Source organism: Nicotiana tabacum, chromosome 7 (assembly GCF_000715075.1).
Source record: "Nicotiana tabacum cultivar K326 chromosome 7, ASM71507v2, whole genome shotgun sequence".
Classification (NCBI taxonomy): domain Eukaryota; kingdom Viridiplantae; phylum Streptophyta; class Magnoliopsida; order Solanales; family Solanaceae; genus Nicotiana; species Nicotiana tabacum.
Window position 1 is genome coordinate 137,945,608 of NC_134086.1, and position 72,089 is coordinate 138,017,696.

Below are 72,089 nucleotides of genomic sequence, written 5' to 3' on the forward strand. Positions count from 1 at the left end.
TCGGGATTTTGGAAAATGCCTCCTGATGGAGTACTAAGGCCTATGTGGAAAGAAAAAAGGAAATTAGACAAGAAAAGAAGAAATAAACACAAGTGTGATATCGACGGGGGGAGTTGAGACTTACCCGACTCAGGGCCTGTTGAGCCCCATCGAAGAGACTCGATACTTCACTCATGTCGATAGCATCTTCGACCCCGGTAAAGTAACCACAGAAGGGGTCCTCCCTTCCGTGGACATTTTCTACATCGGGAGTCCTCATAGCTTGGGCCTCCTGAATTGCCTCCTAAGAAAATGTAGGGAGAGTCGGTGAGTCTCCAATTACTATTGTCCCAAGTGAGTCACTTGGGGAATTCTTTTTATTTTGAAGGGCCTCGGAGCCGGTCCTTTCAGACATACCCGCTGATTGCTCATTTTGGCGGGAGGCATCTTCAGTCTCCGACAACTCGGGGACTCTGCCCGGGTCCTCTTCCAAGACCCCCTCGGTTTGAGGCGGAATCTCTTCAAGCCTCATCGACTCAGCGGCCTTTGGGGCCTCGGTGTTCCTCTTCATTTGGGCCACTAGTTCGGAGCCGTCATCTTCATTTTCTTCTTCTTCCTCTCTTAGCCATTGAACTACCTTCGCAGGCAGGGTGACAATGTCTTTCTTTGGCTTACGAGCCGGATTCTTCTTGGGCTTTGGATCCTTAGAGGTTGAGATCCTTTTCCTCTTTTTATCCTTCACTAGTTTTGGGGACGGGGGTGAAGTCTCCTCCTCACTAGACGGGGGCCTTATGAAGGCATTTTTTCCAAGGCCCGTATAAAAGGAAATCAAATGACTATGAAAGAGACATTTTAACAAAAATCATGAAATACGTGAAAAGGGGCTTACCATGATTTTTGGCCTCCCATCGGCCCCTTGCTAAATCGCGCCATGAGCGTTCAATGTACGAATAAGTCAAGGCTAGGTCCCGAACACAACTCTTGAGGTTAGGAATTACCCCGAACATCTAAGAGACCCCTATATCATGGAAAAGGATATCGATAAGAAGAAGCGAAGGAAACAAAACAATGAATGGAAGCTAAAAGTGGGATTGTACTTATGCTTCATATTCCATTTCTTGGGAAATAGCATCTTCTCGGCCGCGATTCGGTCGGAAGTCTTCCCTTGAACAAACCGGCCCATCCATCCTCGATCCTTGTCCTCATCTATGCTCGAGAACAACAATTTGGTAGCCCGACGCTGAAGTTTTATAACCCGCCTCGATAGAGACGGGGGCGGTACAACCTGATGAGGTGGTCAAGGATGAAAGGCATCCCTTCGACTTTGCTTACCAAGAATCGAAGCGGAATAGCAACCCGCCAAAAGGAGGGATGGATTTGACCTAGGGTTATTTGATATTGCGGCAAAAATCAACGATGACGGGATCGAGGGGGATCAGCATAAAAGGGTAAGTGTAAACACTTAGAAACCCTTCCACATGAGTAGTGATGTCTTCTTAGGGGGCCAGAATCACCACCTCTTTGCCTTCCCACTGGCAGTCTTTCTTTACCTGCTTAAGGAAACTCTCAATTATTGAGCGTATATACCTCGACATTCGCTCTTATTGACCAGGGACCGACGAAGTTTTCTCGATCTTAAAGTCGGAAGTAAGGACGCAACCGCTGGGAACACACTCCTCAGGGAGCGGCTCCACCGATGTTTTGTCATCGACCAGTCGTAATGAAGAAGCGTTTTCCTTTTGAGGAACAATTTTTGCCATTTTTGCCATTGTGGTGTGAGTTTGAAGAGAAAAGAAGATAATAGGGCTTGGTGTTTGAGAGGGGATTAACAACAAACCCTAAAGATGTTTTAGAAAGGAAGAACTTAAGAGATGTAAAAGCTTTGGAGACTAGAAGAAAATGAAAGTAAAATCAATGAGAAAAGGGCCTATTTATGGGATTCATGGCGATGGTTCAAAGGCACTAGTGGCCGACCACCAGCTGACACTCATTAATAACTTGGGAAATTGTACTGACGAGACATTTCAGTCACTTTCATCACTTACGTCACGAGGATGACGTCATGACAGGTCAAAGTAAAAAAAATTGAAGGCTCAATTTGTTTCTTGTTATTACATTCTAAAAAACGAGGGGACTATCTGTATACAATTAAAATCTGGCCCACCTGATTCTACTATTTGATCGAGACCAGTGAGTTGTATCGAAGGTCGGCCCCGTAGTGGATCAGACGAAAGCACGAGGACAGGGTACTGACTTCGAGAATCGAGGTACATGTCGAGATCGAGGCCAGTGGCTATCGAGACCAAATGAGACAGACATCAAGCAAAATCAGAGATAGCACAATAAGAGAAGGGCGAGATATCTGTGACTAGTTGAAGATCATGTCATTAATCTCGGAACAGATCAAATCAGGAACGGTTAATTAGTTAATCATAGGGTTTCCTTCTGTAATTAAAGTTATACCATAAGTATAATTCCTCTACTATATAAAAGGGGGTTCTAATCATTTGTAGGACATATTGTCCACACATATCAAAGCAATATAACACTTTCTAGCTTATATTCTTGTTTATCAGCTTGCTAATTTCTTAACTGTTTTGGTACCGACCAGTTCGAGGGCATTCTAGTTCGGGGGCTGAATTGCTTTTCAACATTGGTTTGATTTATCTTATTTTAAATTTCTATTGCCAATCTTCATATTCATCAATTGGTATTAGGTAAAATTATGTGTCCTTAAAACCACATTATAAGTTTAATTGTTATCTAATTATTCGGGTAAACACTCTTCAACATTAAGTGTAAGTCATGGAGCTCCTTGGCTTGACTTCACGTGAGGAACATAACAACAAATTTGTGCCTAAACTAATCGAAGACAAAAAATAAAAAATAAAAATATAGCATATAGTACAATCTCTAAAACTTTTTTCACTTTGGAGAGAGTATCTGTTGATTTTTCTCTCTAGTTGTTAGCTCAAAGGTTTGATTGTATGTTTTGAATTTGATTGATTTTATTTTAATTTAAGGGCCTAAATCTTAGTTTTAAATTGAGTGCGAACCTGATCCATTTGGCACGAACAATTTGATGATTGTCGCAAATGCTAATTGTTGATCAAATGTGACGTACAAATAATTTCGATCCTGAATACATTAAGTTTTGCTTTGTTAACGTTCTTGATCTTTTAATACTTGAAATTTGTATGGAATGCTTGAATGCATCTTATAGAGAAATTAATTGAAGTAATCTTGATCTTCAGAACTCTCTGGCCATTGGGCCACTTGTATGTGCTAATTTGGTAAAAGCTCAATTAATTGATCTAATCCCATAGAAATGGCTTTCATTTAATTGGATTCTAATAACTAACCAAATTATATTTAGGACCCGTTTGGCCATATATTTTGCCAAAATAAATTTGGATTTTATTTGGCAAACACATGTTTGACCATAGATTTTGCCTACATTTTGGCAAAATCCCAAAACCAACTCAATAGCTGGGTTTGGGCCAAAATATCACTATTATATTTTTTAAAAATTGCCCTAAACTTTTGTATTTTATAAAAGAGAACACAATTTATTATTTTGAAACAATGTTGCTTTGTCTTCTCGAACATCTGTTTGTGTATCATTTAGTTCATTATAAAAATGATAAATTTGTACCAAATTTATGTATGTTCAGGACTATGGTTTGCGATAATATAATGAATATTATTGATAATGATACCATTGGGTATTTGTGATAGTTTTTAGAACTTGTGCGTATAAGTCATTGTATACGGTTAAAATAAGGCTTGCCCGATTTTGCCATTTAATCGAGATCAGGTCAGAGCACGAAGATAAAGTATCATGCTCGAGAATTGAGGTGCTCGTTGAGATCGAGGCCAACAACGATCAAAACCATATATGACCGACTTCGAACGAAGTGAAATAATGGAAATGCGAGATATCCGTAACCGGTCGAGGATCTCGGCGGAAATCATAGAACAAATCAAATCAAGGGCGGTTGTTTAGGCTAATCATGGGATTTACTTCTGTAATTAGAGTTGTACCATAATTAGGATTCATCTACTATATAAAGAGGAGTCCACATCATTTGTAGACACCTTACATTCGCATAAATAAAAGAAATACAATATTCTCTCTTTAATTTACATTCTCTTGTTACCAGTTTGTTCCATTTTAATCGTTCTTGCATAACTAGCTCGAGGGCTTTGTCCAAATGCTAGTTTGCTCTATATTGTCAATTTCCATCATTTATCTTTACGTTTTTCAATTGGTATTAGGTAAAATCATATATCCTTAAAACCACATTATAAATTTAATTGTTATCCAATTTTTAGGGTAAACAGTTTGGAGCCCACTGTGGGGCTAAGGATAATAGTGATTGCCTAGTATTAACCTTCATAACACACACTGCTTTTACGCTTGTTCTCGTAAGTGTTTTTTATTTCAGGAATCAACATGTCAAACTCTCAAGCAGTGCCCACTCACATAGATACCGGGATTTTGGTTTTCACAGCGAGAACGAGCACATGGTCGCCCCGAGAAACGGAGTACCTCTAATAAATTCCGATGGACCACAGGTCGTAGATCCAGTCGATGTCAGTTCTCGTGTCACTATTTATGGAGATTTAGGCGCCGACCCTGAAAATAGATTTTGTAAAGATGCCCGGGCAGCCGGTCAAAATGTACAGAGTGGTGAAGAAGGCGAGATTAGCCTTCGAATGATATTTGACATGTTACAAACTCAATAGGCTGTGATAGCGCTACTCCAAAATCAGAATCGAGCACCAAGCAGAATCGAACTCGATACATCACAGGAAGTTGTTCATAGGGTCGAACCTATATAGGCAAAATTGAACGATAATGGATCGGGAACTGACCCCCCAATCATGAAGATGCTCGAGGAGCTCACTAAACGAATTGAATCGGGAGAAAAGAAAATCGAGGCTAATGATAAAAAAGTAGAAACAAACAACTCACGGGTTGATCATATACTGGGGGCACCCCCGATTCTAAAGGGTTTAGTTTCAAGGAAGTTCGTACAGAAGCCCTTCCCACCAAAAGCGGCTCCGAAGCCCATTCCAACTAAGTTCCGCATGCCAAAAATTCACAAGTACAATGGGACCACTGATCTTAATGGGCATGTCACTTCTTATGCATGCACAATAAAAGGAAATGACTTAGAAGATGATGAAATTGAATCTATTCTGTTGAAAAGTTTGGAGAAACTTTATCAAATGGGGCAATGATATGGTACCACAATTTACCACCCAATTCCATCGATTTCTTTGCCATGCTTGTCGATTCGTTCGTAAAGTCACATGCCAGAGCGATAAAGGTCGCGACTAGGAAGTCGGACCTCTTCAAAGTGAGATAAAAGGATAATGAAATGCTAAAGGAATTCGTATCTCGATTTCAGATGGAACGCATGGACCTACCCCCGATTATCGATGATTGGGATGTCCAAGCCTTCACTCAAGGTTTGAACGAGCGAAGTTTGGTAGCATTACGTCATCTAATACAGAATTTGATTGAATATCTAGCGGTGACTTGGGCCGATGTACATAATCAATACCAGTCAAAGATCAGAGTCAAGGATGTTCAGTTGGGAGCCACTTCCGATTCCGTTTACCCAAATAGATCCAAAGACAGTATTCAAAGAGACATCGACAGAGAGTCCCGATCAAACAGAGATCGGTACCAACCATATAGTGCAAATCGTAGAAACAATGGACCAGGATGTAATCCCATTCGAAATGAACGAGGTCAAAATTCTTGAGGGCTCATGAGTAAGAGTGACTTTGATAAACATGTCGAGCCTAAAGAAGCACCACAGTTATCGAAATATAACTTCAGCATCGATACTTTGGGTATTGTGTCAGCCATTGGACGAATCAAGGATACTAGGTGGCCTAGACCCCTACAAACTGATCCAGCTCAAAGGAATCCAAATCAAATGTGCAAGTACCATGGAACCCGTGGTCATATAATCGAAGACTGCAGACACTTAAGGGCGGAGGTAGCTCGTTTATTCAACGAGGGTCATCTTCGAGAGTTTTTGAGTGACTGAGCTAAAAATCATTTTAGAGACATGGATGCAAACAGGAAATACGAACAGGAGGAACCACATCACGTGATTTATATGATCGTTGGTGGGGTCGATATTCCTCAAGGCCCGATATTCAAACACACCAAAGTGAAAATCACAAGGAAGAAGCGTACCCAGGACTACTTACCAGAGAATACCTTATCTTTCAGCGATGAGGATGCAGAAGGGATTGAACAGCCTCACAACGACGCACTAGTAATATCTATCCTTATGAATAAAATTCAAGTTAAACGTGTGTTAGTTGATCCAGGTAGCTCGGTAAACATTATTCGATCGAGGGTCGTAGAGCAACTCGGCCTCTAGGATCAAATCGTGCTTGCAGCTCGGGTGCTCAACAGTTCAACATGGCAAGTGAAACCACCAAAGGGGAAATCATGTTGCTAGTAAACGTGGCCGGGACTATCCAGGAAACAAAGTTCTATGTAATCGAAGGTGATATGAGATACAATGCACTGCTCGGAAGGCCTTGGATTCATAATATGAGGACATTACCTTTAATGCTCCATCAAGCATTGAAATTCCCAACATCAGAAGGGATCAAAATGGTGTAAGGCAAACAACCCACCGCCAAAGAGATGTTTGCAATCGATGAAGTAGTACCAGTATCAACGCTTTCGTCAATAAAGGGATCGGAGAAAGGGAGAACAAAAAATCAAATAACAACCACAGGCGCCAGCCTTGACCCCATCGAAGGAGCAAGAAATCTTCAAAGATGAAGAATATATGATACTCAAACCTTCATAACACCCGATGATTCTGATGCAACGAAGTCAATGGTCGAGGAAGTGGAACAACTTCCCGATCGAAAGGTATACCTGGGCACGAGGTTAACTCCCGAGCTCAGGAAAAAATTCATTCAATTCCTTTTAAATAACATGGATTGTTTTGCTTGGTCCCATCTAGATATGACAGGAATCCCATCGGAGATCACAACACATCGATTGAGCCTAGACCCAAAGTTCAGACCTGTAAAATAGAAGGGAAGGCCCCAGTCCTAGGTAAAATATACAGTCATAAAGGATGCGATAACTAAACTTCTCAAAATAGGATCTATCCGGAAAGTAAAATATCCAGAATGGTTAGCAAACTTAGTTGTAATCCCCAAGAAGGGGAACAAACTTAGAATATGCGTAGATTATAAAGATTTAAATAAAGCATGTCCGAAAGAATATTTTCCTCTACCCAACATCGATCGCATGATCGATGCCACGGCCGGCCACTAGATCCTTAGATTTCTCAATGCCTATTCTGGGTACAATCAAATTCAAATGAACCCAGAGGATCTGGAAAAGACTTCCTTCATCACTAACTATGGCACCTATTGTTATAATGTAATGCCGTTTGGGATAATAATGTTGGTGCTACTTGCCAACGCCTAGTGAATCGAATGTTTGAGGAACAAATAGGTAAATCAACGGAAGTATATATTGATGACATGCTTATTAAATCCCTGCGAGCAGAGGACCATTTGACACTTTTGCAGGAAATTTTCAACATATTAAGAAAATACAACATGAAGCTCAATCCTAAGAAATGTGCACCCGGGGTCGTTCGGGCAAGTTCCTTCGATTTATGGTTTCAAATCAAGGAATCGATATCAACCCCGATAAAATAAAGGCAATCGAAGAGATAACAGTTGTGGATAGCATTAAGGCCGTACAAAGATTAATTGGGCGGCCAACCGCCTTAGGTCAATTCATCTCAAGGTCTTCAGATCGAAGTCACAAGTTCTTATTGCTCAAAATGAAAAAAATAATTTTCTTGGACCCCGGAATGCCAACAGGCGTTGGAAGAATTAAAGCGGTATCTTTCGAGACCACCATTGCTTCATACTCCGAAAACGGACGAGCAACTCTACTATATTTAGCAGTCTCAGAGGTCGCGATAAGTGGTGTCCTAGTTCGAGAAGAGCAAGGTATGCAATTTCCTGTTTACTATGTTGGTCAAACTCTAGGTGAAGCCGAGACCCGATACCCACACTTAGAAAAATTAGCGCTTGCTCTAATAAGCGTCTCTAGGAAATTAAAATCGTATTTCAATGTCACCTAATTTGTGTTATAACCACTTACCCCCTTCGCAACATTTTGCACAAGCCCGAACTCTTGAGTCGGCTGGCCAAATATGCCGTTGAAATTAGTGGGTATGATATCGAGTATCAACCCCGAACGGCCATCAAGTCTCAAATCTTAGCAGACTTTGTGGCAGACTTCACGCCTGCCCTCGTACCCGAGTTCGAAAAGGAACTTTTGTTAAAAACGGGTACATTTTCAAGGGTGTGGACCCTTTTCACAGATGTAGCTTCAAATGGGAAGGGGTACGATTTAGGCATCGTTTTGAAGTAGCCCATATACAATACAATTAGACAATCCATCAAAACCCCTAAGTTGACTCACAATGAGGCCGAGTATGAGGCCATGATTGCAGGTCTTGAGCTGGCAAAAAGTTTGGGAGCAGAGGTCATTAAGTCCAAGTGTGATTCCCTACTCGTGGTTAACCAATTCAACAAGACCTTCGAGGTTCGAGAAGATCGAATGCATAGGTAATTGGACAAACTGCAGGTAACCCTACAGCATGTACCTCGAGAGCAGAATAGTAAGGCCGATGCCCTTGAAAATTTGGGGTCATCGGTCAAAGACAATGAAATTAGCTCAGGAATTGTCGTACAATTTTCAAAGTCGGTAGTCGAGGAAGGCCAAGCCAAAATAAACTCCACAAGCCTAATTTGTGATTGGAGGAACAAATAAATGAATTATCTAAAGAACGAGAAGATTCCGTCGGACCCTAAGGAATCGAGGACTCTATGAACGAAAGTTGCACGATTCATATTGGCCGAAGATGGAACGTTGTACAAAAGGATGCTCGATGGGCCGTTGGCAGTATGTTTGGGTCCGGGAGACACCCACTACATCTTACGAGAAATTCATGAGGGTACTTGCGGGAACCATTCTGGTGCCGAATCACTGGTTCACAAAGTCATCCGAGCAGGGTACTATTGGGTCAATATAGAAAAAGATACTAAGGAGTTTGTTCGAAAATGGGGAATAGATATCGTCGGCCTTCTGCCATCAGCCCCAGGTAAAGCTAAATACATTTTATTTATGACTGACTATTTCTCTAAGTAGGTTGAAGCACAGGCCTTCAAAAAAGTCAGAGAAAAAGAAGTCATAGACTTCATCTGGGATCACATCATATGCCAATTCAGGATGTGATCACGTAATTTTTGCCCTATGTGAAACACTCCTACAAATTAAAAAATTAAATTTTCCCAATTATTTGCAATTTTATAGATTTTTGTGTAAATTTGTGTTAATTGTTTGCATTCTTTGTGTATGTTTAATTTCCATTAAAAATTGTGAAAAACCCCACAATACCATGCATTGAATTTAGGTTTTATTTTTATATTTTTCGGATTAATTAGTTAATTATTTGTTCTATTAAAAATAAAAATTACAAAAATGACCCATTTTACATGTTTACCTTTTAATTGCTAGATTATTGATTTTCTGTTTGATTTAGGATTTAGGAATTTTATAACTTTTAGGAAATTGGTTAGTTTTACAATCTAGATCAATTTAGAATCTTAATTTAGGTTTTTAATTAAAGAAAAAAGAAGAAAATAAAAACAAAAAAGGGAAAAGGAAATAAAAAGAGGGTTAATTGAAAAGGGTTTGTTTTAATTTTATTGGGCCAAAGCCCAAATATTTCTGCCCAAACCCGCCCCAAAATCCGAGCCCAATACCCAAATACCCGGTCCAGCCCCACTATACCCAAAACGACACCATTTCGCCTTGACCTCATCTTAGTCGTTGGATCCTAGTGATCCAACGGTCCGCAACTAAGGACCTTCTAACTATAAAACTGTGCAAATGCCCCTCACACCCATCAACCCCCCCCCCCCCCCCAGTTCCCACTTCATTTTCAAGCTTAGAAACCCTAGAGACCAGCCGCATTAAAAACCCCCACCGCCTCCGCGGTAGTCCGCCGACCGAAAATTGCCTCACGGTGGCAGACCACCTCCAAACACCACCAAAAGCACACCCTAGAATCCCTGTCTTCTTCTCTTTCCAAATCCCAAAACGGCTTCCCTAAAATCCCCACCAAGATCCTCGAATTTCAGATTTGAATACCAAACCCGAAAACGCCCAAATGGCTTCAAAACTTCACCAAACAACCACCACCTCCCCCTAACCCCATATCTCCACTCTGTTTCATCATAAAATCATCAAATCCTTTAAATTCCAGATCTGAGAAACCTCCAAAGCCCTCGATTTTGCCCTTTTTACCTCACCGACGTTTTTCAAGAGTTTGACCCAAACATTAGTCAATCGTTCTTGACAAGACCGACCAATTATTGTTGATTTTGGGTCATTTTCAAAACTCTCTGAAGTATGGTTCGTTGGCAGCAACCGGCCAGATTCTCCAAGTCCCATTGGTTCATTACAATAGAATAGGTAAGTTCTTGTTCAGTACCTTTTCTTAGCCATTTCTTTTTTTTCCTTTGACTTCTTTCTTATTGTGGTTAATCTATTCGTAGTTGCATGATTTAGGCTTTTATTTTTTTAGACTTGTTGATTAACTGATGTGCTTAATCATCAACGCTAGTCAGTAGTTTAGGATTAATTCATGAATTTTCCATCAGGGTCATTAGATTTTCAGTTTTTCGACTAGGGTTTATTTAAATTGGTTTAACTTGTGTTTAATCAGGTTTGTTTTGAAATCAGCATGTTAGTATCTCATTGTGGTTTAATTCCCTGTTAAATGGAAGTATTAATTAGTTCAAAAGGCCGAATCTCAGAAATTGGTTCATTCATTGGTTAATTCTTGTTAATGTCAATTTCAAATGTTTAAGTGTCGTGTCATTTCTGATTTCATCTCAATGATAAACCTTTTTAGGTTTTAGGGCTTTGGTGCCATTTGATTTTTATTTCCTTTTGGTTTTGTTTTAGAGTTATTTTCCTTGGTTTGGAAATGTTTAAAACTCTTAGGGTGTTAATTGAATAGCTAAAACCTTAAGGGTTTAAGCTGGACATGAGATAGGGACTTTCAGATATTTCCTACACTTAGAAGCTTCTAGAGGAGGGGGCAGTTGTCCCTATTTGGTTAGCACAAAAATACTAAGCCAATAAGGGACAACCAGCTGTCTAGGTGGTTGAAAAAGATGCCTTTTGCAGCCTGAGAATATTTCCTGGATTGGTTTTGGGCACATGGCCTTAGAGGCCTATAAGTAGTGTCTTTCCTTCACTCTCAAAGACAGACTTTTAGGCACTATTCTTTGCACCTAAAATTCTTAAAACACACACTGATAGAATTTTCAGAACTGGAAAAATGCTGAAAAGGGTCTCGAATACTGTTTCATTGGGTACCTGATTTTGATTTTTCTGGGTTTTAAAAGGAGCTTCAATACTTTGCTGGTTTTTGGGTTCCAAACATGGTTTAAAGTGGTTGTATTGCTGTTGACTACTATTGTTTAAGCTCTGCTTATCTTCTTTATTAGTTCACTCTAGCTGATATCAGGAATTTCCTTTCCCTTTTGCTGTATCCAGGTATTCTCACTAAAGCCAAAAACATGGTTATAACATGGTGGCAGGAAAATAAAAAGCTCCAGATCTATTTTTGTTTAATATTTTTTTCCTTATTTTTCCTTTGTTTGTAATGTTCCTCCCACTTATTTGAGTTAGTTTACCCTTAAATTTGATGTCCACTGCTGTCAATCATGGTATTTGAGTGTTGAAAGCCTGAGTTAGTTTTAGAAGTTTCTTTATATTTTACTAGGCAACTTCAGCTATCCCTACAAGTGTAATATGTGATACTGCATTTAAAACTTGCAATTATAAGCTGTCCATATGTGCTTAAGTGGTTTAATGCCCTCAGCATGGTTACAATTAATGTTATTAGCATGAATATGTATTTAGATTTGGGGAAATATATGAGCAGGTTCATATGAATAGGCCATACGTGTTAAATAATGCAGTGTTTGTCTAGAGTCAGGAATTTTATTATACTTTCTCGAATTGCAGCAGTAGTAAAATGATTATATCCTTAATTCAATATGATTCATGGATAAGTAAGGTTACATCTTTCCTGGTTAATACTGATAGTTTGTTAATAGCTAGACTTAGAACAAGCCTTTAATTTGTGCTAAAGTTCTCAATGTCCTGGACTGTACGTGACTAAAGAGACTTGAGTCTTATTTGGGCCTAGAATTGGCCCATCAGAGACAGCCCGATCTGAGTTCATCCTTGGACTCTTTTGTCAATTTAATCTCTATTTTGAGTTTGATTCAAAGTTTAAATCAATTCCATTGATGGATTTCGTTATGCATAATTCTAATCTGGTTAAAACGAGCCTTAAATGTTGGGCATTTGTCTTAAAAGAGCTGGGCTCAATGCTGGCCCAATCGAATCAGCCGAATTAGTTAGGCCATGTTCCCCCATTCATCCTTTTTCTTGGGCTTGATTTCAGCCCAGTCCCCAGCATGGACCCCTAAAACCTTCTTGATAACAATTGTGCATTTTATCTTTTACAAGTATCAATGTCCCTTATGCCTAATTAAGTGTAACTCTTTTAATTGTTTAAGAGGTGTGCCATCTTAATTAAATTTCCTATGGCCCTCAGATTAATCTTATAACTTAGATACTAGAAAATGAATTTCGTAGTTTGCTTTAGGCGCGTTAATTAAATAATTATCATGGCTACGGGTATGGTTCCCGTGACGTAGTTGTGATTTGTAATTACAAAAACCCAGGTGTACATTTCATGTGACCCGATTTTAATTTCTAACAAGGTTAACTAGAAAGTGTCGTGAACCACGGGTGCATTTTATGTAGCGTGACTTACGATGTGTTTTAAATAACCTTGAATTGTTCTGAAATATTAAAGCGGTTAGAAAGTTAAAAATGCACGCAGGTTAAAAATGTGTAATTAATTAGATAAATAGGCCAATAATAATAGTTGAGCGACCATGCTAAAATTACGGAACCAGAAAATGCCTAACACCTTCTCTCGGGGTAACTGAATTCCTTACCCAGATTTTTGTATTTTGCGAACCATAAATAGAGTCAAACTTCCTCGATTCGGGATTTAAACCGGTGACTTGGGACACCATAAATTATCCCAAGTGGCGACTCTGAATTTTAAATAAAATAATCTCGTTTTGATTGTCACTTTAATTGGAAAAAAACTCCCTTATACCCTTCGGGGGTGGTAAAAAGGAGGTGTGACAGCTCTGGCGACTCTGCTGAGGATAAGAACCCAGAACTTCTGGTTCAGGGTTCAGAATTCGAGTTTAGAATATTTGTTATAATTGGCTTTATTATCTAATTTTTAATATGTTTGAACCTAATATGCTAAATGCCTCTCTTTTACCGCTTTGATATTGCTGAACTGTATATAAACTATTATGAACCCTCCTCTCTCTGAGTCTTCTAAATCATCTTGGAAGGGTGCACTTAGTGTAGCTTCTCTTCTGTTAGAGTCATATCCTAATTTTAGAATGAGGTTCGGACAATTGCAAAGCCGGTGAAGCTTCTGTATTCCCGGTACGCTGCCCCCTCTCGACTCGAGTTGTCCGTTCGGGTAAGCCAGGTCTAGAACAAATAAACCCAGGTTTTTAAACATAGTATAATATAGCCTCATACCAGATTCCTAGTAAGAACGCTTGTTTGCATTACGTGCATTTGACTTTGGGGACTCAACACATGGGTTAGGTCCGTCTAGTACAGGTGTACCCGAAATCAAAAGATCATCCTGATGCATTTTACTTGCTACTTGCACATTTATTTGACTCGGATTGCGTGTTGACCGGCTTCTAGAATAGGGAAGAAAATTGAGAAAAACCAAATTGAGGTAAGAAAGAGGAGATCACCCGCCTATGAAAAAACTTGGTGTCCAAATATCTCGAAACTCTGCCGAAATTTTTGAAAAAAAAGGAAAAAAGCTATTTCAAATGTTTATGTTTTTATGTTGCATCAAAATTGACCGAACTATGCAAGTTTGATTCTCACCGGATGTGAGATACGTAGGCAACCCTCATCGGGTCCAACTCCATTTTGCAAAAATAACGCAAAAATATGAAGTGTTGTTATTTTGTCATAAATAAAATTAGATGTCGTTTTTGTCTAAAATAGCCAAAAGTGCCCCAAAAGGGCACCGGAAGGTTGCTTTTTGCAAAAATAGCCACCTATGGTCCTTCTTCAAATTTTTTGCCGATTAGCAAACACATCCCTAAAGTCTTCTTTCCTGAGGTGCTGAAGGGCCGTATTTTGCAAAGGTGTTTTGTTTTAATTTTTGAAAATTGATAATTCTCTCTTGAGCCAAAATAAATCATGATCTTTTAATCAATCACTTCAAATAAATGTGCAGGATGAGCACTATTGAAAATGAACTTTTCACAATCCTCGAGGAAATACTGTTTGAACTCCATATGTGGTGGAATGATCTAGAAAGGTCAGCAGAGATATTGTGATAAAAGCTTAGGGCGGTCTCATTGGTCTGTTGAAGATTAAGCCGATGTTGGATATAATTGAGGCTTTGATACCTTTTTGGGACCCAACGCATAATGTGTTTTATTTTTCTGATTTTGAGCTAACCCCTACGCTTGAGGAAATAGCGGGCTATGCTGGTTTTAGGGGAATCTCATAAATCAATACCAAGTGGCACATAGAGTGGTGACTCCTTGTGAGCACGTGATTTTTGCCCTATATGAGTTATTCCCATAGATTCAAGAAAAATAAAATTTTCCATTATTTGCAATTTCGTAGATTTTCGTAGTATTTTTTGTTATTGTTTGCATTTGCCTGTGCATGTTTATTTTATTTAATTCATGAAAATACAAAAATACACTGCATTTGCATTTAAAATCTAATTTTGCATTCTTGAATTAATTAGTAATTTAGTATTTTATAAAAATGAAAAAATCACAAAAATAACTTATTTTTGCATTTTAAATTTTTTGGTTCGAATTTTGGTAGTTTTTCTTTTATTTGGTATTTAATTAGTTGTGGTAATTATTATTTAGAGTTAATTATTTTAATTGGTAGGATAATCTAGTTTTAAGATTTTTATTCAGGTTTTATTTTTATTTGGAATTAATTAAAAGAATTTGAAAATAAAAAGAAATTGGAAAGGAATACAAAGTCTGATATTTGGGCTATTTTTTTAATTCAATCTCCCTAGGCTCAAGTGTATTTTCCTTGAGACCCGCCAAACATAGGACCAAACCCACGCCCCAACCCGTTCCGCCCCGTCTAGTGTCCAAACGACACCGTTTAACCAGTGTTCAATCCCAGCCGTCGAGGTTTCTCGATCAAACGACTGGGAACACAGGGTCCCTAAGTATATTATTGTCCAAACGCTTTCCACCCCCTCACTCGTCTTCCTCACCCCTCAGAAAAATAAACCCTAACCCGCCGCCCTAATTCCCACCGCCTTAACCCGGCGGCGCCACCTCCGTTCACTACCAAAAATACACTCCACGACCACCAAGTCTCCCTCGTTCCAAATCCCCACTCCGTTTGCTTCGAATCCTTCCAGAACTTCTCGAATTTTAGATCGAAAGTGAACCCTAAAAATCCAAAAGTCATTTTCTTTGAAATTTGGTAGCATGCATGGTCATCGGGTGGTGTTTCTTCGAGTTTTGAAATTCGGACTCAACAAGACTGATGTTGTTCAGCTTGTTCTTAACAAAGAACAATTGACCGACATTAGTTTTATTGGGTCCTTTGTCTTCGTCTGGTTTCGAGGCTTAATTTGGTAAGTTCCTTTCCCCTTTTGTGTTTTCTTTTATTATCCTCCTCTTTCCCTTTCTTTAAGCCTAGTTTTCTTATAATAATCTGACTGGAAATTTGATTCGCCTTCTGAGTTCAAACCTGTTCTTCGGTTCATTATTTCGTTTTCCTTTTCTTCTTTCTTTCTTCTTCTTTGTGAAATCTGTTTCTTTGACTTCTTTAGTTTGTTAAGCATGCCTAATTTTCTGGTTTGTGTTTCTGTTAATAACCTAGTTAATTAGGCCTATAACTTAGTTAATTTCTTGCGATGTAGTTAAGCTAATTAATTCATTCACCCTCGTCTTTGTTTGATTGCATTTTAAAAGGGTTTCCGGATTTCTTCTTTTGGGAATTTTGGTTAGTTTTTAAATTTGGAAATCTTTGCTTAAATTGAATTGGGTTCTGAAAGTCAAGAGCCCAAGTGGGTTTAATTTGGATTCACAGACCCATACCAAATCTAGTTGGGTCAATTTGACCCACATTTTGAAGGGTAATTAACAGGGCTCAGAGGGTTATTCTGGGTAATTTCTAAGGGAATCTGAGTGTAACAGCTTTAGGAAGCTTCCAGAAAAGGGGGTTTGGGACTAATTTGAATTTCTGAAGTTTATCTTGAGGGTATGATAGCAAAAACCAAAATTGGAAAAAGGTTTTAGGTGCAAAAGTTGATTTCTTAAGGCTTCCCTAGAGCCTTGCCTATAAAGGCATGATAACTTGACTTTCAAGTCAAACCCAAGAGAAAAAAAGAAAAGAAAAATCCAAAAATTTAAAAAAAACAGCTAAATCTGAAAAATAATACTGGATTTTCTTACACTTTTTTGATGGAAACTGCTCAAATTTGGTTTGTTTGCTGGGTTTTCTGATCTTCTCATTAGCTAGAACTCTTGAAAATTATGGAGCCCTGCACTTGATTTGAAGATTGTTTGAGTTTTTGAAATTATTTTTTAAGAGTTGGTTCAAGCTAGTTTGGATTTGGGGTTACTGTTTTATTGCTTGCTGGGTTTATTCTGCTATTGCTGTCTACTGATTCTACACTTACTTTCCCTTTGATTTCCAAATATTTTCAGCACTATGGACATCACTTAAGTGTAGTATGAAGTTTGGATCTGAAATATAATTGAGAACTAATGTCATTTGAATTGGATCTTGTTTTTTTTTCAATCTCATGAACACCTACAATATTCAATGCTAGAAATGTTTTGGCTAGTATATTATAGCATGAAATTGAAGCTTTGAAGTAATTCGATTCTTCTTTTTAGTATCAATTTTGTTTAAAAATGGCTACAAGTGAAAGAAGTGCCTCGATTTGTAATAGCTGTAACATTTAGGTGGGTTTGCATGATTTTTCTAGTATTCGAATGCTATGTAATTTAGGTTTGAGCTTGTAGTCTGTCGAGAAACCATTGTTTAAGGCTTAAGTCCTAGCATGTCTGTTCATAATTTGGTATAGGGATTTGAATAGGACACAACAACAACAACAACAACAACGACCCAGTATAATCCCACAAGTGGGGTCTGGGGAGGGTAATATGTACGCAGACCTTACCCCTACCCCGAAGGGTAGAGAGGCTGTTTCCAGGAGACCCTCGGCTCAAAAAAGCAATAGGAGATGATATATTAGTACTATAAAAATGCGTAATAAAAATAACAACAATATATAAGATATACGAAATATGAAATACAGGATATGAAATATGAAATACGAAATAGATGGCTGGTATAGTACAACTAGAAGGTAAAGCCCTGCATCAATAGACGACCACTGACATTCCTAGTCTAACTCCTAACTAGATAGTCTCTCTCACTTGTAACTAGGACACAAGGCCAAATAATGTTGTTTTGTCTGGAAGTCAAAAAATTTGATCTTTCTTAGGCAGGTGATTTAATTTCATAACTCATTAAGCTTATTGGTTCACTTGATAATTGTTAGGTATTGTACTTAGTCAATAGGTTTCAAAGTCTCCCTTCAAGAGTTTTTTTTAAGTGTGTAACTATAAGGTGTTCTAAATTTTCATGCATTTTGTATTTCAATTAATTCATGTTGTCCTTGCTTGTATTAATGAATGCCATGTAATTTTGTTAGCTTAGGTTGGCTTGGCTCCTCAGAGATTCGATCTCCGGACAATACATGCGGGTGCCCATCCTTTTTGTTAATTTGGGCCCAAAAGCCTTGAAAGCATTGTGAAAAATAGAAAGTGGCAGGTCTCGCCACATGAATACTTTCTCGCTGATGTTTGTTGTTGGGCCAACTCGTTCCAATAACTAGCCCAATTCCTCATCGTCACGAATTAGATTAATCTGGTTTCATGAACTTGATTCGATAATTTCCTCCGCATTTAAATCAATTAGCCAAGCCCTTTAATAATTGAGGCGAGCCTTATTATATAACGTAAATAGGTTATGGCCTTCACTTAATAAATGTTTTTATCCTTAGAAATCGAGGCGTGCCATTTAGCGAATTTTCTATGGCCCTCGCAAACCTTATAAATGCGTAGTTGCTTTAGGCGCATTATTTTAATAATATTATCTTCCTAAACTCGGGTGCACATTTATGTGACCCAAATCCAAATCTCAACGTCAGATAAAATGTGTTGCGGACTGCGGGTGCATTTATGTGACGTAGTTTGAAACATATTTTAAATAACGTTACAATCTTCCTTTAATTAATTAAATAAAAGCGGTTAAAAAGTTAAAATTGCACATAGGTTCAAAATGTTTTAAATCAGATAATTGTGCCAAAAATAACAGTTGAGCGACCGTGCTGGAACCACGGAACTCGGGAATGCCTAACACCTTCTCCCAAGTTAACAGAATTCCTTACCCGGATTTTTGTGCTCGCGGACTGTAAAACAAAGTCAATCCTTTCCTCGATTCGGGATTTGAACCGGTGACTTGGGACACCATAAAATTATCTCAAGTGGCGACTCTGAATCTTTAAATGAAATAATCCCGTTTCGATTGTCCTTTAATTGGAAAAACTCCCTTATACCCTTCTGGGGGTGTAGGTAAAAAAGGAGGTGTGACAACTCTGGCGACTCTGCTGGGGATCGAACCCAGAATCTCTGGTTCAGGGTTCAAGAATTCGAGCTTAGATGAATTGTTACATTTGGTTTTATTTATTATCTGATTTTATTACATGTTTGAGCCTAATGTGCTAAATGTTGCTTTTTACCGCTTTGATATTATCTGAACTGTATATATGAACTGCTACGAAACCCCTCTCTTCTCTCTCCCGAGGAGTTCACGCTAGTCGTGACTTCTTTTTGTTAGTGTCATATCCCAAATAGAACGAGGTTCAGACAAGTTGCAAAGCCAGATGATCTTTTGGTTACTGGTACGCAGCCCCCCCCCCTCCCAGCTCGAGTTGTCCGCTCGGGTAAGCCAGCTCTAGAACAAATAAACCCAGGTTTTTTTAAAACCTTGTATAACAATACCTCATGCCGGATCCCTAGTAAGAATGTTTGTTTGCATCATGTGCATTTTGACTTTGGAGACTCAACACAGGGGTTGGGTCTGTCTAGGACAGGTGTACCTGAAATGAAAAGACCATCTTGATGCATCTTACTTGCTATTTGTGCATTTATTTGCTTCGGAGTCGCTTGCTGACCGGCTTTTGAATAATAGGAGAAAGTTGACAAAAAGAGAACAACAGTGTGAGGGCTAAGTAAGATAATCACCTGTTTTGAAAAAACCAATGTACTAAAACTCTGCCGAAATTTTGAAAAGAAAAAAATGTTTTATTTTGAAAAAAAAAAGAGAAGAGGAAAAAAAAGTTGGTTTTTGTTTTAAAATTGCCCGAACTACGCCAGTTTGATTCCCACATGGTATGGGATACGTAGGCAACCCTCATCGGATCCAACTTTCCTTTTGCAAAAATAGCCCAAAAGAACCAAAATTTTACTTTTATTTGAAAATAATTAGGGTGATGCCATTCTTGTCAAAAATAGCCGAATGTCCCTAAAAAGGCGCCGGAAGGCTGCTTTTGCAAGAACAACCGCCTGTGGTCATTTTTCAAGGTTTTTGCCAGTTGGCGAACACAGCCTTAAAATCTTCGTCTTCGAGGTGCTGAAAGGCCGTATTTGCAAAATCGGATATTATTTTTAATTTGAAAAAAAAAAGAAAAAAATGTCAACTTTGTCTTTGAGTCAAATGAGTCTTGATCTTTGCTTAATCACCATAATAAATGTGTAGATTGAGCACGAGTCCAAGTTTGCCGATAACAGTCAGGAACAAGATCCCTTTGGAGTTGCATATGTGGTGGGAGGATCTGGGAAAATCGGAGCAGATAAGGTCAATCTACATTTGGGAGGTCTCACCGGGTTGTTAAAGATCAAACCTAGAGGAGACATCATAAAGGCTTTGGTTACATTTTGGGACCCGACCCATAACGTGTTTCACTTCTCGGATTTTGTACTCACCCCAACCTTGGAAGAGATAGCAGGTTATATGGAAATTACTGAAGGGCTGAGGCATAAGTATCTGATCGCTCCAAGAGCCGTTAACTCTCACAAATTCATGGATTTGCTAAAGGTAAGTAAGGGAGTCCTGTACTCCGAGTTGGAGGGTGGTTTTTCCACTCTACGTTTTATATACCGGAGGTACGGGCATGTAGGAGGGTTCAATGATCCGGAAAGTGGGGTTTGTACCAAAGGGAACCGAACAAAATGGGATGAGCATAGGCGTTTCGCCTTCATGGTAGCTTTCTTAGGCCTTGTGGTGTTTCCCCGAAAAGACGGGAATATTGATTTGCGGGTGGCTGGAGTCGTCAAGGTCCTGATTACCAACGCCAAGAGCAATCTTGCCCCTATGATAGTGTCTGAGATATACCGAGCTCTCACAACTTGTAAAGCCGGGGCAGATTTTTTCGAGGGATGCAATTTGCTATTACAGATGTGGATGATCGAGCACCTGTGTCATCGCCCTCAGTACATGAGTTACGGATCCACAGAGAAAAGTTGCATTGAAGAGTTTGACACAAGGATTTCAGGGTTCAAGCTGCCATAAGGGTTTGGAGATTGGGTATCCCGCCTTCGTTCCATCACTGCGGAAAAAATAGAATGGACACTAGGTTGGCTTCTTGTTGAAGAAATTGTGTATATACCCGCCATTGGTCCTTACTTCCTTCTAATGGGTCTGTGAGGTATTCAGCCCTACGCTTCTTACCGGGTGATGAGACAGTTGGGAAGGTGTCAGGTGATGCACCCAGATGAAGATCTTAGTGTTTATGCGGTCGAGGTTAGTTCCGACGGCCAATTTTATGAAGAAATAGTTCGTTCTATTTGGAACGAATGCCAGTATTTGACAGTGAACACTCGAGTGCGTGGCCTATCTAGAGGCGAAGTCTCACCCACCTATCTTGCCTGGTATAGAAAGAAGAACACTACAAGGGCCGAACCAGAAAGACCAACCAAAAGACCTCACATTCAGGAATTCGTTGAGGCGTCGCAAGAACAGTGGGCTTGGTTGGCCAAGAAGAATGAGTACAGGGCCACAATAGGAAAGTTGGAGAAACAAGTCAAAGAACTTCAATTCGAGAATAGCTTGCAAGCCGCGACGGACGAAGGTGAAAAGAAAAAGCTAGCCAAAGAAAACGAGGCCCTCCGAGTCCAAATTCAGAAAATGAAAGTAGCGGCAGAAAACCCCGCCCAAAGTGCCAAGGATGAAAAACTTATAGGTAACATGAGGCAAAAAGTGAGTGACTATAGTTTTGTTTTGAACAAAGAAGAAAGTGAACTAGCCAGGATTCGAAAGCAATTGGCTAAAAATGCGGATGAACGAGCACACTTGGTTAAGCAGTTGAAAGAAAAGTACGACAATGAGGTCGCGAGATTAAAGAAAAGGGTCATCGCCACGGAAAACAAAATGATCAAACAGGCGAAAGACTTCAAGGTTGAAAGGGAACATTGTTATACAGCATTGGCACAATTAGAAATAGATTTGCAACAACTTCAGGAGCAGAATCATGTGGCCGAGCAAACTTTGGAAGCCAGGGCCCAACAGATCGGGCTTTTGTTGCAGGAAAAAGGTGTCATAAGAGAGAGAATTAGAAACATCGCCGATTACATTGTTGTGAAGTGCCAAGCCTATGAGGATATGACTCGCACCACCTTCTTTACGGCCATGATGAAATTTGTTAAACAGATAATGAGTGACTTGGATCGACTTCAAAGGGATCTTGACTATAGGCCCGCTGCGAGATCGAGTGATGTCCCGCGGGCACCAGGAGCATTAATGTATTCATGATTTTTCATTTGAGTCTGTTAGAGTCTGTCAGTTGTTTTGAGTCTGTATTTTCTTTCTGCTGGAGTCTGTTAGTTGTTTTCGAGTCTGTATTTTCTTTGTTGGAGTATGATAGATTATATTTGGAATCTGTATTTCGTCTTTGTATCAGAGTCTGTTAGTTTCTTTTGGAGTCTGTTGGTTTTGAGTCTTTGTAATCAAAGCATTTGCTTTTTATGAAAATTGAAAATCCCAAAATGTTTTATTATTTACTTTCACACTTATCTCCCAGAACTACACTCGGTCTGATTCATGCAGGGTCATGATACGTAGGCAATCTCCATAGGATTCGACCATAACCAAAAGAAAAAAAAAGAGAAGAAAAAGAAAAAAGAGAGGAAAAACAAGAGAGAAAAAGAAAAGAAAAGAGAGAAGAATAAGAAAACCAAGAGAAAGAAACAATGGAAAAACAAGAAGGAAATGAGAGGATAAAAACAAAGAAAAAGCAAAGGCCAGAATGAAAAAGAGAAAAAGGGGAAAAAGAGAAATTGCAAATGGAAATAAGGAAAGGCCGAGATGACACAAGCAGCCGATTAAATGCATAATAGAAATGGTTAACTGCTTAGGTGCATTCATTCCCCAAATGTGCGGTTACTAATTTGTTAAAGCCCTAATCACTAACAAGGTTGTTGTTGATATACTGAGTTCAGGTATGTGGTTAGTCGATTGGCATTCTGGCAACTCACCCCTACAATACCCGATCAAAAGACAAGCTGAATATGGCCAACCAAGAACCGGAGGCAAGTATTGTTGATCCATCAAAAGAGGTGGAAGAATTGGATGTTAATGCGATGAAGGAAGAGATGTATAAGTTAAAGCAGCAAATGGTTGAAATGTACCAGGCCTGGGCAAAGGGGCATCCACCACCGGTCTATCCCGCCAACCCTACTTATTTCCCACCATTGGCTCAACCTCAGGAACCTCCCACTGTGAACTCGTCTCCGGCCTTTCCTCTCCACCAACAGTGCTATGGCACCACTTCCCATACTTCTCAAGCTCCACCACCCAGACAAGTCCCATACCCCCCTCTACCAGTCACTCCCATTTTTGTGGCACCTCCACCTGCTGCATTACATCGTTCTTCTAGTGAGCCACTGTTCCAGACTCACGATAACCAGTATTATCCCCTTGAGCCCACCTTCAAAGTCCCGAAACCATATTCTTACACCCCTCATCTTGATATCCTGGCAGAGACCGAGAAGCTACCCAAAAATCCCGAACATGAGGAGATGATCAGAAAGGTCAATAGCTTAGAACAATCGTTCAGAGATATGAGGGGGTTGGGAGGTCAAGTAAGTGTGGCCTATAAGGATTTATGTCTATTCCCGGATGTTCAGTTACCAGTAGGATTCAAGATGCCCAAGTTTGACCTGTACGATGGGCATGGTGACCCTGTAGCACGCTTGAGAGCATTTTGTAGCAAGATGAGAGGGGCAGACGGAAGAGATGAATTATTGATAGCATATTTCATCCAAAGTCTGAGCGGATCGGAATTGGAATGGTATACCAGACAAGATCACAATAGGTGGTACACATGGGACGATTTGACCCAAGCCTTCGCCTATCATTTTCAGTAGAATCTTGAAATTATCCCAAACCATCTATCATTGACGAAGATTGAGAAAAAGCCTGGTGAGAGTTTCAAGGAATGTGGATTCCGTTGGAGGGAGCAAGCAGCGAGGGTTGGCCTTCCGATGAAAGAAAGCGAGATGGTTGATTATTTCTTGTAGGCCTTGGAGCCCACTTATTTTGGTCATTTGGTATCAGCAGCGGGTAAGTCCTTTAATGAGGTTTTAACAATGGGAGGCATGGTAGAAGAGGGACTCAAGTCTAATAAAATCATGAGCTACTCAAGCAACTATCCAAGCCATTCAAAACGGTACTAGGTGTGTACTCGGAAAGAAAAAGAAAGAGGATGTTGCGACAATTAAGGCGGGAGCTTGGGTCGGATCCAGAGGCCTTTCACATTACTACAACCAGCTTCAACCCTATCACCAAACTTACCACCACACTCCATATAGCCCACCACGACACTACTACCCACCGCCAGATCCCCATTTTTCTGTCCATCATGCACAAACATACACTCAACCTCCCGCTCACGCGTAATGGCATGCGCCAGCTCCACAAAGTATCCACCCAGCTCCACAAAATGCCTATCCACCCCCAAGAGCCTACAAAAATCCCCCTAGAAAAGGTTTCCGGCCCAATTAGGCCACCAAGAATGAGAGGTTGCAGAAGCAGAAGACTTTCACTCCATTGGGAGAATCATATACCAGTTTGTTCCACAGGTTGAGACAATTGGGTATGCTGAGTCCGATTGAACCAAAATTTCCAAATCCTCCCCCGAGGAATCTTGATCACTCCGTGAGTTGCAAATATTGTTTTGGTGCACCTCGGGGCACAACATAGAGAAGTGCTGGCAATTGAAAACAGCTATTCAAGAGCTCATTGATACTAATCGGATTGAGGTCCAAGCTCCGGAGGCACCTAATATCAACCAGAACCCATTGCCAGCTCATCAAGAGACGAATATGATTGAGATAGTGCATAAGGAAGGGGAGCCTAAGAAGCCTTCACAAACTGTCATGATGATTCGGTCCAGTGAATCCAGGTCATTCGAGAAGTCAACAAGTGAGAAGTTTACGATCAAGCTGAATGGGGAAAATAGTGAACCATCTGTGGTGGTCAAGAAGGGGCCCTCAAGTGACGTTGCAGGGAAACATGAAAGAGTGAAAGTGGTTGTGTCGGGAGTGGCGAACAAGCTTGTTGTAATTGTGGAAGGTACCCTGTCATCATCAATCCAGTAACTCAATTACCAATAGTCAACAGCAGGGCGGTCCCGTGGAATTATGAACGAGTGACAGTGACTTACAAGGGGAAAGAAGTTAAAGAAGAAGTATGTGAGACCCATGGTTTGACTCGATCGGGAAGATGCTTTGCCCCCGAAGAGTTGAGAAAAACTAAAAGTTCCAAAGACAACCCGGTATTGGTGAAGAAAGCTATGACTAAGGAAGAAGCAGAGGAGTTCTTGAGAAAGATGAAAATGCAGGATTATTCCATTATGGAGCAGTTGAGGAAGACACCAGCTCAGATTTCATTATTGTCATTATTGATCCATTCAGACGAGCACCATCGGGCTTTGATGAAGATCCTGAATGAGGCCCACGTTCCTGACAAAATTTTAGTAAACCACTTGGAAAAGATAGCTAACAAGATATTTGAGGTGAACGGAATCACTTTTTCTGATGATGAGTTGCCCATGGAAGGTATCGAGCACAATAGAGCCCTCTATCTGACAGTGAAATGCGAAGACTCCGTGGTTACTCGGGTGCTGGTTGACAATGGTTCCAGTGCAAACATTTTCCCTCTCTCCACTCTAAACAAGTTGAAGGTGGATGATGAAAGAATTAACAAGAACAATATCTGCATTCGGGGATTCGACGGTGGAGGGAAAGATTCAGTCGGGGACATAGTGCTTGAGCTTACAATAGGGCCAGTTGAATTTACCATGGAGTTCCAGGTGCTCGATGTGGCTATTTCTTACAATCTGCTGTTAGGTCGACCCTGGATTCATGCTGCCAAAACGGTCCCGTCTACTCTGCAACAAATGGTCAAGTTTGAATGGGATAGACAGGAAATCGTTGTGCATGGCGAAGATAATTGGTGTGTTCCTAGCGATGCCATTGTTCCGTTCATAGAGTTCGAGGACGACAAGGGGTCATGGGTTTATCAGGTTTTTGACACGGTATCAGTAGAGAAAATTCCAGAAGGGAAGTGCGTTCCAACCCCGAGGGTAGCTGCCGCATCAGTCATGGTAGCTACCGAAATGTTAAAAAATGGTTTTGTACCAGGCAAGGGTTTGGGTGCATCTCTGCAAGGTATCGTACAGTCAGTGTCTCTCCCCAAAAACTTGGATACGTTTGGTTTGGGGTTCAAGCCCACAACTGCGGACGTGAAAAGAGCTAGAAAGTTGAAACAGAGGGCCTAGGTCCTCCCAAAGCCCATCCCACGGCTCTTTAGATCATTTGTTAGGCCTGACACCAAGAAATGCCCAGTGGCAACAGTTCCCAGTTCAGTGGTTGATGTAGATAGAGATTTGATTGAAATATTCAAGAGGTTATTCGCCGATGTGAACATGTTGGAAGTTGGAGAGGGCTCGAGTAAAGTGGATGTGCAGTTTATTGGGCCTAGTGCAAAGATTAACAATTGGGAAGCTACTCCTCTCCCCACTAGGAAGGAGTTTTGGTAGTTTGCTTTGATTTTCTTTCAGTTTATCTGGATTACTCTAGGGTTGTAATTCAGATTCTATGTTTCGTCCGTTTGGATGTATAAACCTTGTTATCTTTAAATTTCAATGAAATGCAATTTCCCTTTTTCTTCCTTCCTGATAGTTTTATTTTTGTTTTTCTTTTCTTCTTTGTACAGTTCTTTTTATGCTGGCTTCAATGATATGACATGCATGAAGAATCTCCGGCCCCGTCTTAAAAGCCAATCTAATTCTGAAATAGTAATTCAAGAAATAGAGTGTGATGGTGAATCGGAATATTACGAGGATGAAGCCTTTGAAGAGATTAGTAACGAATTAAGCCATTTTGAAGAAAAACTCAAGCCTAACCTAAGTGATATAGAAGCAATCAATTTAGGGGACCAAGATAATGTCCGGAAAACTAAAATAAGTGTCCATCTTGAACCACAACTCATAGAGGAGATAATTAAAGCATTATTCGAGTATAAAGATGTTTTTGCATGGTCCTATGACAACATGCCGGGTCTAAGCACTGACTTGGTGGTTCATAAATTGCCCACTGACCCGGCATTTCCCCCTGTCAAGCAGAAGCTGAGGAAATTTAAACTGATATGAGTGTGAAGATTAAGGAAGAGGTCACCAAACAGTTTGAGGCCAAGGTCATTCCAGTCACCAGGTATCCCACCTGGTTAGCCATTGGTGTGCCTGTGCCGAAGAAGGATAGCAAGACCAGGGTGTGTGTTGATTATCGAGATCTCAACAAGGCAAGTCCCAAGGATAACTTCCCATTACTGAACATCCATATATTGATCGATAATTGTGCCAAACATGAGATTGGTTCTTTTATGGATTGTTATGCGGGATACCACCAAATCTTAATGGATGAGGAGGACGCAGAAAAGACGGCATTCATCGCGCCATGGGGAACGTACTGCTATCGGGTCATGCTATTTGGTTTGAAAAATGCTGGGGCAACCTACATGAGGGCAATGTCGACCATATTCCATGACATGATACATAGGGAGATCGAGGTTTATGTGGATGATGTGATTGTAAAGTCTAGAAAGCAGTCTGACCATGTCAGAGATCTGAGAAAGTTCTTCCAAAGGCTTCGCAGGTACAATCTCAAGCTCAATCCTGCAAAATGCGCGTTCGGTGTTCTGTCTGGAAAGTTGTTGGGATTCATAGTCAGACGCCGAGGTAATGAATTAGACCCGTTAAAGATCAAAGCTATCCAGGAATTTTCACCCCCAAAGAACAAAACTGAGGTAATGAGTCTGTTGGGGAGATTGAATTACATCAGCAAGTTTATTGCTCAGCTCATGACGACTTGCGAGCCTATCTTCAAACTGTTAAAGAAAGATGTTGCGTTCAAGTGGACAGATGAATGTCAGGAAGCATTTGATAAGATAAATGGGTACTTGTCAAACCCACCTGTGCTGGTCCCGCCAGAACTAGGGAGACATTTGATTCTGTATTTGACGGTCTTGGACAATTCATTTGGTTGTGTATTGGGTCAGCATAACATTACCGGCAGGAAGGTGCAAGCCATCTATTATCTCAGCAAAAAGTTCATATCTTACGAGGTTAAGTGCACTCATCTTGAGAGGACGTGTTGCGCCCTCACTTGGGTGGCAAGAAGTTGAAGCACTATTTGTTATCTTACACTACTTACCTCATCTATCGTTTGGATCCGTTAAAGTATATCTTTCAGAAGCCTATGCCTACAGGGAGGCTCGCAAAGTGGCAGATTTTTCTCACAGAATTTGGCATTGTCTACGTGACTCGGACTGCGATGAAAGCACAAGCATTGGTCGACCATTTGACTGAGAATCCTGTGGATGAAGAGTACGAACCTTTGAAGACCTATTTCCTTGATGAAGAGGTAATGCACATTGATGAATTGGAACAGATTGCCTTAAAAAGGCAATCCTCGAATTTTTAGGCCAAGGCCACCCCACTCGGGGACTGACGCTTCGAACAAAGCTTGAAGTATACTTGAGAAATAAACCCACAGGGTAAATCTCAAAATTAAAGGTTACGGCCAAACTAACATGGGTCGGAGACGTTCAATACTATAACAAAAATAGGCCTTCAAATATTTTCGTAAAACCGGTTAAAAAAGGCTACCCTCGGCAAAGATACAAAGGGTCTCGATGATGTCAACCCTCAAAAACCTTAAGGGGTACCAAATTTTTTGACTCTCGAACAAACTTATATTAAGGCATAACAAATTTTTATATGATTAAACTTTTTAAGCCTGAAAAGGGAAATAACCACTCTTTTAAGGTCATATTGGCCCAATTTAAGAGTCTAAGGGACATTATACATGAGTTCGAGAATCCACCCTTGCTCAACTAAAACCTAAGGGTTTTTCATACTCCGAGTTCGAGCAAGTACTCACTCGATTATAAAGACCGTACTAATCTAACTTCAACAAAAAAAATTCAAGGCAACGAAGCAAGTCAAAATTCTCACAAGATACAAAGTATATCAAAATTATCATAAGGCGAAAAGTAAAACAGAGTTTTCACAAAATAGAAATTGGAGAAGAGTCAGAAAGAAAAAGGATCTTTCATATATGCAATAATATTTACGAAAACCACTCAGGGTCTTACACAAAAAATCCAAAAAAGAAAAATATTCTAAGTGCCTAATCTTCCCCAGGAACCTCATCTTCATCTTCTCCACTCTCGGATCCACTCGCGCTTCCGGAGTCATCATCATCAGAATAAAGTAGCCCTCTAGCTTTGACCTCGAGTACTTTCGCGTTCTCGATATCAATAGCAAGGTCGAAGCCACGAGCATGGATCTCCTCGAGAGTCTCTCTTCGAGACTGACATTTGGTATGCTCGGCAATGCAGAATGCTCGAGCCTGAGCGGCATCATAAATTCCCTTTGCTCAAGCGTGAACAGCTTTAGCAACAGCTCGGTAGACGGCCACGACCGCCTCCACGCCAACTTTTGTTTTTTCTCCTTCAGATATGACTTTTGCAAGCTCAGCAGACAACCGAGCCTCGAGCTCCACAATTTTCTTAGCTCGGGCCAAGCTTTCCTCTTTCATGCTTTAGAGTTGACGTTCGGCCAAAGACACTTGGGCCCGAGCAGTATCTTTCTCTGAGGCAAGGCGGTCTATGTTTTGTTTCCACCCAAAAGTCTCTGCCTCCTTCATATTGGCCTCTTTGCGAAGTTGCTCGATCTTTTCAGCCTTCTGCTGAACCTGCAGGATCGAAGTGTTAGTCGCCATTCCCGAATCGATATAAAAAACTTCTAAAAATTTACATTACCTGCTCAATCAGGTCGGTTTATCCTTTATGAGTTGTTGCCAATTCATCTCGGAGGTCCTTCATCTCCTCTTCTTATTGCCCACTGAGAAGTTTTAGGGCATCTCTCTCCTCCATAAGCCTTTTAAGATCGGCCTCACACCGGTTCAACTCTGCCTAGGATTTATAAAACGCTACACAATGAAGCATCAAGGCCTATGAAGAAAGAAAAGAAATCAGGCAAGAGGAAATAAAGGCAAAAGTAGTATTGATAAAGGGAGCTAAGGCTTACCTGACTCAGGAGTCGATGAGCCTCATCAAAGATACTCGATACATCACCCAGATTGGAAGCATCTTTGACCCCCGTCAAACAACCACAGAAAAGGTCCTCCCCTTCGTGGGTCATTCCCACATCGGGGGTCCCCATGGCCTGGGCTTCCTGAATTTTCCCCTTAGAAAATATGGGGAGGAGCAGCGAATCACTAATATCTATTGCCCCAAGCGAGTCACTTGGGGGCGTTCTCTTCATTTCGAAGGGCCTCAGAACTGGCCCCTTCAGGTACGTCCACCGATTGCCCCATCACGACGGGAGGCATATTCAGCCTCCAACGAATCGGGGACTTTGCTCGGGCCATCTTCCAAGATTCTTTCAGTCCGAGGCTGAACTCTTTGGTCATCACCGGCTCAGCAGCCTTTGGGACCTCGGCGCTCCTCTTTCGAGCCACCAGCTCGAAGGCGGCATCTTCATTCTCTTCTTCATCTTGTGGCTACTTAACTACATTCGCAGGTAGGGCAGTGGTATCTTTCTTCGGCCTGCAAACCTTGCTCTTCTTGGGCTTTGGAGTATCGGAGGGCAAGACCCTTTTCCTCTTCTTATCCTTGGCTGGCTTCGGGGCCTCCTCCTCCTCCCCGGATGAGGGCCTCATGACAGTATTTTCTTCGAGACCTGTATGAAAGGAAATCAAGTAGAAATTACAAAAGAAAAATTTCAGAGAAGAGTATAAAACACGAGTAAGAAGCTTACCGTGATTTTTGGCCTCCCATCGGCCCTTTGCCAAATTGCATCACGAGCGCTCAACATACAAAGAGTTCGAGGCCAGTTTCTGAACCTAGTCTTGAAGGTTCGGGATTGCACCAGACACCCAAGAAACCGTTGTATCATAAGAAAAGATATCAATAAGAAAAGGCAAAAGAAATAAAACAATAAACAAAAGCTATAGGTGGATTTGTACTCACACTTCATGTTTCATTCTTCGGGGAATGGCATCTTCTCGACAAGGATTATGTCGGAAGTGCCCACTCGGACAAACCGGACCATCCATCCTTGATCCTTGTCCTCGTCTATGCTTGAGAACAACACCTTGGTAGCCCGATGCTGAAGCCTTATTAATCCTGTCACGACCCAAACCAAAGGGCCGCGACGGGTGTCCGAGTCCTACCTGTCAAACACCCCTAAGCATGCATATAAGCTATTGACCTAAATAACATCTGCTGAATTACAAGAATAACATAAATGAAGGAAACCTGCGCAAGAGGCATATGTACATATACGGGCTGATTGCAGTGGACGAGCCGGCAAGGCCGCTATAGACAACTATATACCCAAAATTGAAAGCCGACAAGGCCACATACTATCCAACTATACATAACTGTCTATAGACCTCTAATAGAAATACAATTGTATATATATATATATATATATATATATATATATATATATATATATATATATATATATATATATATATATATATATATATATATATATATATATATATATATATATATATATATATATATATATATATATATATATATATATATATATATATATATATATATATATATATATATATATATATATATATATATATATATATATATATATATATATATATATGCCAACTCTTGCTAACTAAGGATCCTAAGAAGGGGACCATCGGTTTGCCTACCTGTACCTGCGGGCATGAAACGCAGGCCCCGTGAAATAGGGCATCAGTACGAAAAATGTACTGAGTATGTAAGGCATGAAAATCAGTACGTAAAAGACATAAATGAAACATGGAATAACGAAATCCATCTGTAAATCTGAATAACTTTGTAAATTCTGAAATATTTATAATGTCATGCGCGTGCATATAAATGTCGTGTCATGCATAGTATATGTGTACGTAACATCATCAAGCCACTGACGGCATCCCATCATATTGTTTTGGCCACTGTAGGCAACATCATCAACATATACCAACTGATCAGGTGGTGGTGGGTATATAACGTCATAACCTTTTTTCCGTATCCCATATAAATATAATATACATATATACATATATACGCATATATAATGCCATCTGGTCATGGGTCAATGTACATGTATAAATGCATGAAATGCATAAGAAATACATTAATAAGATTTTTCTCGGAATTCCATAGAACTCAATATGCCTTTCGGATAAACTTTATCAAATACGCATTTTTCTGAGACCCATGAACAGACGATAGAATAATAAGACATATGGGAGAATAAGAATATACACATCTCTAGCATTTCTACGAATAGAGTAATTTATGAAAGCTGTGCATTTACTCGTTTCGTTTGTGTCGCATAGATCATGTCAAAAAGAAAGAAGGGATAACCTTAACATACCTAGAATAGGAAAAATCCGCATGATACTCTTGGAACAGGTTGCATCGTACTCCTTTAGAACCACAAAACTTTACGTTGCTAACAATTCTCGTTGGATTTCTTTTAGTTACAAGAATTCACGTTTTTGTTGAAAGCCTTAAGAATGGCTAACAAAACAACTATTTTTTTTTTTATTGTTTTAGCAGTTCACGAGCATAATAGATCCTTCAAAATCCTCAATTATCATCCAACAGAAGTTAACATAGCGTTCTACTTAATGGAGCTCAATTGAGATACAAAAGCCAAAATCCAACAAGTGCAATTTTTAACAGAAAAAGAACAAATGCCCTAACAAATGTCCAAGGAAGTAGGAATTTTTGTAGGAATTATGTTGAAGATTTTTACATGAATTGCACGTTCTGCTTTTTGGAGAATCTCTTAACTATTTATTCAATCCTAAGTGCTAATTGTAGGAAATGACTAATGTTTTGATTTTTGTCTTTTATATTCAAGACATGGAAAGGAATTTGTTAAAAGCTTTTATAAAAGTGGCTAAGTCTTAGTTTGACACCTAGAGACATAGGACCCTTAGTCATTTGCTTATAATGTGGCTAGTTGCCACGTTTTTTCTAGGTAATTATTATTTTTTATCCATTTATTAGTTAATTAGGTAATGTTCTGTTACCCGATAATAACCAATTACCCGCATAATTCAAAATTATTTCAAATTACTTAAAATTCTATTTATTTTTAAGATACTTTATACATCATACTATCGTGGTCATATGGTGCCTTGCAGGGTACTAGTCCATAATTATTGAGTATTATCGCTCAACCCGTATTTTATCCCAAATCGGCAACCTTCAATGAAACTCGTTTCTTTTAATTTGTGTATCTTTTATCCTTCTTGACACTTGCTTATCGCTTGTTATGAATAGCGTAAATACGTTAACCTCAAGATAATCTCATCCCTGAGTCTACATCGGTTAACTGAAGACGAAACTTTAACGCACGAAAATGTGAGATGTAACAAATCCGCGTCAATAAAGACGAGGGCTGTACAGTCTAATTAGATGGTCGAGGTTAAAAGGCATCCCTTCGCCTTACTCACGAAGAATCGAAGAAAAATGACAATGCGCCAGAAAGAAGGATGGATCTGGCCTAGGGTTATTCAATATTGGCGGCAGAAATCGAGGATAACAGGATCGACGGGATCCAACATAAAAGGGTAAGTGTAAACACTTAAGAACCTTTTCACGTAAGTAGTGATGTCCTCTTCAGGGGTCGGAATCACCACCTCCTTGCCTTCCCAATGGCAATCTTTCTTTACCTGCTTAAGATCTCCCTCAGTTATCGAGCATATATACCTCGACATTGGCTCACATCGGCCAGGGACATACGAGGGTTTCTCATTTTTGAAATCGGAAGTAATATCGCACACCCCGAGAATACACTCCTCAATGCGTGGCTCTACTGGCATTTTATCGCCGGTCGGCCGCGATGAAGAAGCTTTCTCCTTTTGAGGAATGGTTTTTGATATTTTTGCCATTTTTATATGGATTCAGAGAAAGAAGAAGATGAGATTTGTAGTTTTGAAGAAAGGTTGGTAACGAGGCCTATAAACTGTGCAATAACGGAGAGGCTTAATTAGATGTGAAGAAATTTGAAGGGTTGTAGAAAGACTTGAAAAACTTAAAAGGATTTTGAAGATTAGTGCAAGAAAAATTCAAAGTAAAGGTTAAAGAAGTGAGAAGAAGACCTATTTAAGGATTCACGGTGACGGTTCAAAGGCACTAGTGGCCGACCATCAACTGACGCTCATTAATGATCTTGGAAATTGTACTGATGCGACGCTTCGATCGCTTCTGTCACTTACGTCACAAGGGTGACATCATAACTGGTCGAGGTATAAAATTGAAGGCTTAGTTCGTTTCTTCTCATTACACTCCAAGAAATAAGGGGACTATCTGTATACGGTTAAAATAAGGCTTGCCCGATTTTGCCATTTAATCGAGATCAGGTCAGAGCACGAAGATAAAATATCAAGCTCGAGAATTGAGGTACTCATCGAGATCGAGGCCAACAACGATTGAAACCATATATGACCGACTTTGAACAGAGCGCAATAACGGAAATGCGAGATATCCGCAACCGATCGAGGATTTCGGTGGAAATCCCAGAACAGATCAAATCAAGGGTGGTTGTGTTAGGCTAATCATGATATTTAATTATGTAATTAAAGTTATACCATAATTAGGATTCCTCTACTATATAAAGAGGAGTCCTCATCATTTGTAGACACCTTACGTTCACACAGATAAAAGCAATACAATATTCTCTCTTTAATTTACATTCTCTTGTTATCAGTTTGTTGCGTTTTTATCGTTCTTGCATAACTAGCTCAAGGGTATTCAAGCTCGAGGGTTCTTTCCAAATGTTGGTTTGCCATATATTGTCAATTTTCATCATTTATCTTTACATTTATCAATTGATATTAGGTGAAACCACGTATCCTTAAAATCACATTATAAGTTTAATTGTTATCCAATTTTTAGGGTAAACAGTCATGTTTCATGTTTTTTCAAAATAAATTTGATAATTTCATCTTGAAAACTGATGTCCAAACACATTTTCATCTTCAAATCAAACTTCACCCAAATCAGATTTTTCAAAACAAATTTGGGAATCTATGGCCAAACGCTAGCTAAACCTCAAAGTTGAGTGGATCAATATATATATATATATATATATATATATATATATATATATATATATATATATATATATATATATATATATTGAATTTATAATATAATCTAAAAAATATTTCATTAAGAACACATTTTACTCTAATTTAAGGCTTCTCCAAGCCTAAACTTGCTCGAAAAATAAGACAAAGTATTCGTGAACACAGATCATTCGTTTCTTGTCTTTTTGGATCTGTTGCAAAATAAAATAAGATGCAATTTTTTATTTCCAATTCTATATCGAAAAATCAGCGGTTGATCACATAAAAAGGTAAACGTGAAATCAGGTAGCAACTCTAACGACATGTTATATAGGAATTAGTTAATACGTCATGAATTTTAGTTTTTCAATTCAATTTTTCGGAACACAAATAGTTTGAATTATTCTGAAATTAAAATTTTCAATTCAAAATTTCAAGACAAAATAAGTATTGGCTAATTCTTGCATAGCATTCTTAAGAATAGTTCTTTGTGCACTTCGCCAATGAAAGAGATGCTTCGGCTCAACAATTTATGCAAAATCAGCTTAAACTAATTACCCATCTCTAATTATTTGAAAACTAGTTACAATATATATCTATCCAATTAAAACTAATTACCCAACCTACTTACTCATTCCACTTTTCTTACTCATTTGACTTAACATAGCTTGATTTGGCTTGGATCGGTTTAGCTTGATTTGAATTGAATTGGCTTGACTTTGTTTGTCTTAATTTTAGTAGCTTAGTTTGACTTTATTTAATTGGACGGGTTGGACATTAAAAAAAATGGGTAAGAGGAAAACTTTATGAGTAAGGACGAAAAAATAGTTTGTGGCGAGTGGGTATTTGCAAAAGATTTTTTGTCCTCACAAATTTGCAAGACGTGTAATTTTAAAGCCCAACTTAAATCCTACTATTGAAAGGATCGAAGCTTTATTTTAACTTCCTAATTTCCAATTCCTAATAAGACTTTGAAATCTCTATGAATTCATGATTTTGGGTGAGTTACTATGAGTAAAAATAGCACGGTATAGCCAGATTTCGGATTGGTTATTTAAAAATAGTCAGCGTTTACGAAGTCAATGAAAAATAGCCACTATTTTGCTGTAACAGAGACCGGTCCAGCATAATATACTGGAGTTTGGTGCACCTGTGTATGAACTCCAGCATATTATGCTGGACCGGTATACTTTGCTGACTCCAGTATAATATACTGGAGACTGGAGCACCGGTACTCCAAACTCCAGTATATTATACTGGACAATTATACTTACTGGAACTCCAGTATATTATGCTGGAGTTCCAGTATACTTATGCTGGAATTCCAGCATACTTATGCTGGAACTCCATTATATTATGTTGGAGTTCCAGCATACTTATCCTGGAACTCCAGTATAATATGTTGGAGTTCAAGCATACTTATGCTGGAACTCCAGTATAATATACTGGCGTATTTTCCGGGTTTTGAACAGTGTTTTCGCCCAGATTTATCTTTACATGAAAAGTGGTTAAATTTCGATTACTTTTAAAATTGGGCTATTTTTGAACGACCAGTTGTAAATCTGGCTATTTTATAATTTCTCCCTTACTATGAAGGTTGGCTTTGACTAATTGATATTCTAAGCTATACATTGTGAAAGTACACTTCCATTCCTTGTAGAGGAAGGCTAATTGCTTGTTGGCTAGGAGAGAGATGTTAAAAAGAACGACCATGGAGACTTGGAGCGGTAACGTCCACGTACGGCTCCGTGAGAAGGATGGACGAGGAGGAATAATAAGTCAATCTTGGTCTGAATCGAAAGCAGGGAAACTGACCACATGATCGGCAATGGGCCAAAATAAAGAATTCCTTGCTGTGGAAAAGCTGATCAAGTTGAAAAGCATAAAGGTTGAAGGAAATGCACCTTCTCCGATTAGAAGGGTACGAGACTCTCCAGATCAAGAGGTTGAGGTCTGAACTCCGGCGGAGAATACGTATCAAGGGTCTTTGATTTCATGCACGATTTGGTGAGCAGAAGAAAGCGGAACAGAAGAGGAGACTGTACTTTCTCCCTTCAAGCCCTGTTTAAGTTTCCACGCATGCAAGGGTCGGTTAGGAAGGATTACCTGATTGCACTAGTCTCATAGCCATCTCTTTAGCGTCCCGGTGCTTTATGAAAGCCGGTCCACAACAGTGAAAGTACGATTGATTCCGTCGATCGAACGAAAATAGCTTTTTGCTTTTTTTCCTCTCTAGATTCGCGTAAAAGTGGGCTTTTATTTTTGCTTCCTTGAACGGGTGGAGAAAGATTTTTATTACCCTTTATTCTAGGGGAAGGGCTTGGAACCCCTGCAACTATGATAGAAAGCCGTTTGCTTGTTGCCAAACCCTTCGCCTTTCTTTTGAATCCTCCGGAACAATCATAGTACGACCGCTCATCTTATATAAAATCAATGAGTAGATCTCACCGTGGTAATTCTTTTGCTATAAAAATTAGTTTGATGATTTTATAAGCCTATATAAAAGTTCAATAAATGTTTGACCAAAAAGTGTTAAGAGCCCTTTTTAGCTAAATCAATTTAATGAATAGATAAGGATTATATCCTAGCCAAAAATAATTAACTCTAGATTAATGAATGATAAGTAAGAAAAGTTGAGTAAGGTTAAGCTCATGAACTCATTAAAATAATGGAAGAAATCTAATGTATATGATGAGCTTATATTCATTCTCGACATTGTTACTCCACAATGTAAAATAAAGAAAAAAGAAAGAATTCGCCATTAATGACCACAAGGTATGTTTTATTTATTCCATAACGATGGCTACACAAAATGAATAGCAAAGTTGTGAACCTTCTCTCATTTTCGAGATGGATTCTCCAATTCTCATTCCTTGTTAGCGAAGAAGTGTATAATTTCTGAAAACACTCCCCTTTTGTTCTCTCACCTGGTATATATACTAGGTATTTTCATTTACACAACGGTCATTAGCCAGAGTACCTACGTCATTTATCTATATTACAGATTGACCCTATGAAATGCCGTAACATCCAATTCATCGTACAAACATTCTGAGTACACGAGCCGAGGTGTTTGTCGCTATAACATTGTACGAATACGATTTCGGCCCAAGTGACGTTTTGCCGCTCCTCTTCACGCAAATTCTTGGTCAGATTTCGACCCATACCACCATATTTTACATTTAATTTTCTCAGATAAATATTATAGTACAAAGTAATGAACCTAGTAAAACACGCCCAAAATTATCCTGTCAATGTAAAGAGTACAATCGTATCGTGGAGAAAATAAAAGGTAAGAGTACAATCTGTTAAACACGTGGTATAATAGATGCAAAGCTCGTAGCACTCTCTGCCATTATTGAACTACAAAATCTACAACAAAATACAGTAAGGCAGAGATATCTCACCACTTGCTCTCATGGCTCTACTATCATCATCATCGAAAGGAGTGGTAATATCTCTGCCGGTGCTGGTTCTCACCGGCGCCGCCTTTTCCGCAGTACTCCTCTTCTTTCTTTTCTCCTCACCACCACCTCCAGCTCCGTGTAATTGCCTCGTCACTCCAACAACCACCACTGTCGCCGCCGTTGGTGGATCCAGATCCGGCGCCGGAGAGAGGATCTCGACGACAATAGAGGATATAGAATGGGTGAAGAAACAGATCGAGGGAAATGGACTCCATATGGCGGACAATGTGCTGCGCAAAGGGATCAACCCTCGTACTCGCCAACAACAGCTCCAGGATCTACTTCAGTATGAAACTTTTCCAATTTATGTTTCATTTGATTTAGCAGTTAAAAAGATCATGCCTTTAGTGTGATTGCTCGTAAATTCTGTAATTTTGTTGAACTTCATGATAGTTTTGTGGTTTTATTGGAATTTGTTTATTCTTAGGAAGTACTAAGTGACTGCAGATTAAGTTAGAAAGATATCCAGTCGAAGCATCTGCGAGTTCATGCTTTTTTAGTATAATTACTACTTGGCGGTTTTGTTTCAAGTGTTCTAGATTTTTACTATTGAATTAGATCTTCGTGAGAGTTTCAATAATCTATTTAAAATAATATAGGTGGAAATTGATAAACAATGTAGACGAAATTATATGATTAACTTAATCTTTGATCTATATTTAAAGAAAGATAATAAGTGGCTTATATGGTAATAAGCATTTGTGTTTTTCAAAGGCTATGTGCAAGGGAATCGAAAATGAGCAAGAAGGCAATGAGTCAGAAAGTTCCATATTAATTTTCTCTCTAAAAGAAAGAGCTCCATCTTATTCTTTTCCTTCAGCTAGTTTTTGATTTGTAGAAGGAGAAATAGATGATTAAGAAGAGATTGAACTTTTTGAAGTATTGGTAAAACATGAAACATAGCTCTAACGAGTAACATATATCTATTTTAATGGAACTTCTTCTCTCTTATGGTTTCACCGCCCTCTTTCTCTGTCTCTTTCTTTCCTTTCTTTTTGAAAGATAATGCGTACATGTCTGTAGTTCAAATCACAGATAGGCAATGGGAATTCTTTAATAGGTGCTTTCCTCTTTTTTGCATGAAGAACAATCTATGGCTTGGCAAAATCAAAGTAAAATTATTGGGATATTCAATCGTTTAAGACTCTAATGGCTACCCTTTTTTTAGTTTCTTCTTTACTTATGTTCACTACTTCTTTTTCTGTAATTTTATTCATCTTCTTTTCACTCTACATTCACATATGTATTATTGCAACTTCCTGATGAACCATCATTTACCTTTTCCCAAGTCGGGTTCCAGTCTGAAGTGTTCATCAAGTGCTAGCGTTAGTGGCTAGTAAGTTGTAACTTGGCATGTTAATGGAACTTCTCTGTTTTTTTCAGGTTCAAGGGCATATCACACTATGAAGGAGAACAAGCAAATAATCACACTGCCCTTCCTTGTCCTGGTGAACTCCTTGTAGAAGAGCACCATAGCAATTATGGAGAGCCATGGGCAGGAGGGCGGGATGTTTTTGAATTCCTTGCGGAGTCAGCCCATCTAACTCCAGATTCCCAAGTTCTTGAGATTGGATGTGGGACTCTTCGTGTTGGATTACATTTCATCCGGTATTTGAACCCAGAACACTTCCACTGTCTCGAGAGAGATGAACTTTCTTTAATGGCTGCATTCAGGTATGAGCTTCCCGCTCAAGGTTTATTAAACAAGCGCCCTCTTATTGTTAGAGGTGAAGACATGGATTTCAGTAAATTTGGATCCGGAACCATGTATGATTTGATATATGCAAGCGCTGTGTTTCTTCATATGCCTGATAAACTTGTTTGGGTTGGTTTGGAGAGGTTAGCTGGTAAATTGAAACCTTTAGAAGGTCGAATCTTTGTGTCACATAATATAAAGTTTTGTTCACGATTGGGAGGAGAAGAATGTACAAAGAGGCTGAAGAATTTAGGGCTGGAGTATATTGGCAAGTTTACCCATGATAGTTTGCTATTCAATCACTATGAGATTTGGTTTGGATTTAGGCGAGTCAGAGCTTGAATTCGTGTAGAGAGTTGTTTGAAGACCTAATATTCTTATGCCAACATCTATCAGGCTGCGCCTGAAAGCACGCTTTCATCATGTACATTCTTTTATGCAATGTCTGGCACGAAATCCATCTTTGTCGTTTTCTGTGTAAGAGATGCTTCAGTTTCCTGCTTGGAGGTGGATCATCATTGTCGGATCCTAACCTTGAAGAATCGAGTTTTAGCTATAGCCGCTGACCACGTGAAGAAGAAATGATTTGTTGCAGTAAAGCTGACTTATGAGACGAGGTTATGATATGTTACCATACCCGAGTTTGTAATCTTCGCACTATATTGAACATCTAGTTGTAGCAGTTTTTTTTATCATCTGCTATTTGTGCATTATTTAATGACTTATGTAGCATGCGCTCTACTTGTTAGTTGTTAGTCTTGCTTCTAGATTTTGTTTAATGCAGTTTGGAATTCTTTTAATGAATGAGGTATAAATCATTTCCCCCCTTCAAGTGATAGCCGGAGAAGATTTGCATTATGAAAGTACAAAAACTCAGTCCCTTCTGTACATGTAACGAACTATAACTACATTCAACCTCATGGGTGCTTAAGCACCCATTGTATTTTAGCCAAACATTATACACTTTTATATTGGAAACTAGTGATTATATACAATATTATTGATTGAGCATCCCATCATAGAAATCAAAAGTTCATTTACGACACTTGAGCACCCATGAATAAAAAATCCTGGATCTGCCTTTGCGAACTAAGGAATTCTACTCCGCTTCAGGTACATCTGTCACCCTACTCCAAAAAGCTAGCACAAGGATACATCTTATTTCAATCTCATATATCAGTACGCTCGCGCATACACACAACCTTCTTCAAAAAATTCTAAATTCTTTCCCTTCGTGGGGGCATTTGTAGCTCTACATTCAGGCAGTTGATAACCTTTTGGGGAAACTTGAACCCTTTTTGCTGATGAAAGTGGTATTACTCACGATAGAGAACATCAACATTTTGATTCTATGCAATTGGATAGAACTACTTGTACAAATGAGATTTCAACTTAAAGGATATTGATGGTTGGTGGTTTGAGCACCTCTCTACTCTTTGAGACTTTCATAAACTGAATTTTTTCTCTCCAAAACTGCAGGAATTAGTTTGTTTCAGTGGTGACTTGATTAAGTTTCCATCTTCTAGTATGGGTCACTTGATTACTTTGCAATCTAACATTGAACATTGATGAAATGCAAAAATAGCCAGATTTACAAGTGGTAACGAAAAAATAGCCACAGTTACAAAAGTAATCGAAATTTAGTCACTTTTTATGTAAAGATAAATCTGAACGAAAACACTGTTCAAAATCCGGAAAATATTCCAGCACAGTATACTGGAGTTCCAGTATAATATACTGGTCCAGCATAATATGCTGGAAGTTCATACATAGGTGCCCCAGTCTCCAGTATATTTTGCTAGAATTTTCCGTGTGTTGGAGTTTCAACATAATATGCTAGAAGTTCATACACAGGTGCACCAATCTCCAATATATTATGCTGGAACTTTCCGTATTGCAGCAAAATAGTAGCTATTTTTCAATTACTTTGCAAACGCTGGCTATTTTTCAATGACTAGTACGACAACTGGCTAGCCCATGCTATTTTTTACTCTTTGAAATCTAAAGTACTGACAACTAAATTTTGTGCAATGAGAATAATTAGAATATAGAGCCCAAAGAGCAAAATTAACTTTTTAAGTCGACTAGCTAACAAGGTCGTACACCAAGACAACTATTCACTTGTCGCGAGTCTCCTATTTTGTTACAAGTGACATTTTCACCTGTCAAGTGGAGCTTAAGATAACTTTCCTTACCAGCTCAGCTCACCTTTCTTGAGTTCTACTATATATTGAATTTTGTTCCCAAACTTTTGAGCCCAGGCACTGTCCTTAATTTTAGATCAGAGTAAAAGGCTCAGTGGAAAAGAGAGACATAACAGGGAGTACATATATGAGAAAGAACTCGACAAAAACGAGAAGGTACTTCATTGCTTTAACCTTAGAATAGAATTCAACCGAGAGCCTACACAATACTGATTGTCAACTAAAACAATTTTAACTTTCTAAATTAGTTTGATGTAGAAGTGGATTTCTTGAAAAATAAAATACTGAACATGTTGCGACAAACCAAAAAGGAAACAAGAAATGAGTGAATTGCTTGTGTACAGTTATCCCACAAGGATAAACATTCTAACTTATTTGAGTTTGCTAGAAAAAAACTAAGGAATTCAATAGGATCATCCCAGGATAATAAATCCAAACTTTCAAATTTATACCTAACATTACAGTAATCCTCAATGTCCCGTAAAAGATTACTGTCGCAAGAAATTTGGTTTACAATAATCATGTGATTCAAAAGGAACAATTGCAAGAAATTTAACCTCCCCAAATCGAGGGTTGAAAATCATTATTTCCAGAAGTATGCTCCTAGTATCTTGCGGCCAAGACAGATGTCTGAAGGTAGGCCATCTATTTCATTACATTAGTATTAAGCAAATCCAAAAAATCCCTGAGCTCTAAGAAGGTACCAGAAATCATCTTCAAATTATTGAAAACTGAGATGTCTCAATGCCGGTGGAGAGCCTTAAAACAAAACTACCGTTATATGTCACAACTCAAAAAATCAAAAACGTCCGTAACAGAAGCCAAATGCTCAGCATTTCTAATAAACAAACGTGAACTGCAGTAGTTCCTAAACACCACCCTGATCATAATGCTGCTGTTTAAGCACCTCTTGCTCAAATTCAACGTTAAAGATTATAGAGAATGAAGTGATCTACTTGTAATGCTGAGAAACCTCCCATACAGCCTTATCCATGAACTGGCATTTCTTGTCAAATCCCCACCCTGGGTTGCTCTGTTTAGATAGATAACTGTCAGATATTGCGCCATAGTAGAAACTTAAGAAGCGAGCGTCCAGGTAAAAGATGAAACAGTTCAAGATATCTTTATTTCTAGATTCATGATTACTTGACGAAAAGAAATAAATAGATCAACTGTAATAAGAACTTTCAAAGGAAAAAAAATCTTCAATATAAAAAAAAAAAAGAAAAAAGAAATAAGAAAAATTATGATAAACTGATTATAGTCAAATTGAACACCACAAAAAAGGTAGGCATCCACAAAAGCAATGTCTAGTCCCTCAACATTCAATGATATACTTCCTCCCACAACAGCAACGTGTCTACAAAACTCCACTGAGTATATTAGAAAAAACGGGTGGTTGTGCTAGTCTATTTTAAAACTACTACTAATAAGGGAAGACAGTTATTCTTTTATAATTAAAAGACGATAACAGTTCTTGGCAGGAATATTATACTAAATAAAGAAAATAGTTGATTTCTTGTATAATAAGTTAGTTTTTCTTTTCTTTTATGCTCAGAGAGGTGTCTTTCATTCTTAGACCAATTTGCTATTCTGGACTTTCAAAAAATGAAGTTCCGTACTGTTTCATTCTTATTAGGCTTAAGCTATTACTGAAAGCAAATAACCAGTTGATAATACTTGACCTGTAGAGACAGAACAGCACGCTCCGTGAACCGCTTTACTGAATTAGGTGCACTTTGTGGAAGAGTTTTTGCCACTCTTTCCAGCTCTTGTTGCTGTTGTTTTGCCGTGACTCTATCAGGTCCACTGTAGTAATCAACAATCTCTTTCATAAGTGGGACTGTCTCCATAGTTTCTTCGATGACTTTCTGAGAGGGGAAACAACAAATGTAATGCCAGCTGAAGAAGATGATCATCAAAGAAGAAGGTGCCAAAAGAATAGCCGCTTAATTGAGTTCACAATAAGCAATAAGACCATTACGTCAAACAGATGCAATTTTCCATTAATGGACAAAACATTGGGAAATGTTTTGAGGTTTAAACTCATGAGCCTTGCAAGACATGGCTTCTTAGGAGATTCCACAGTTGAAAATAGAATTGGGGATAAAATGAGACCACGCAAAAGTAGATGATAATCTATAAGCGTCACAGACATAATATTGTAGAGCAAAAGTGAAAATCACCAATCGGAATATTAAGGACTACATGCAAAATAAGCAAGAAATAATCAGATAACCTAATCTAATGTACATTAAGTGAGAGGTTTCATCCTATTTGTCTTGCCATTCAGCCACATTATTGGGCAATTCAGACATTTCTGCTCTTTTACCTTTCTTTTACTAGTTGATTGTGATTTGGGCTCGCGGTCTAGCCAGATACTGCCCCCTCAAGGATTTTCGAATATGCTTTTATTGCTTTATTTCCACTTGGAATCTGGCGATGCAGAATTACTATTATGTCCTCAATTTGGTTTATCCTTCGTGTTTTGTTCATGGAACACGGTCTAAGATGAACTTAAAAGGGGAACGTGGTCAGTGAGATTCATATAGCCAAGTTGACTTTTTTAATTGATCCTTCTTTGTAGGAAACCTCTACAAAGACTTCTTTTTCAGAAGGCTTGAGATTTTTGCAAACTGCCACAGGCAGTGTAATCCCACAGGTGGGAACTTATTCTTTTTGTTGCAAACTGCCACTACAATCTCCAAATGTTCTTTCACGCTACTAGTCTACACATAAATTTGTGTACTACTCTAGATTCCAATTGTAGCTGCGCATTGCTGTACCAATACCCTAAAGAACTTGTGAGTTTGTCAGCCTAATATTCATACCACCACATCAATACTAGTGTAGTTCATACATTAGGTGCACCAGCCTCTCTCATTTTCTCCCATTGTCGTGGAATTTACTATTTTGTTGCAGAGGGGTCCAGACATAGCAATATTTCTTTATGAACATGCTTAGTTGGGAGAATCTGGCTTTTATGCAATTCCCAAAGATCTTTTTTTCTTCGAGAGGTAAGGCAGGAAACAATTTCAAAAGATCTTCACTAACCAAAAAGGCATCACATAGGCTTCTTTTTGCATATAGGGCAAATTACTTTAAGAAGAGATTGACAGCTGAACTTTTAATACTGGAAATGATATAGAAGCACTCAAAAGACAGATGAGACAGATCAGATTTGTTGTAGGCGATAGTATACTCGATAAATTTCCAAGTAGGAATCAGTGAAGTCCTCTAGGTAGGTTTAAGAAATAAACGTGAGTAGAGGCAATAAAGTACCATACATAATTGCTCAAACATTTTAGCTATCCGTGAAGCATAAAGAGTAAAAGCAAATTAAAGCAGAAAGAGACATAGAAATATGAAGATCTTACAAGCACATAGTTCAAACAATAGGTCAAATCACAGATAGAGGAAATGGCGGCATGGTTTAAGAATCTAATATTATATCAGATAAGGTTATCGGTATAAGTAATTGGACCCTTCCAATGTGGTTTTACAGAATGAAGATTCACCGTGGAGACAAAACCGAGTATCATGAATCCATGAAAAACTAGAAATGAAATCAGCAAATATTGAATATTCCAGAACATAGTTGAGGCAACAGAAAGACAGCAAACAGTTTATACAGCAGTATGCAATATGACAAAAGCAGAAGCAAGTCGGATCTCAATTTACCTCCCACTCTTCTTGATCCTTAATCCCTTCATATGCCATGAGGAATGGCTTCATCTTTTCAAGAGCATCCCGAAGGGAAATTGGAGGCTTCTCATCAATATCAGGATTGCTTTCAAAGTCTCCCATCAGGTACTCTGGTTCACACTCTATCTGTAGACAAAAGTAACATGAACAATATAAAGCAACTGAAGTTGCTTCAATAAACGAATCTCTCAACAAACTAAATGTATTACCATCATGTTAGTGTGGAGGGCCTCCACGTAAGCATCATCCATGGGAGAAGGCAACACTCTAGCACTCATTTCTTCAAAGGCTTCAGCCAATGTGTTCATAGTTTCAGGTCCAAGCTTGTTAGCCAATTTCTCCCCATCAGCATTATCACCTAGATAAAACCCACTCTCTAAACTATCATCCTCATTCTCGTCACGACGACCATAACCTCGTCCTCTTCCCCTTCCCCTTCCCCCTCTGCCTCTCATTGCACCACGTCCACCCCTCCCTCCAAACCCTCCTACCCCTCTCCCACCACCACCATCACCGCCTCCATCACCATCACTGTGTCTCGACAATATCCCTACAGCCTTCTTTACAGCATCCTCCCTACTCAACCTCTGGGGAGGTGGACTGCTCTCCCTCTTCCCTGAATCAGCATCAGCTCTCTGCTGCTGCTGCCGAACCCGGAGATGGCGATTCTCTTCCTTAGGCTTCTCAGATACAGGAGAAGAAGCTGTTTGCAGGGGCTTCCCTCGTCCCGCACCGGACAAAAGCGATGTTAAACTAGACGCAAGATTACTATCTTCTCTTTGTTTCGGAGCATCAGAAGAGCTAGGATTTGAATCAGATGTTTCTTCTTCTTTAGCGAAGAAAATAGGTTTCTTCAGCGGCGACGGCTGCTGCTGATGCTGTTGCGGCTGAGGTTGTGGTGGGGTAAATTGGCCGGGCCCACCTCGGCCACGTCCAGCCGGGGGATTAGGGTTAGGGTTGGGTTTATCGACGAAGGAAGAAAATGAGGGGAGAATTGGGGAGGACGGGAATGGTTTACCTCGGCCTCGTCCATGTCCGATTCCAGTAGGGGTAGCCGTAGGAGGGGATGATTCGGGTTTGGATTCGGGTTTTCCCGGACTGAATCCGAAGTTTGGGGAATCAGAACCTCTTCCCCTGCCTCTACCGCCGCCGCCGGAGAAAGTGGAAAAGGCGGAGGAAATGGAAGAGGGTGGGGTGGTAGGGGGTCTGCCGATGGAGCAGTGAGAAAGCTTGCTCAAGCTTCGTCTCATTTCTTGTACAGAATATGTATTGAAGATGAAACAATGAGATCCCAAGGAGGAAAGAATGGGGCGCGAGGGTTTAACGTCCCAGTATGAAGTGTTTGCAGTGGTGGTTTTGGGTTTGAATTTTGGAATTTTTTTTAATGAGGAGTAGTACTATTTGATTTAAGTTTTACAGAATGTGATTTGCTTGTAACAAGTTAATTTTCAAATAACCCAGTCTTAAAATTTGTAAAGAATATAAATACCTCAAAGGGTTACTTGTATTTAGAGGTAGGTTCAGTACAATTTTTTAAATGTAACTCTGAATAAAAATTATTTTATATACCTCAAGGTGAATTATATGTATTTGATCTCTATTCTATTTTATTTTGTATTTAACAAGAACAAGCAGAAGACATGTATGGATTCTTGATCGGGAGTATTCGTGTCATTTATATTAAAATATATGCTAGACTAGCATACATTTGTGTGTCAACGAGTAATTAATTTATCAAAATTTAATTTCCAAAGTTAATTGACTCAATTTTTGATACGTGTAGTTTTTTTTTTTTTTTGTCAATTCAAAATTTTGTATTTAACCAATGGAAATTTTTACATCCGCTAGCCCATGGGACTCTAGAGCTAGATCCTTTACCGTATTCCTATTTTCATAATTGCAATTATGTATCTTTCCTAACATTCTATTGATCTATACATTGTTGCAAGTAGAAAATCTATTTAACTGTTCAAATATTGTCATCCATTTACTCCTGTGATGGCCTTTGATATGCAGCCGCATAATAATTTCTGGAACTCTTCCTGCATATGTAACATACTGATTCTAAAACCTTCTTCTGTTCCTTTCCAGCCATGTATAGTACACTGTTGTTGCAAACACAAATGTGAGAATTTGAGCTCTTGGTCTACTGTTGTTAGTCCTCTTGATTAGCCACTATACTTCTTTTTCCCAACTTCCAATGGAATGTTTTTCTCCAAACAAGCCTAATAATGTAGCCCATATTGATTTTGCATAAACACACTCAAAGAAGAGACGACCAAGCGTTTCTTCTTTTTGGCTAGTACACATCGCACAGTCTTTTGGCACATCAATCTTATATTTTGCCAATCTATCCACTGTTGCCAATCTTTGGTTAAGAGTTAACCACAAAATAAATCGATGCCTTGGTATAGTATCAGCTCCCAGTACAAGATTCTTCCATGTAGTTTTCTGAAATTGAGGCTTTGCTGCTGTATACACTGTCTTGATGCTAAATTTCACTTGTTTACAAAACTTATTGGTATCTGCTGTTGTACTTACAACCCCAAACCATTCTCTTATATCAAACACTTTTCGAATGATCTAACAAGCTTGCGTTGGAGCTGACATTGTGTTGAAATTTCTTCTCTTTATATAAAAGTTATGGATCCATTTTACCCATAAGATGTCTTTTTTGTATTGATGGCCCATAGTATCTTGCATAAGGCAGCCTAGCCTTGTTCCATGAGTAGAAGTCCAAAATACCTAGCCCCCAGTTGAATCTAGCATACAAAGTTTCTCCCATGACACTAGAGCTCTTCTTGATGGTTCATTGTTGCCCGTCCATAAGAATGTCCTATATGCAGTAGTAACCGTGCGAATTATCTTCTTTGGTAGTAAAAACACCTGTGCCCAATACGTTTGCATTTCGAACACACTTTTTATCAACTGCAACTTGCCACTATATGATAAACATTTGGTGGTCCAACACTTGATTCTTGCTATAATTATTTCCACCAGTGGCATATATTGAATTGTTGATAACTTTTTTGTTCACAGTGGCACTCCCAAATACTTGAATGGGAACTCCCCTAGAGTAATGTGCATTTCAGAGAGTATTGAAGTCTTGGAATTCCTCATTTACTCCCGCCATAGAGAAGAGCTTTTTTCCATATTTGCTTTTAACCCTATGACAACAGAGAAGTGATGAAATGCCTTGAGAATTAGCTATATTGATATTCTGTCAGCTCTGCAACACATGATCAAATCATCTGCAAAATAAATATGTGTTATTTTAAGCTTGGCACACTTGGATATGTGTAGTGAGAGCGGGTAAACTTCTTTTTACCATAAGGATTTATTCTAAGCTAGACATATATTTGATTTAAACTTGAAAAAAGAGTTTTTGAAATTGTGTTGAAAAATAATTTTTGAAAGTTAGAAGTTGTGTTTAGACATACATTTTATTTGAAAAAAGCTTGAAGTTTTGTGAGTGGAAGCAGAATTTTCACCCAAAAATTACCCTAAACCAGTTTTTAGGAACATAAAAAAATATTGAATTTTCTTTTTAAAAAACATGATCATATTTAATAAACAAACCATGTCTTCAAATTTCTTTTGAAAAAATAAAGACCAAATCTATGGTAAAACAAGAGCTAAATTGCTACAAAGAGTCTTGTTCCTTAACACTACAAAAGCTCATAAAACTTGTATTGGACTTCATAGAAACTTCTAAAGTTTAACAAAAACTTCTCCACTTGAGAAATGCGATTATTTGTACAATGGTTTTACAATCAAGAGCTCATATTTAACTATATGGATTCAATTCTACTATTAATGGTGCTTTAGCAAAGTACAACTACAAACCATAAAAGTCTCCTCCTTCAAGTGTCTGGAGTTTTTATCAGACCACAGCAGCAGTGGGTACACTTTTTTTTTTCTTGGATCTTTTTGTTTCTTCATTCTGATTAATTCAATACTGATTTTGAACGTGAATATGATACATGCAATTTAAGACTGGTGCTAACTTTCCATTTTCTTGATCTTGAAGAAGCGTAAATAATTTGGGTTTGCTGCTAGCTGGTAATCTTGAAATGATGTTCTCTTGTGTAGAGGTGGATTTAGAATTTAAAGTTGATGAATTCAATTTTTAAGGTTCTTACAACTGAACATGTTGCACTTGTGGGTAATCATAAAAATGTCACTTCATTAGTTATCTTGGTAAAGTTTTCACACATCTCTGTTAGATGTGAATACTTGTCTTTGACCCCTGAATATGTTGATTTTATGTCAATGAAGGAAGACCGCTTGAGGACTTAGGTGAAATGCATCGTTTAGCATATGCCCAATTTGTAACTGGGAGGTTCTTGCTTTGTTGTTGATCATAACGTGTGTATACCATTTGACATTGCTATGTTTTTCCTTTAGTTTAGCCAACATGCAATTGATAGCACAGGATTAGTGGTAAGATAGATAAACAATTCAGTCATGACATTTTTTTTCCATTGGAGCAGGAAAAAGATGAAGGGGAGCCTTGGAGCAACGGTAAAGTTACCTCTATGTGACCTATAGGTTACGGATTCAGGCCGTGGAATCAACCATTGATGCTTGCATTAGGGTAGGCTGCCTACATCACACCCCTTGGAGGTGTGCGTAAACACGGGATTTTTCGTGCACTGGACTGCCCTGAGCAGGAAAAAGATAGTTTGGTTTTTCAGTATCTATCAGATCATAGCTTAGTTAGTTGATATAGTTTATGATTAGGCTGGACCCTAACTCCTGAGTTGACACCCATTTTTAGGATTGAATTATAGCTAATTTGATATAGTTAGAAACTGGATCCAAAAACAGATCCACTGTTATGCTTGGTACCCTTTTCTCCTTGTTGTTTGATCAATAGGCTTTCTACCACGAGAAAGCAAGAAATGGAGTGATAAGAAGAGAGGAAGAAGAAATAAGGAAACATGATTGTACTTGTATTTACCAAGTTTTCATTAACATTGCGAAAGACAATGTTCAAACCTCTTAAACTTGGTAAAACAATAGATAGATTTTAGTTTCATTCCATTTTTTCTTTTGCCTAGATTTTTCTTTCAAAATTTTAGTAGTTCATCGTCTCTTGTTTCTGAACAGATGGATAAATTTGGGAGGGACCATGGAGATGACGGATATTCTATCACTGGAGACAAGCAGGAGTTTAGTTTTATTGATTTTGAGGATGAAGAGTCAGTATGCAACTATCAATCAAATGAAGATGAACCGGTTGTTATCTCAAATCCATTTCCTTTCGTACGTGGAAAGCCTCAATCGGTTTTTGTAGGAGAAACATTTTCATACCCCATTTCTTTGGAGAATACAACAAGAGAGTCGGTGCCACTTTGGGGAGTGAAGATTTTCTGTTCAAATCCTGATGATTCTTTCACTTTATATTACTTAAACCCCCTTTAGTTGATTCAGATGCAGATTATATTCAAAGGTTTTTAGAGGGATTTTCCCTTGATGATAGAACACTCCAGCCACAGCGGCCTCTAACTATTTGGTTAACTTGCAAACCTAAGGAAATCGGTTTGCACACGTCTATTGTGGAACTTGATGTTGGAGACGACAGGATTGAATGCGTGGTTTTTCTATTGGTTGAGGATAAAGTTTCTCAGTCGTTGTCTACCAGGAAACCATATTCAAGAATTCCAAGACGCGGACAAGCTGCCCATGAGTTCTCTGTGGCTGCTGCACATAATGTTAAAGCGGTGAGTAAAGGGTTCAATTTTATGCTCCCTCAATTTGAAATCCTGAGGAAGTTAGAAACTTATTGACAAACAAGAAAATTTCTGAAATTGTTCGAGAAGGTTTGAAGAGGGAGAAATATGCCGATTACTTCAGCACTCTACTTATCATGGAAGAACTACATTTGGAGGTAAAATTAGTCTCTATCTATAGTATGCATGAGAGTATATTGTGGTCCTTTGATTATTTAGGTTGTGGTTGATAGTTTATCTGTATTGTGGTTTATAAAAATGGTATGTTATTTTATTTCAGAAGGAAATGAGAAACTATGATACACTGAATGCCAAAATAAAAACTAGAAGGAATCGCTTATTGGCTCTTGAACTCCCAGACCCTGGTTGAGCGAAGGCCATCCCTTGTGCATGGAGATATTGTTTTTGCCAGATTTTCCTTTGAAGACCCAAATCACTCAACTCCTACTCATCAGGTTAACCTTTATATTTTAATTTTAAGGGAAAAAATGAGTTACTTTACTGGAGGAATCAGTTTAAGCCAAATTTACAAATTATTTTCGTAGTTTCGTCTTAAAGACCATATTAACGACTCAAATCGGATCTAGATTTCACATTTGTAGCTAATATACTCAAAGAAACCACATTTCTAAAAGAAGCATATAAAGTTTCTGATTTAGTCTCTTAAATGAGTAACACAAGGATTGTCAGAGGATAACAATAGATTACATCTTTGCTAGGATAATGTTCTTAGTACAAATATCATTATCTTCTCCGAATATTTTCTTGAGCACAGAGTAATAATGCAATGAACAGGACTCAAGAGAGTAGGCATCTTTCTTTAATCTCACAAAGTAATGCCAAATATGAACCACATAAGTTGACTAAACAAATAGAGACAGACATGCCTACTGATACACTTGCTTTACTTTCTGACCAAATTATAAGTTTACATAACTAACATGCTTTGAGGTCAAAAATTATTTAATTGTTATGTTTCCATATTCTATGTATTTTGTTTCTTTGACTTGCAATTTGGAGGAAAGCAGTTAAGAGAATTACTTTTACTTATACTCACATGGCATGTTACCTTTCTTGCCTCTCAGCATTGGTGAAACGACTTTGCAAATAAATCTTATCTTTTGGGCCTTTTTCTAACCTTCATTCAAACAGTTGGGTTTGAACTTGCTGTATCTAACATGAGACCAAGTAAAAATTAATAAGTTCGAAGTAGGATTATCATGTAATTTAGCATACCTTAGCGGACGATCCACTAAAAATATAAGTATCTAACAACAAGTGATAATTTCCAGGGTTATATATTCAGTATCGAGAGAACAGATGAAGTTATTTTGAAATTTCGTGAGGACTTTCATATGCAACATCATCCCAGGAACTTGTATGACATTCAATTTTCATGCAACAGAGTTAACATGAGGAGACTATACCAAGCTGTCCAAGCAGCTGAAGGTCTAGACCTGAATCTTCTCTTTCCTTCAGAAGTAATAGAACGGTCGAATAAAGGGACTCCCTTAGTTCCATTTGCATCTTTCAATCAGAAGCAGCTGCTATCTGTTGAAATGATTCTTGGTTGTAAGTGTGCACCTCCTTATATGATCCATGGGCCTCCAGGTACGGGTAAGACGATGACAGTAGTGGAAGCAATCTTACAACTTTACACTAGAAGGAAAAATGCATGCATTCTCGCCTGTGCAGCTTCCAGTAGTGCATCAGATCACATACTACAGAAGATTGTTAATGATAAAACTGCTGAACTGAAAGATAACGAAGTTTTCAGGCTAACTGCTTCTAGTCATCAATATGAAGATGTTAAGCATGATTTTCTTCGTTTTTGCTATTTTGAGAACTCCATTTTTAGATGTCCTCCACTCAATGCATTGTTGTGTTATAGGGTCATTATCTCTACCTATATGAGTTCATATCTACTTTTAGCAAAAAGGATTAAACCTGGACACTTCTCCCATATCTTCTTGGATGAAGCTGGCCAAGCACCAGAACCAGAAACTATGGTCCCTATAGCTAATCTTTGCCGTCAGGACACAGTAGTCGTACTTGCTGGAGATCCTAAGCAATTAGGTCCAGTTGTATACTCTGAAGATGCAATGAAATTTGGGTTAGGAGTATCGTATTTGGAGAGGCTAATGACATGTGAACACTACAGCAATGGGGATAAAAATTTCATGACGAAGCTTGTTAATAATTATCGATGTCACACTACTATTCTACACCTCCCCTCCAGGCTAGTTTATAGTGGAGAGCTTATTGCATCTAAAGAGGATACGTCGTTGTCACACCTCCTTTTTCCGCACCCGCGAGGCGCAAGGGAGTTTTTACAATTAAAGGACAATCGAAACGGGATTTATTTATTTATTTCAGAGTCACCACTTGGGAGATTTAGGGTGTCCCAAGTCACCAATTTTAATCTCGAATCGAGGAAAAAATGACTCCATATTACAGTCTGCGTACCAAAAATCCGGATAAGGAATTCTGTTAACCCGGGAGAAGGTGTTAGGCATTCCCGAGTTCCGTGGTTCTAGCACGGTCGCTCAACTGTTATATTTGGCTTGATTATCTGATTTTATACATATTAAACCTATGTGCAAGTTTTAAACTCTTGACCGCTTTTATTATTATTTTTTGAAGGAATGTGAACATCGTTTTAAAACATGTCTTTGGCTTGCGTCACATGAAATACACCCGCGATCCGGAACATATTTTTATTCAATGTTTTAGGATTTGGATTTGGGTCGCATGAAATGCACACGAGTTTAAGAAGGTAAGATTATTAAACACGCGCCTAAAGCGACTATCGTGTTATTATTTTGGGAAAGCCGTAAAATTCGCTAAACGACCTGTCCTCGAATTCTAAGTATTTTAATACATACATTTAGAGGGCCTCGCGACTTGTACATTTGTTTGTCGAGGCTCGTCTCATTTATTATTAAAGAATTTGCAACGTCATGGAAATGCATCTCGGGTCACGCCATAATCAATATACCCGTGATTAGAGACACATTTCGATTCCGTTGAGATTTGGATTTGGGTCACATAAATGTGCACCCGAGTTTAAGAAAATTAAATTATTAAAGGCGCGCCTAAAGCGACTAGCGTATCATTTATTTTGGGTAGGGCCATGAAATTTGCTAAACGGCCCGTCCCGGAATCTAAGTATTTAATACATATATTTTTGTGAGGGCCCCGCAATTTGTACATTTTTTACGTGGCGAAGCTCGTCTCGTTTTTATTATTTGAGGGCAAACTTAAGACAACTACGATTTTCTACCAATGAAGTCGTCCGAGGTTAAACAAAAAAAACAACGATTCTAACAGGTAATAATATCCATGGTAAAAATGAAAAAAAAAACAAAGCAATTTAACAAAGACGACACACAAACCGTTCATATGCTCACATTTACTTTAAGCATGCAGTAACTAAACATAGAATAAACATTTTTAACACAACAACAAAAAATTGTATTGTTGACATTCATCAATATCAAATATTCTCATTTGCCTTGAACCATAATATGCAAAACGAATGAAATGAAACAAAGGACGAAGAACACTAACCTTCGAACCTCGACAATCCTAGAACGACAAACAGTGCCTCCTACGGAACTCGAACCTGACCTCACTCGACGAGGAACAATGATGAAACCTCGGACAAACACCTCAACGTACCGGACCTCGATGCACCAGAGACGACCTCGATGGAAACAGAAAGCTCGGACCCAAAGCTATCAACGACCAGAGATTGTTGGTTGCTGCTGTATTTTTCGACGCGTCCGACTGATACGAGGAGATAAAGCAGAAGGGATCGTTTGGACAGTGACGACGCAGCAGGAGCTGGGCGTCGTTTGTGGTGGCGTTCGGACGTAGGCTGGGGGACAGTGACAACGAGGGGGGGAAGCTGGTGGTCGACGGACATTGGTGGTGGCGTTTTGGATGTGAGGGAGTAGGGGGCAGTGATTAATGGCTAGTGACGACGCAGCAGCAACAGCTGTGGTCGTCGGCTTCAATGGAGGAGTGCCGGACTGGTTTGTTGGAGCTAGGAGGAGGAGGGGTGGTCGTTCATGGCTGGACCTGCAGGCAGTAGGTGGTTTGGACAGTAGGGTCGAGGACTGGACGACGAGGGGCTGGTAGCGACTGGTTTTTTTTTCGTCGAAGGGTGGTGGTTATGGCGTCGGGGTCGTTAACGGGGGTGGAAGGGTCGTGGTGCAGGTGGTTTCATGGGGTAGCTGGGCTGTTTCGGACGTGAGTTTTTGGACAGTCCGGTTTTGTTAGGTTTTTCTATCTTCTTCAAAGAATGAAGAAGATGAACAGTTCCTCTCCTTCCCAAATTTTTCAAGTTCTCCGTTGGTTTTTCGTTCTTCTTCTTCTTTTTGGGAAGAAGATGAATAGTGCCCAGTTGGTTTTTCAAAAGCCTCCTTTCCAAAATTTCCAAGTCCATGTATTTGATACCCCATGCCAAGAAAAATGAGCCCCACGCGTGGTGGGGTTCAAGGTTTGTGTCCCCCACGTGTGGTGGGGTTCCCCGTGTACGGTGTTCCGTCCGTGTTCCCCACGCGTGATGGACTCGGATTATTATGTGCTAGGTCCGAAAATTAAGCCTAAAAGCGGGTAAGTTAAAACCCAAATATTATTCTTTTGCCCGGACTCGAGAATAAGAACACGACGTTGTTCGACTAATCCTATGTAAGCAAAGTAACTACCAAAATAAGACTAATATTTAAACAAAACTATATCTTTTTTTTAATATTTTTTCAAGATTAAAATAGCTCCAAAACATTGATAAAACTATTTTTGTAATTTTTGTTTTTTATATAAAGATAAAATATAAAGTAATATTTTTTGTATTTTTCAAAATTAAAATGACTACAAAACATTAATAGAATTATATATTTTTTGTAATTTTCGAATTTATATAAAGTACCAAAATAAAGTACAATTTTTGTATTTTTTCAAGTTTATGAGAAATACATAAACTAAAATTTATATATATATTTTTGTAATTTTTCTTTTTGCAACGAAATAAAGTAAAATAGTCAAAAATAGCTATATTAGACCTAAATTACATATTTATGCTAAAAAATGTGAAAATTCTCGGGGAGGGTCAAAAATCAGGTGTCTACAGCTGCCCCTCTTTGACTGGAAACACGAAAAGTTTTCCGACAAAGAACGACTAGACATGTTTTTGACCTGACCATTATTTGGAGGGACTACACTGAGGAAAGGAAAGGGATGTGACCGAGCCCTGGTATCTGAGCTGCCTACATATCCTTGGTTATACAGGAATCAGGCCACGTGTAGTTCGGGAATGAGAGATGGTAGATTGTACCGAGGTGAAGGGCCGATCGAGGTGCCGTTCCGTTGAGGTTCCGGTCCGCGGTCCTGTCATTACAACAAAAATGAAAACTGAAAAAGGCTAACTAAACCTATCAGCTACTAGTTACAAGGATTCCTATCTTTAAGTCTTCTGAAACTTGGTCTTGAGTCTTGAATGGTGCTTCATACAGACTTTGGATTTGAACCTTGATACTTGCTAGTTGTAGGCGCTAGTTCTTGAGTAGACCACATTTGTTCTCCACTTCCGTATTTCTCTCTCTTTTTTTTTTCTTTTCTTGTTTTTTTTTCTTTTTGTTGTGTCCAGCTTTTGTTGACCATCTCAGAATGTTGACTCGCATTCTTGAGGCGAGCTTCTGCTATTTATAACTTGGTTGAATGCTGGGGATTTTAGCTGTAGCCTTCTGCTTCCCAGTGCTGGGGATTTTTATTGTTTCCTGCTGGGGATTCTTGTTGTAACCTTCTACCTTCCGGTGGGGTTACTGATTTCCAAAATCTGCAGTATAAGACTAAAAAGTATTCCTCTTATTATACAGGTGGGCGCCTGAAACATGAAATGTAAAGACTGAAAAGTATTCCTCTCGTTATACAAGTGGGCGCGTGTTATGAAATGTAAAGACTGAAAAGTATTCCTCTCGTTATACAGGTGGGCGCCTGCATGAAATGTAAAGACTGAAAAGTATTCCTCTCGTTATACAGGTGGGCGCCTGACAAGAAATTTAAAGACTGAAAAGTATTCCTCTCGTTATACAGGTGGGCGCCTGGCAAGAAATTTAAAGACTGAAAAGTATTCCTCTCGTTATACAGGTGGGTGCCTGGTAAGAAATTTAAAGACTGAAAAAGTATTCCTCTCGTTATACAGGTGGGCGCCTGGTATGAAATTTAAAGACTGAAATGTATTCCTCTCGTTATACAGGTGGGCGCCTGGTTAAACTAAGACATAAAAGTATTCCTCTCGTTATTCAGGTGGGCGCCTGGTTTCTTCTTTCATTTGTCCTTGTTTTCCAGGTGGACGCCTGATTACTTCTTTTCTTTGTCCTTGTTTTCCAGGTGGACGCCTGATTACTTCTTTTCTTTGTCCTTGTTTTCCAGGTGGACGCCTGATTGCTTCCTTTCTTTGTCCTTGTTTTCCAGGTGGACGCCTGATTACTTCTTTTTCTTTGACATATAACAACCTCCGTTCTACAGGCGGGTCCCTGACAACCAAAACAAACAAAACAAAGGAAATTTCCTAACCCAGTTTCCACTGGGGAGATTTGTGAGTCGTTAGCAAAATCGTAACCCACTGATATTACTGATGCAATGAAGGGGAAATTTCCTCTAGGAAGTGCGTCTCCTAGGGGTAAAAACTTCGGTGGCTAAAACTAGGAAATGCGTCTCCTATGAATAAAATCTCAATTTAGGAAGTGCGTCTCCTAAAAAAACTCGAAAGACCTTAATTAGGAAGTGCGTCTCCTACAGGTAAAACTTCAATAAACAAGACTAGGAAGTGTGTCTCCTATGGTCGAACTTAAAATGAATCAAACTAAGAAGTGCATCTCCTAAGGGTGAAATCTCAATTCCGGAAGTACATCTCCTGAAATAAAATATAATCTGAATGATCTAAACTTAGGAAGTGTGTCTCCTATTGGTAGAACTAAACTTAGGAAGTGCATCTCCTATGGGGTAAAACTAAACTTAGGAGGAAATGCCTCCCCTATGGGTAAAGACGTGAGATGTATTCCCTTGTTATACAGGTGGGCGCCTAATGGTAAAGACACGAAATGTATTCCCTTGTTATACAAGTGGGCGCCTAAAATATGAAATGAACAGACAAAAAGTATTCCTCTCGTTATACAGGTGGGCGCCTGGAATGTGAAATGAACAGACAAAAAGTATTCATCTCGTTATTCAGGTGGGCGCCTGTCGGTAAAGACATGAAATGTATTCCCTTGTTATACAGGTGGGCGCCTAAAATGTGAAATGAACAGACAAAAAGTATTCCTCTCGTTATTCAGGTGGGCGCCTGTCTAAACTAAGACTGGAAAGTATTCCTCTCGTTATTCAGGTGGGCACCTGGTGGTAAAGATATGAAAAATGATATCCCCGCATTATACTGGTGGGTGACCTAGAACAGAAATGAAAAGACAGAATGTATTCCTCTCGTTATTCAGGTGGGCGCCTGTCTTCAACAATAACTTTAAAAATAAGATCCTATTTGAGGGCGGATGATCCCAACATATCCTATTTGAGGGCGGATGAACCCAACATATCCTGTTTGAGGGCGGATGATCCCAACATATCCTATTTGAGGGCGGATGAACCCGGCATATCCTATTTGAGGGCGGATGAACCCAACATATCCTGTTTGAGGGCGGATGAATCCGACATATCCTATTTGAGGGCGGATGAACCCGACATATCCTATTTGAGGGCGGATGAACCCGACATATCCTATTTGAGGGCGGATGAACCCAACATATCCTGTTTGAGGGCGGATGAACCCGACATATCCTATTTGAGGGCGGATGAACCCGACATATCCTGTTTGAGGGCGGATGAACCCGACATATCCTATTTGAGAGCGGATGAACCCGACTTATCCTATTTGAGGGCGGATGAACCCGACTTATCCTTAAGACTTGAAAATGTCTTACCTCGAATACTTGCTGGGGATTGGGATGAGTTTTCCCTTTCTACCTTCCCCATTTTTTTATTTTTTTTTATTATTTATTATTATTATTATTATTAGCTTCTTCCTTTGAAGACTAACTCCTTTGAGACTCGTTTTGCCTTAACCTGAAAGGAACCGCTGAGGATACCGATTTTCACCAAACTTGTGTTGGACTCCTCAAACCTGCTAGGGATAATACTGTTGGGATTATTTACTTACCTGTTGGGGGGTAAAATGTTATCAGCCGGGGATAACGCTGTCGAGGATAACACTACCGGGGATAGTGCTTCACTGAGCCCAAGTTTCATCCATTTGCCGGGGGACAACTTCCTCCCTTTGAAACTTATTATGTTGGGGGCAACACTGGTTCTAAGACCATTTCCCTTGAGACTGACGTTATCTCTATTCTTCCCCGAATGGGTATCTGATTTTCAGAAAATTTTCTAAATGAAATGAAAATTTTCTGCCCCAATTTGACAATCCCTTGTGGCATGCATTTTTGTCATCAATGCCATTTCCTTTACCTGTTTCAAATCAAACAAAATTTATTAATTTAAAACGCGGTGGTTGGTTGGGATACTCCTATTGGGTACAATCCCTTTCTGCTGGGGATATCCCTCTTCTTTTGTGGCATAGCTCGGAAACTGGCATTTCCCCGACCTTTTAGTCTAGTATGGATTTCGCCAAATCATGCTCACTGCTTTCCTTACTCTGTTCATGGGCCTTGGCCTTTAGGTTTATAACCTTTGATTTTGGCAAGGATATCCTTCTTGACATTCGTCAATTCTTTTGTCAATTCCCTTTTGTTGGGGATATCTTTCTTGATATTGGCCTAGCGCTTGTTCCTTACTGACTTAGACCATTTGGATGTTCTAATCGGATTCGGTCTTGCATAATTAGAAAGCTGATGGCATATTTTGAAGTCAATTCACACTTGTTCTGACCAGACAGACTCTATTGGGGATTTTTCTATGAAAGGAAAAAGATAAAAGGGAACAGAATAAAAGGACAAAGGAAAAAATGACTCTTTAACAAAAGAAACTATAAATAAAAACCTATCAAATGAAGATACCGACTCTAATGGTCATGACATGCACATGTGGCCTATCTTCCGTTGTCAATCATCTTTCGAGATCTTCAATTGGCAATTCCCCATCTGATTCTCAATCTTATTCGACTTGTAGTGCCCAAAAGGTTTTCACTATCAAGTCTCTCTCATTTTGTTTTTTTTTCTCTCAGCTTGCATCGCCTTATGGTGCCTGTGAAGGTTTTCACCGATAAGACTCTCTCATTTGTATCACTTTCCGGCTGGGGATTTGGAGTGCCGCCGGTATGACTCTTTCTGCCGGGGATTAGAGTCTTTTCTGCTGTGGAACAGAATGTTATGCTCACCGGTGAGACTCTCATTTGTCTGACTTGACATCTTTTGAAGACTGATCAGAAGGTCTTTCTTTGGACCGTAATGTGGGTTTTTGGATAGGGCTAGAAAAAAAGGGTATTAAAGGCTCAAAAATGAATCGATTTTGGGTTATTAATTACAACCTTCGGAACTAGATTTATTTACGACAAACGCAACCTCTACCCCAGTTTTCTTGCTTGGGGATATTTTAATTGATTTTTTTCATTTTTCAAAATTATGACCAAGCCGTGAAGCGCCTACGTATCCTCTTTGAGGAATCAGGTCAAATGTAGTTCCTAATTCCTCTTTTTTTTTTCTTGTGACTTTCTTTTCACTCATTTCTTATCTTTCTTTTCTTTTCTTTTGCTTTTTTTTTCTTCTTGTTTTTTTTCTTCTTGTTTTTGTTGTTTTTCTATTCTCTTTCTTATTTATCTTCCATGTTCGTATCTCCTAGTCGTTGCTACTGATTCCGAACGAGGGGTATGAAAGAGAAATAAATAAGGCTCAAAAGGGGTAACGAAGGATAAAGTGTTTAGGTAGCAGAACAAAATGCCTTCGTCATTCCAGTCTTCAAAACATGCCAAGTGCAAACAACACAATTGAACATAGATTTATAGTCTCTTCCGATGGTGCTGGACTTGACAATTATGTTAAACCTTTTATTTTTCCTTTGTCATTTCTAAAGCACCGTTGGGCGACACCCTCATTATCATGAATGACCCTCATTATCATGAATGACCCTCATGCCAATTTGGCGAATCTTTGCTTCTTAACGGTTTTCTTTGTGTTTAACTTGCTCCAGTTCCACATGACTCGGGATCCAAATAATCTCAAACCATTCTTATTTCTTTTAAATGCTTTGATCACCTTCCCAGGGTTTTATGATTAACTTTTAAGATTAGGCCCCAAACTGGGTGCGCACGTCATATCCCTAGAATCGGCATCGAACAAAACTGATAAAAGGGCTAAACAAAAGATGACCGGAAATAACAAAAGACTGGCTTTGTATTAGACTATCAGCGAAATGGTTTGAATAATAAAACAAACAAAACTACCAGAATAAAATCCTAACACAAACTGGACAAAATTTAGAACAAACTGCTATGACAAAAATAGAAAGATAAGAAGGTTTGACACAGGACAAAATCCAAGTTACAACCTTAATAATTTGGACAACAAAAATGACAACAAAATAAGCCACCAAATGCTTCTTTCTTGTTAACCAAGGAACGGAGCGTCCTTTCACTTTAGCGAAACTGGCGTCTTAGCCGCTGAGCTTTGCATCAGTATTGCCAGACCATTGCCAACTTCAATATCATCAACCTCTGTCAACAAGTACCCAATAGGATTTGAGTGTTTCTGTTATCAGGCCTGATCCCCGCAGAGTGTGTATCACGAGATGCTCGTAAAGGATTCTAGGTGTCATTGTCTGGCTTACCACAAACCAACCACCTTAACTTTATTTGCAAAACAAACAGATTAGAATGGACTCAGTCGGTCCCCATTATTAACAACATCCTTTCTTTTTTTTTTCTTTCTTTTTTTCGATTTTTTTTTCTTCTCTTTTTTTTTTCATTTTTCTTCGGTTTTTTTTCATTTTTTTTCTTTTCTTTTCCCTTTTTTCATTTCTTTTTTTTTCATTCTCTTTTTTCGTTATGGTCGAATCTTATGGAGATTGCCTACGTATCATGACCCCGCATGAATCAGACCTTGCGTAGTTCGTACCAATAAAAGATAAACAGTAAGTAAACATTTTTTTTTTGAATTTCCAACTTTCAAATTTAAACAAACTTGATTGCAAAAGTTTAAAAACTAACCATACTAACAGACTTTTGACAAGAGACAACAAACGGCCTCGAAAATCAAATAACTCGCATACTTTAATCAAAGAATTACAAACTCAAAACAGACAGCGAGTTCCTTTCCCCGTTTGCCAAATGCAACCAAACGGTTATTTTTGCAAATGTGGCCCCTTCCAAATTTCATATAAATTTTGAGGCCGGGGAGGATTATTTTATGACACTTTACAAACCTGTCTATTCTTTTACGAAAATAACCTTTTGACAATTGAAAGATACTCTAAGGCTATTTCGGCAAGAACGGTTTAAAACGCGGCCGAAGCTGGCTCGACTTATTTTGACCAAAAATCCAAACGGTATTCACCTGACCGTTGACTCTTTGTTTTTTTTCTTTTCAAAATTACAAAAAACTGGTGTTGCAAACACGACCCTTCATCGCCTCGGGGACGAAGATTTTTAAGGCTGAGTGGGTCAACTAGATCAAAATCCTAAAATGACCCAAAGGTGGCTGTTTATGCAAAGTCAGCCTTCCGGCGTCCCTTTCGGGAACATTCGGCTATGTCTTGATAAAATAGTGTCACCTGACTTATTCATGACTCTTTTTATCGTTTTCCAAATTAGAAAACTCAATTTTGCAAATACGGCCTTTCAACGTCTCGGGGATGAAGGTTTTTAAGGCTATGTGGGTCAACCGGACCAAATCTTAAAAAAATGACCCGAAGGTGGCTGTTTATGCAAAGTCAGCCTTTCGGCGTCCCTTTCGGGGACATTCGGCTATTTATGACAAAACAACATCACCAAAATTAAAATTTGACATATATTTTTTGTTATTTATTTATTTTTGGCTTTTTTTTAGCAAAATGGGGGTTGGACCCGATGAGGGTTGCCTACGTATCTCACATCCGGTGAGAATCAAACCCGCATAGTTCGGGCCAATAAACTATTTTTGAGAAGACCCTTTTCCATTTTCTATTCCTTTTTTTTATAGCAAACAAACAAACTATTATTTTTCATTCGTAACAAACAAACTAACTAACGTAAAACATAAAACATTCCTTTCTTTTTCATTTGTTTTTCTTATTCTAAAGAAAAAAGAAAAATGTTTTTTTTTTGGAATTTTTACCTTTAATACAAGAAATGCTTAAAAAAAATATTTTTTGAATTTTGAATTTTCTTTTGATTTTTTTTTTGGATTATATATATATTTATTTTGGAACAGATAATAAATCACGTTCAACGCCCGACTCTTTTTATTTTTATTTAACCATTTTCATAGACAAACCAAAAAAACAATTTAAAAACCAGACTTTTTTTTTTCATTTTCATTTAATGGCAAAACAAACTATTTTCTTTTCTATATTTCTGAAAAAACAAGACAGAACAATGATGCTTTTTTTTTTTCTATTTTTCCTTTGCTTTTAATATAACAAACTAATAAGACATTTTATTTTCATTTTCTTAAAATTTCGGCAGAGTTTCGATACTATTCGGACATTGGTTTTTTTTTTCTTCTAAAAATAAGTAGTTATATCTCTACACTATTATTTTCTCCTCTTTTTCACGATTTTCTAATTTATGGAAAATGATGACAACATACAAAATCTTTTGAATTTTCATGCTCTTTATATATATATATATATATATATATATATATATATATATATATATTTATTTATTTTTTTAAAAATATATTTATTGTATTTTTTCAAAAATGTGGCATGGAGGACATAGGGAATTCCAAGACTTCTTGGATTCCACAAATGTTCCCACTGTGCTTTTCCCAAAAATGAAGCATGGGGGACATAGGGAATTCCAAGACTTCTTGGATTCCACAAATGTTCCCCATGTGCTTTTCCCAAAATGTAAAGCGTGGGGGACATATGGAATACCAAGGACTCTTGAATTCCACAAATGTTCCCCATGCTTTTGATTAAAATAAGACCATGCTGGAAAAACGTGCGGCCTTCTTATTAAACGTGATCAACATAACAATTCACCCTTGAATAAGTACAACATGTAGCACATAAGATGCCAAAAAATGGTCTATTATTTTCAGGTTGCTTGTCCTAGACGGACTCAACCCCTGTGTTGAGTCTCCTAAGTCAAATGCACATGATGCAAATAAACGTTCCTACTAGGGATCCGGCATGTGGCTTTGTTATACTAGGTTCAGAACCTAGGTGTTTGTTCTAGACCTGGCTTACCCGAGCGGACAGCTCGAGCCGAGGAGAGGGCTACGTATCGGGGACCCGCGGGGTCGTCCGACTTTGTAACTTGTCCGACCTCTTTCTTATTTCAAGGTATGACACTAACAGAATAGGGAGTCTCGACCAGAGAGCTTCTCCCCGGAGGTAAGAAGAGAAGGGTTTCGGCACAGTTTATATACAGTTCAAATAATATCAAAGCGGTAAAAACATCATTTAGCACATTGAGTTTAAAACATGTAACAAAATTAGATAATAATTAAAGCCAAATAATAACAATTATTCTAAGCTCGAATTCTTAACCCTGAACCAGTGGTTCTGGGTCATTTATCCCCAGCGGAGTCGCCAGAGCTGTCACACCTCCTTTTTCCGCACCCGCGAGGCACAAGGGAGTTTTTCCAATTAAAGGACAATCGAAACAGGATTTATTTATTTATTTCAGAGTCGCCACTTGGGAGATTTAGGGTGTCCCAAGTCACCAATTTTAATCTCGAATCGAGGAAAAAATGACTCCATATTACAGTCTGCGTACCAGAAATCCGGATAAGGAATTCTGTTAACCCGGGAGAAGGTGTTAGGCATTCCCGAGTTCCGTGGTTCTAGCACGGTCGCTCAACTGTTATATTTGGCTTGATTATCTGATTTTATACATGTTAAACCTATGTGCAAGTTTTAAACTCTTGACCGCTTTTATTATTATTTTTTGAAGGAATGTGAACATCGTTTTAAAACATGTCTTTGGCTTGCGTCACATGAAATGCACCGCGATCCGGAACATATTTTTATTCAATGTTTTAGGATTTGGATTTGGGTCGCATGAAATGCACACCCGAGTTTAAGAAGGTAAGATTATTAAACACGCGCCTAAAGCGACTATCGTGTTATTATTTTGGGAAGGCCGTAAAATTCGCTAAACGGCTTGTCCTCGAATTCTAAGTATTTTAATACATACATTTAGAGGGCCTCGCGACTTGTACATTTGTTTGTCGAGGCTCGTCTCATTTATTATTAAAGAATTTGCAACGTCATGGAAATGCATCTCGGGTCACGCCATAATCAATATACCCGTGATTAGAGACACATTTCGATTCCGTTGAGATTTGGATTTGGGTCACATAAATGTGCACCCGAGTTTAAGAAAATTAAATTATTAAAGGCGCGCCTAAAGCGACTAGCGTATCATTTATTTTGGGTAGGGCCATGAAATTTGCTAAACGGCCCGTCCCGGAATCTAAGTATTTAATACATATATTTTTGTGAGGGCCCCGCAATTTGTACATTTTTTACGTGGCGAAGCTCGTCTCGTTTTTATTATTTGAGGGCAAACTTAAGACAACTACGATTTTCTACCAATGAAGTCGTCCGAGGTTAAACAAAAAAAACAACGATTCTAACAGGTAATAATATCCATGGTAAAAATGAAAAAAAAAACAAAGAAATTTAACAAAGACGACACATAAACCGTTCATATGCTCACATTTACTTTAAGCATGCAGTAACTAAACATATAATAAACATTTTTAACACAACAACAAAAAATTGTATTGTTGACATTCATCAATATCGAATATTCTCATTTGCCTTGAACCATAATATGCAAAACGAATGAAATGAAACAAAGGACGAAGAACACTAACCTTCGAACCTCGACAATCCTAGAACGACAAACAGTGCCTCCGACGGAACTCGAACCTGACCTCACTCGACGAGGAACAATGACGAAACCTCGGACAAACACCTCGACGTACCGGACCTCGACGCACTAGAGACGACCTCGATGGAAACAGAAAGCTCGGACCCAAAGCTATCAACGACCAGAGATTGTTGGTTGCTGCTGTATTTTTCGACGCGTCCGACTGATACGAGGAGATGGAGCAGAAGGGATCGTTTGGACAGTGACGACGCAGCAGGAGCTGGGCGTCGTTTGTGGTGGCGTTCGGACGTAGGCTGGGGGACAGTGACAACGAGGGGGGGAAGCTGGTGGTCGACGGACATTGGTGGTGGCGTTTTGGATGTGAGGGAGTAGGGGGCAGTGATTAATGGCTAGTGACGACGCAGCAGCAACAGCTGTGGTCGTCGGCTTCAATGGAGGAGTGCCAGACTGGTTTGTTGGAGCTAGGAGGAGGAGGGGTGGTCGTTCATGGCTGGACCTGCAGGCAGTAGGTGGTTTGGACAGTAGGGTCGAGGACTGGACGACGAGGGGCTGGTAGCGACTGGTTTTTTTTCGTCGAAGGGTGGTGGTTATGGCGTCGGGGTCGTTAACAGGGGTGGAAGGGTCGTGGTGCAGGTGGTTTCATGGGGTAGCTGGGCTGTTTCGGACGTGAGTTTTTGGACAGTCCGGTTTCGTTAGGTTTTCTATCTTCTTCAAAGAATGAAGAAGATGAACAGTTCCTCTCCTTCCCAAATTTTTCAAGTTCTCCGTTGGTTTTTCGTTCTTCTTCTTCTTTTTTGGAAGAAGATGAATAGTGCCCAGTTGGTTTTTCAAAAGCCTCCTTTCCAAAATTTCCAAGTCCGTGTATTTGATACCCCATGCCAAGAAAAATGAGCCCCACGCGTGGTGGGGTTCAAGGTTTGTGTCCCCACGCGTGGTGGGGTTCCCCGTGTACGGTGTTCCGTCCATGTTCCCCACGCATGGTGGACTCGGATTATTATGGGCTAGGTCCGAAAATTAGGCCTAAAAGCAGGTAAGTTAAAACCCAAATATTATTCTTTTGCCCGGACTCGAGAATAAGAACACGACGTTGTTCGACTAATCCTATGTAAGCAAAGTAACTACCAAAATAAGACTAATATTTAAACAAAACTATATCTTTTTTTTAATATTTTTTCAAGATTAAAATAGCTCCAAAACATTGATAAAACTATTTTTGTAATTTTCGTTTTTTATATAAAGATAAAATATAAAGTAATATTTTTTGTATTTTTCTATATAAAGATAAAATATAAAGTAATATTTTTTGTATTTTTCAAAATTAAAATGACTACAAAACATTAATAGAATTATATATTTTTTGTAATTTTCGAATTTATATAAAGTACCAAAATAAAGTACAATTTTTGTATTTTTTCAAGTTTATGAGAAATACATAAACTAAAATTTATATATATACTTTTGTAATTTTTCTTTTTGCAACGAAATAAAGTAAAATAGTCAAAAATAGCTATATTAGACCTAAATTACATATTTATGCTAAAAAATGTGAAAATTCTCGGGGAGGGACAAAAATCAGGTGTCTACAGTCGTATCAGAAATCATTGCTACAACTTTCTTCCCAATGAAGATTTTCGGATACTCTTTGTTGGCATTCAAGGATGTGACGAGAGAGAAGGAAATAACCCATCCTGGTTTAACATAATAGAAGTAAGCAAGGTAGTTGATCTTATTAAAAAGCTCACAGCAAGTGCAGATGTTAAAGAAACTGATATAGGTTTTATAGCCCCCTATCGACAACAAGTACTGAAGATATCTAAGGTCCTTGAGACATTAGAGATATTTGATATTAAAGTTGGAAGTGTTGAGCCGTTTCTAAGACAAGAAAGAGATGTTATTATTGTGTCTATTGTCCGATCCACAGTCAAGCACAATGAGTTTGACAGAACTTACTCCATTGGTTTCGTCAGTAATCCCAGGAGGTTCAACGTTGCAATTACACGGCCCAAATCATTGTTCATTATTGTTGGCAATCCACACATAATCTGTAAGGTATGTTCTTCTTTAACACCCCACTCCAAAAATGAAGTAGCTACTTCGCTTTCTCCTACTATTCCCATATTGCTGCATCCTTGAGTACTATTTTCTCTTGGAGTTTGGAAGTAATCTTTGTTCCTGCATGAAGCTAAGTCCAGTATCTGCACATAAATAAGATCCACTCAATGTTCCCACACTTGATCTGAAACTCGGTCAAATTGATTCTTGAAGAATGAATTGTGTTACATTATAGAAAATATTTTCATGGAAAATGAGTGGTTTTATCACTTATTTTCTCTTGTTTGGTTGGTAAGTGGAAAATATTTTCTATTGTTTGGTTAGAGAGTAGAAAATATTTTTTATGCAACTCTCCTCACCCCTCCCTTTCCTCCTCCCCTTCCCACCTCCCCCCCCCCCCCCCCCCCCCCACCCCTTCCCGAAGTCTCTAAAAATTGACACAACCCAAAGGAACTAATGTGATGCTTTACTTTTTTACGAACCGTGAATTTTCGAACCCATAAATTTTATAATTTCTAAACTCGTAGACTTCCAAACACATACACGAACTCATAATTTTGGAACTTGTAAAATTTCGAACCTGTAAATCGAAAGATAAAAAAATAAAACTGAAAATATATAAAAAAATATTTTTTCCTTGGAGGGTGGGGGGAGGGGCAGGGGGTATTGGCGGGGGATAGCAGGGTGGGTGGTGACGAAAAAAAAACTAAAATTTTAAAAAAAATCCTTTTTGGAGAGAGGAGGTGGGTGGGTTTGGGGTGGGTTGGTGAGGGAGGAATAGGATGGGGAAGGTTGAGAAGGAGTTTTGGAAAATATTTTCCCTCACTTGATAAGAAAAATATTTTCCTCCAATTGGAGGAAAATGTTTTCCAAAATATTTAAGCCAACCAAATATGGGAAAATTGGAAAATATTTTTCGGAAAATATTTTCCTTCGTACCAAACACACCCTGAGAGTATCCTTGAAGAAGGAAAATTCTTTTGTTTTAGAGTTAACCCGCGACTTTATGTTTTTACTGAAGATAACATCTTAGTGTCTTCAGTATGTTTTTAGGGACCTTGCAATGATATCTCTGCTTATGATTTGATCCCAACAGTGGAAAGTTTTAATCTTTTCACTTCAGAGCATTACTAAACTTAAAAGTATTGCTTGTTTACTGTTGCAGGACATTTACTGGCAGAAGCTTTTATGGTATTGTGAGGATAACAATTTCTATCAAGGATGTCCTCTTCCTAGAAGATTGTCTGAAGATGTTGAGGAGCCAACATCTAAAGTGCAAAGCTAATTGAAGCTGCACCAGTTTGCAGAAAAAGGGGTGGTTATTGGTGATAAAAATCATAAGAGTGGAGGGTGAATTGGATGCTCTTTAATATATCAAAACTTCAATCGACTATATAAACTTATCAATAGACTAATCGTTAGATTTCTGCGAAATGTGACTTCTCTGAAATGCTCAACTTTTGAAGTGCAAGTATTTGGTGATGTTGCAAATAAGAGATTCTACTTTTAACTACTAAGCGAGAAAAGATAAAGATACATGCAAGAATCAAAAGATTGAGACATCAAGAATTATACTCTTTTAGACTCAGAGGCGAACCTATACTTTAAGAAGAGGGTGTTAGGAAGCGTGTCAAGCTAATAGAAGAAAAAGAATATTTAAGATAGAAAAACAATAAATTGCACAAGACAAGGCAAGATTTACGTGGTTCGGAAATTTTTGCTTACTCCATGGCCACACAAAGAATAGTTTTTTATTAATTGAAGAGAGAAAGAAGAAGTTTTGGGATGATCTACAAATGAAAATGTAGACCCCTATTTATAGGCATTTGAATGCCCTGCCGAGGTAAGAGCTTACATCATAAGAATACTAATGTAAGCTCTTACATCATAAGAATGCTGAGGTAAGTGCTTACAACACAAGAATGTCGATGTAAACGCTTACATCATATTTTCATCTCTTTTTGATTTTTCTTTCTTTTGTTTTGTCTACTTTCACATACAACAATAGGTTTGCTCCTATCAATCTCCCCCTCAAACCTATGTTACATCAAGAAAGAAAAAAAATTGCTATTCTCTGGTGGTGCCTTCACGCTATCAGTCTTGAAGGCTAACTGAGGCAGCGCACAACCTCAGTTTGTCAACACCGACAACTTTGGTCAACATATCTGACGGGTTCTTTGATCCTGGTATCTTCTGCGGGGAAAGAGTTCCATCATTTATCAACTCTCGGATATGATGATACCTCAACTGGATATGCTTCGATCTTGCATGAAACGCTGGATTCTTGGCAAGATGAATTGCACTCTGGCTATCGCTGAAAAGCTCACAATTGTCCTGCTCTTTACCTAGCTCTTTAAGAAAATTCTTAAGCCAAATCATCTCTTTTCCAGCTTCTGAGATTGTCATATACTCTGCTTCAGTGGTAGATAGAGCAACACTTTTCTGAAGTCTGGACATCCAACTAATAGCAGTACCACCCAAGGTGAACACGTGGCCCGTGATACTTTTTCGATTATCCAGATCGCCGCCTAAATTTGCATCAGCAAAACCTTGTAAGATAATATTGCTCTTTTTAAAACAAAGTGCCATACCTGAGGTGCCTTTGAGATATCGCAATATCCACTTTACACCTTCCCCATGCTCCTTTCCTGGATCTGACATGTATCTACTCACAACTCCAACTACATGGGCTATGTCAGGTCTAGTGCAAACCATAGCATACATCAAACTTCCTACTGCTGAAGCATATGGAACTTTGGACATGTACTTCCTTTCTTCATCTGTCTTAGGTAATTGGTCCTTTGACAGATTTAGATGGCTTCCGAGTGGAGTGCTTCTGGTCTTTGCATCATGAAGACTGAACCTGCTTAGTACCTTCTGTATGTACTTTTCTTGAGACAACTTTAAGGTTCCTTCCGACCTGTTTCTGCTAATCCTCATCCCAAGCATTTGCTTAGTTGGTCCTAAGTCTTTCATTTCAAACTCCTCCGCCAGTTGTTGCTTAACCAAATTGATCTTATTTATGCTAGATCCTGCAATTAGCATATTATCAACGTACCACAGTAAAATGATATAGGATTCATCAAAATTTTTGATATAACAGCAATGGTCCATCTTACATCATGTGAAACCATTTCTATGCATGAATCCATCAAATTTCTTGTATCATTGTCGAGGAGCTTGTTTCAA

General features: G+C 38.8%; 2 protein-coding genes, 1 long non-coding RNA gene and 1 pseudogene across 3 annotated transcripts; 2 read left to right on the forward strand and 2 right to left on the reverse strand.

Moving 5' to 3' along the window:
* Nucleotides 1-29,668: 29,668 nt before the first annotated feature.
* On the reverse strand, nt 29,669-31,078 carry LOC142182579 (uncharacterized). Its single transcript, XR_012711393.1, has 3 exons — nt 30,663-31,078; nt 29,931-30,584; nt 29,669-29,854 (listed from the first exon to the last, which is right to left on the reverse strand). It is a non-coding gene; the product is annotated as an uncharacterized LOC142182579 (long non-coding RNA).
* A 7,226-nt stretch (nt 31,079-38,304) lies between these two features.
* LOC107801770 (uncharacterized) lies at nt 38,305-40,984 on the forward strand. Its single transcript, XM_016625157.2, has 2 exons — nt 38,305-38,742; nt 39,840-40,984. The coding sequence occupies exons 1-2, from the start codon at nt 38,408-38,410 to the stop codon at nt 40,492-40,494; spliced, it is 990 nt and encodes a 329-aa protein (XP_016480643.1). The 5' UTR covers nt 38,305-38,407; the 3' UTR covers nt 40,495-40,984.
* A 1,796-nt stretch (nt 40,985-42,780) lies between these two features.
* Nucleotides 42,781-47,520, reverse strand: LOC107801769 (uncharacterized). The gene is made up of 4 exons (XM_016625156.2): nt 46,271-47,520; nt 46,038-46,187; nt 44,042-44,227; nt 42,781-43,389 (listed from the first exon to the last, which is right to left on the reverse strand). The coding sequence occupies exons 1-4, from the start codon at nt 47,309-47,311 to the stop codon at nt 43,309-43,311; spliced, it is 1,458 nt and encodes a 485-aa protein (XP_016480642.1). The 5' UTR covers nt 47,312-47,520; the 3' UTR covers nt 42,781-43,308.
* A 3,540-nt stretch (nt 47,521-51,060) lies between these two features.
* On the forward strand, nt 51,061-70,185 carry LOC142162320 (putative RNA helicase SDE3; annotated as a pseudogene).
* The last annotated feature ends 1,904 nt before the right edge of the window (nt 70,186-72,089 follow it).

Excerpts from the sequence above, each read along its gene's own strand:
- LOC107801770 (XM_016625157.2), top strand. The coding sequence starts at position 38,408 with ATGGCTCTACTATCATCATCATCGAAAGGAGTGGTAATATCTCTGCCG. Across the intron at positions 38,743-39,839 it reads CAGCTCCAGGATCTACTTCA|GTTCAAGGGCATATCACACT; the intron begins GTATGAAACTTT and ends TGTTTTTTTCAG.
- LOC107801769 (XM_016625156.2), bottom strand. The coding sequence starts at position 47,311 with ATGAGACGAAGCTTGAGCAAGCTTTCTCACTGCTCCATCGGCAGACCC. Across the intron at positions 44,228-46,037 it reads AGGATCAAGAAGAGTGGGAG|AAAGTCATCGAAGAAACTAT; the intron begins GTAAATTGAGAT and ends TTCCCCTCTCAG. Across the intron at positions 43,390-44,041 it reads GTGCTGTTCTGTCTCTACAG|AGCAACCCAGGGTGGGGATT; the intron begins GTCAAGTATTAT and ends CTATCTAAACAG.